A 72,089-nucleotide genomic window follows, 5' to 3' on the forward strand; every position below is an offset into this window, starting at 1 on the left:
ATCTATTTGTGTATACACACAGACGTATACACACACACACATTCTGATCTTCCAACTCTTCTCATCTTCTCCTATGTCAGTAGTTCCTTCAACTTATTAAATATTTATTATGTTTCTTTTACTGGATGTTACTTGTGATTGCCTGGATATTTCCCTCTATGTATCTTCTTCAGAAATATTAATCTTTACATTTATCAAGATCAATAGCCTCAGTGTTTGGGGATTTGAAGTGAATCATGAGTCTATAGCTCACACATAAAGAAAAGACTCACTTTCAAGAAATGGGGAATTTAATTTCATTTGGCTGGGCTTTTGGGTTGGAGGATTGTTGGTAATAGTTTGGAAATTAGTTTTTGCTGATTTCCTGGGGAAAGAATATGTATTCTCTAGGGCTGCGTATCACGGGGAGGAAGTGATGCTTTTTGAAATGAACGCAAGCAGAGCCATTCATCCTGGTCAAATCAGAAGCAATCATGCAGCTTCCAGTATTCAATAAGATTCATCACAACTTTGGTCTAATAGGAGGAGAGTTTATTATTCCTTGAAAGTCCTCAAATATTGCTGGATTTGTTGAGTGTTCCTGAATTTCAAGCTTAGAGGCTGGTTGGCAACATTGTGTCACATAGTGGAGATCAAGCTAACACCCTGGTGAAACCCTGGACTTAGGGAAATCATATCTTCTTGTGATGGAACAGAAGAGCTCTAGACCCAGCTGGCTGGGGTTCAAACCCCAGCTCTACCACTTGGTTGTGTGACTTTGTATGAATAGTTTAGTGTCTCTAATTCTGGGCTGTCTAACAAGGATGACAACAGGACCAATGTCACAGAGATGCTGTGAGGATATTTAATGAGATAATGTATATAAAGGATTTGGAATCGAAGCTGATCTATAGTAAATGCTCAATAAATGCTTTATTATTACCAGTGTTAACTCTTAGTCTGGTAAATACTTGCCTTATTTTCTACAATATTTTCTGGGCCTACTCTGGTACATGGCATTGAGTCAGCACTCAATAAACATTAACTGAGCAAGTAAATAAATGAATTGGTCCGAGGAAGGACCTGAAGGGACTAAAAGCCAAATAACAACTGTAATAGTAAGAAGGATTGAGTACTCTTTGCGAAGCATGGTTAAAGGCATTTCATCACTCACGAACTCATTCATTCCTCAGAATAATCCTGGAAGGAGAGCATGATTATTATTCATTATCCCCATTTTACAAATGAGAAAACTGAGACCGACAGGAGTTAAGCCACTCACCCAAGGCCACCCAGGTAATAAATGCTGGAGCTGTCTTTTGACATCAGGTTTGTCTGATTTCAGGGCTGGACTCCATTTCTGAGGCAATTAACAAGCAATAATTAAGACTCAAGTAAAATCAGGCCACATTTATTTTCAGAGTCTCCTTGTCCTCCCCCCTTTTTGTCATCTTCTTCTTTTTCAGGCAAATTCTAGTGTAGGACGCCCAGTTTTGTATCCTTTCCTTTCCTTGTCACACCTTTGTTTAGCTGCAGAGAAATAACAGTGAAAATATTGGTGACGGTTTTGGAGTGACACCACCTGCTTCCTATATTTGCATAAAAACTAACCGTTTACTTGAGATTATGCCCCAGGCACACATGCAATACACATGCTCAGAGTTACAGATGGAGGGAGGGTGCATGCCTTCTCAGATGGCCTGGATGGGCTAGGGGCTGTCCTGGGTACTTCACCTAATATATATCTTATTTAACGTTGCAACGACAGCAACAACAATAAAAGCTAGTGACAAATAATCATAATATTAATCAGTAGATTCATCGAATACTGTCTGAGCACCTCCTCTGTGCCAGGCACTGTTCATGCTCAGCATAAGTGCAGAGAGCTGACGTGGCTGGGAGAACACCTCCTCCGAAGTTGCCCTTAGCCAATGACTGACTAGTGCAGGGTTATGAAATCCCAGCTCCCTCGCTTTCGGCAGGACAAACTCTGAGATGTAACGTGCCCTCCAGAACTCCCTAAGGGACTAGGCTGAGGCTGCACCTAGCTTGATATTGCACCCTAGTTCGCCTTTTCACTTCCCATTCCCTCGCCAGCTTCTCCTGGGAGCACTTCCTTAACAAGCCACTTGTAAATGAATCTTTGTCTCAGGGTTTGCTTCTGAGGAATTTGACCTTAGACACTCTGTGACCTCCGGCATCATCTCATAGTTAAGTTGATGCTGTCACAAATGACAGAAAATTCTTGAGGCAAGGAAATTCCAAGGGCTAGACTCCCTGCTTGAAGCTGAGGGAGAAGAAAATTCAGGGTGAATCTTGTTAACATCTCAATAGATTCTCCAGTTCGTGGCAAACTTCTGAAGCCAGCCATTTTCCAAGAAAACTGTCAGGGAGAGGCTGCTTATCTTGATCCTGAGTCAGGATGAGGGTGAGACATCCCAGCTTTCCTGGCTTTGCCATGGAGCCAGAAAGTCATCAGAGATGGAGAGGTGGCCTCTCAATGGCAGGGAGAGACAGAGCTGGGGAGCTGCAAGGGCCTCTGGGAACCACACAAGACCCAGATTTTTCCTGCAGTCAGGAACAACCTCTTGGGGCCACAGCCCTTTTAGTGAGGAAGCCAAGTGTTCAGAGGAGGCCTGTTTCCCTCTGGGGAGGAGGAACTTTGGAATGATAATGACGATATTTTTCTGGGCCTGCAATATTTCTTATGCATGTCCCCGTGCTGCCTAAAGGGCTTTTATTCCACCCAAAAATAGCTTTTTACTCTTGAGTTGGTGAAGTAGATCACAGGCAGAAAGAGAGTGGAAAAAACCTGAACCTCACTTCTCAGCGCAGCAACTTTAACTAGAGAAAAGACGCTCTTGGATTTGAAAATGTCACTGATCACTGACTGTCTGAAAGCCATCCCTGCCTTTGGTTCTTTATCTATTTGTTCCAAGGCTTGTCTGTTCCATACGTAGTTGCATTTTCCAGGATTAGTCCCTGCCTGTGGGAGGTAGAATAATGTTCTACCAGAGATGTCCACGTCCTAATCCTTAGAACACAGGCATGTGTTACTCACATGGCAAAAGGGTCTTTGCAGATGTGATTAACTTGAGGATCTTGAGATGGGGAGATTGTCCTGGATTATTTGAGCGGGCCTGATGTAATCACAGGGGTCCTTATAAGGAAAAGAGGGAGGCAAGAAGATCAAAGTCAGAGAACAAACTATGATGACAAAAAAAGAGGTCGGAGTGAGGCCGTTGCTGGGAGGTGGCCATGAGCTAAGGGATGCAGGCAGTCTCTAGAAGCTGGAAAAGGCAAAGGACAGATCCTCTCCAAGAGCCTCTAGGAGGAATGCAGCTCTGCCGACACTTGATTTTAGCCCTGTAAGGCCCATTTTGGGCTTCTGACCTCAAGAATTGTAAGTTATGATAATAAATTTGTGTTGTTTTAAGCCACCGTGATTGTGGCAATTTGTTACAGCAGTGATAGAGAACTAACACAGTGGCCTACTGCTCTTCTCTTTGAGTGTGCTCATCCTCTTAAAGCCTCATCGCTTAAATTTCTTCCTGCACACTCAGGACTCTCTAATCTTCACCTCTAACCCTGACTTCTCTCTTACTAGTGAGGCGTAGTTCCATCTGGGCTCTCCACCTCAGTGTCCCCTAGGCACTGCAAAGGCCACAGGCACTCTTTACTACGTGACTGGTTGGAATTTCTAACAATGTGTGTTGCATGAAATGATTTCAATGGTTTTTGACAGGATTTGGGGGTATTCTTTTGGGGAATGACAACTTATTTGTATTTTAAAATTTCAAGTGAATTGCAAGTTGTGAATGTCATGGAATTTAATGAACAGCGTACAGACTTCCCTGCCAGTTCCATTCTGGTGAACTGGTCTGCTTCCATAGAATAGGCTGCTCCCAATAGAAACCTGAGTATTTTCTTCAGCTCCTTACTTCTGTCTACTCTCCATATTCAGCAGTGTCCAAGAACAAGAAGTTCTAACAACTTTACCTTACACATATCATTGGAATCTTTGCTCTCTTCTCCATCACCTTTGCCCTTCTCAGGTCAGGCCCTGGTGATCACTCACCTGAATTACTGCAGTGCCTTCTGTCTGACCTCTCATTTCCCAGACCTGCTCTCCAGCAAGCCATCTTTCCTTCTGCCTGGGCAATGCAGACCTGACTTTGTTACTCTTTTCCCTAAAACTCAACGAATTCTCCCCATTATCACCCAGACAAGGTTGAAACGCCCTAATAGGCCTTTGATGACCTGACCCTGGTCACTTTTCCCATATAATGTATCTTTTAGCTCGGGAACTAGTTTCCTACTCCACACCCTCACTTCCCACCCTCCTGGGCCCTGTACACTCTTTCCGTTTGTTGTACTTACTTTCCCTGAACAGGACTAGCTTCCTGCCTCCTTGCCTGTGTGTATGATGTTCCTCTGCTTGGTGTACATTTTCTGGCTTTCTTTGCCTACCTACTACTTATCCTTCAAGAAAATTAGTCTGGGTCTTCCAAGAAGCAGATGTCAAGACAAGATTAAACATTCAAGGAGATTTTAGGAGAAATGCCTGTGTGAAAAGAAATTGGAAAGGAGCTGGAAAAGGCTGGGAGAGCTGTCACACTGCAATGCAAGGAGACAGGGAGAGAAGGTTGGGTGGAAGCATCCTGGCTGCTACCCAGTCTAAGGAAGGTTCAGCAAAGTCTTCAGGGAGTCCTTGAGTCAAAGTCACTTCCCAGGAATGGGCCTGCGTAAGTATCCTTGCCATACTCTGTCACAGGAAGGGAGCAGCCTGTGGGGGTGTGGCCTTGGTGTAAATGGCAGGTGGACTTCAGAGCAGCAGCAGAAGCTGGGCCCTCAGGCAGTTACACTCCCATAGTAGGAGGTCTGAAAGGGTCATTCTCATGGCCACAGAAAGGTCAAAGTCGTGTCACCTCCTTAGGACTTGCTCTTTCTCTCCCATTCCATTTCTTTATGTTGCTCTCTTAGTCTTATGTGATTGCCTTTGTTATAGCACTGTTTTTATTGCATTGTAATTGTTGGCTTACTTATTTGTCTTCCATATTAGACAGTAAGATCTTTTAAAACAAGTACTTCATCTTGGTTATCTTGCAATTCCTAGCTTACCTCAGGGTGTGGCACATAGTAGGGGCTTAAGAAAAGCTTTAAGTTCAGAGAGAGGGAGATAGTGTACAGGCGTCATTCCCATTGCACAGGTAAGAAAACTGAGGCTTGACAGGACGTGTGACTAGGCCAGTGTTAGTTTGGGGTACACTGGCGATTTGAACACAAATTGCCTGATACTACCTCAAGCAAAAAACCTAAGGGTGACCTGGAGGCAAGGACTAATGGATAGCTTTTCTTCACCAGATTATTCTGCGCTGAAGTCTAGGAAAATGACTCATGATTTGGAATATTCAATAAGGAAATGCATGATTCAAAAGGAAAAAGACTTGGGGTTTACCTAGATATTCTGGGCTCCTAATGAAGTTTAAAAAACAATGCAAGTCTCTTTCCTTATTTCTTTCTGTGTATCAGAGTCCTGTTCTTTCCTCAAAGTTGTAGCAGATGCTGTCGGTACCTGGCCCACAACTTCTCAGCACTCATCTGAAAGATCTTTACTGAGTGTCTGTAAATCTCTGCCTGAGGGTTTTTTCCTAGCGGTGGGAGCATGCATGGCTCAGAGCAAGCCAACAGCACCATGGAGCTAAGGCTATCAGAAGCAGGTCTCAGTCAGCGCTGGGCCGGGAGCTCCCTCACCACTCATTTGGCATAACTGAGGCACATTTCATACTGTCTCCTGTGGTTTGCCAGCTGCAGTTACCCACAGTGATAGCTGCCTGGTAACCCACCCTCTCTTGGCTGCCTTCCATCCCTTTCTCACTTCCCCACTCCTCTATCCACATTTGTGGGACTCTTCCCAAATAAACTCCTTGCACTCAAATCTTTGTTGCAGGATCTGTTTCTGGGAAACACAAACCAAGACGACACTCCGACTCGAGTCCCACCGTGTTTCACCAACATGTCTCTTTTGTCTAAATTCCCTTTTGAATCTGAAGGGAAGATGTTCTTATTTCCATTTAAACATGAAGAAAATGAAGCTCAGACAAGTTAAGGAACTTCCTCCAGGTCCCCATGCTACTAAGGGCTGCAGCTGGAATTCCAGTGCTGTCTGCTTGACTTCAGACTCCCTGTTCTTAACCACTGGGCTATCATCTGGCCTTTGACACTCTGCAGGCCTGGCTTGAATCATGGTTGTGACTGTTTGCATGTTACTTCAGTTTCCTGGCCTTTAAAATGGAGTTCATATCAACTTCGTAGGGTTTCTTCTAGGCGAATGTCTATAAAGTGTTTAGTATCACACTCGTATGTAGTAGCAAAGCAGTACATAGGCTGTGTTTTTATTGTTGCAAAAGAAACACAATAAATGAAACTTCCCATGAATATTGTAAGCTTCATGGCATTCGGGTCTTTTTGTTTATGTTACCAGAACCTTGCCCAGTGACCCAAATATATTATCCAGAGGTTGGGTGACTGCACGTTACAGATGGATTGCCAGTCATCACCCCGCTTGCAGCTGTATTTAATTTCCAGAAAGAAAAAACTCACCTGTATCACTTGAAAACTTGCTTTTATCTCATCCTTTTTTGCACTTTTTCTGAGCCACTCTCAAGAAGCTGGAAGGCTAACCTTCAGCACAGTGTGCCCAATTTAGAGGGTCTTCCGAAGTGGGATTTTTATATAAACACATCGTTCTGGGAAACCTTGGTGTTGCTCTCAGAGTCCTCCACCAACATCCCTCTTTGCGGTAGCTGGTTTCACTGTCCTAGACAACGGGAATTTGTTATCTTTTGGAGGCAGGAGTCCCTAAATCTAGTTCCTGTATTTGTTGACGTGTTTGTTCATAATATTCCCTACTTCTTCTTTTAATACCTATGGGATCTATAATGATAACCCCTCATTCATCCTGATTTTGGTGATTTGTGTACTCTCTTTTTCTCCTTGATCAGACTAGCTGAGTGTTTATTAATTTTGTTGATATTCCCAAAGAACCAGCTTTTGGCCTTGTTAATTTTCTCCATTGTTGGTCGGTTTTCTTTTCCACTGATTTTTGCTCTCATCTCTATTTCTTTTCTACTTCCTTCCTTTTCCTTACTGAGATTTCTTTGCTCTTTTTCTAGTTTCTTAAGGTGGGAGCTTAGGTCAGTAATTTCATAACATTTCTTCTTTTCTAATATAAGCATTTAAAGAAATAAATTTCTTTATGAGCACTGCATTAGCTGCGTCCAACAGATTTTGATATGTTGTGTTTTCATTTCCATTCAGTTTGAAATATTTTCTAATTTCTCTTGTGATTTCCTCTTTGACTCATGGATTACTTAGGAGTATGTTATTTAATTTCCAAATATTTCTATTGATTTCTAGTTTAATTCTATCGTGCTGAGAGAACATATCTGCATGAATTCAATCATTTTAAATTTATTGACACTTGCTTATGGTCCAGAATATATTCTATCTTGGTAAATGTATTATGTACTCTTGAAAAGAACATGTATTCTGCCATTTTAAGGTGTTGTTCTAGAAATATCAATTAGGCCAAGGTGATTGATAATGTTATGCAGACCATCTATGTCTTTACCAATTTTTTACCTAGTTGATTATCAATGGCTGAGAGAGAGTTGTTAACGTCTCCAACCACGATTGTAGAATTGCTGGTTCTTAGATTTAGTTCTCTCATTCTTTTTTTCATAATAAGCATTTATTTCTCATGTTTCTGCAGGTTGGCTAGGATGGTTTTGCTGATCACAGTTGGACTCGCTTATGTATCTGTGCATTGGTGGGGGTGGGCTGATCTAGACAAGGCTTGGCTTGGCTGGGTGGCTCTGCTCTAAGCTCCAAGTCTGCTGGTCAGCCGGGTAGTTCTTCTCTATGTGTCTCTCGTCGTATTAGACCAGTGGGCCAGCTAGGGCATGCTCCTTTCATGGGTAAGGCAGAGGTATGAAAAAGCAAGCAGAAATCTTGTATGCCTCGTTAAGTTTTGGAGTTGGAGTTGGCACACTGTCTTTCCCACTCTGATGCCATTGGCCAAAGCAAGTCAAATGGCCAAAGTCAAGGTGTGGGAATCATGCTCAGCTCACAAACAGGCCACAGAAAAAGTGTACATGCAGGTGCTCTGTCATTTTTTTCTTTTTGCTTCATTTATTTTGAAACCCTGTTGTTAACATGTTTACGATTGTTATGTCTTCAGAATGAATTGGTCCTTCGATCATTGTGAAGCATACCTCTTTATCTCTGGTAATATTCTTGTCTGGAAGTCTAGTTTATCTGATATTAAGGTGGCTACTCTAGCCTCCTTTTGCTGTTGTTAGCATTTTATATATTTTTCTATTCATTTACTTTGAATCTAAATGTCTTTATATTTAAAGTGCATCCCTTATAGGTAGCATATTAACTTTTTTTAATGGCAGACCATTACCTTTTTTTAAACGTATGCCAAGGGCTCAGCATGGGCTAGTTACAGAATAAGAGCTCAATAAATATGAGCAGTGACATACATTATTAAAATTTCACTGAGCTTTCCTAACTGTACCAGTAGAACAGGGCCAATGACATTTATCCCCTTAGGAGATGCTGGGAGATGTTAATAAGATAAAAGCGTGTGAAGTCCTGACAAGTCCAAAGGGCCTATATAGACTGTTAACATCTCTTTTTATATTTATTTACTCTAGTGTCTTTTTGAAAAAGGATATTTATTTTAAATTTTATAAAATATACATAACATAAAATTTACTATTTTAAGCATTTATAGTTTGATGGCACTAAGTATATTCACATTATTGTGCAACCATCACCGCCATCCATCTCCAGAACCTTTTTCATCTTGAAACAATAATTCCCCACTCTTTCCTCCCCCCAGGCCCTGGTAATCACCATTCTACTTTCTGTCTCTATGAATTGACTATTCTACATACCTCATGTGAGTGGAATCATACAGTATTTGTCCTTTTGTGACTGGCTTATTCCACTTAAGGTTCATCTGTGTTGTAGGATGTGTCAGAATTTCCTTTCTTTTTAAGGTTGAATAATATACCATTGCATGTGTATATCACATTTTGTTTATTCACTCATCTGACTATGACACTTGGGTTGCTTCCACCTTTTGGCTATTGTGTGTAATGCTGCTATGAACGTGAGTGTACGAATATTTGTTCAAGTCCCTGCTTTCAATATTTTGGGTATATACCCAGAAGTATGATTGCCGGAATTGTGATGGCTGGATCATATGCTGATTCTATTTTTAATTTTTTGAGGAACCACAGCACTGTTCCAAAGTGGCTGCACCATTTTCTATTCCCACCAGCAGTGCACAAGAGTTCCAATTTTTTCACATCAACACTTGTTTTCTGGGATTTTTTTTGATAATAGCCATCCCAATGGGTCTGAAGTAGTGTCTCATTGTGGTTTTGATTTGCCTTTCCCTAATGATTAGTGATATTGAGCATTTTTTTCATGTACTTATTGGCCGTTTGTAAATCTTCTTCGGAAAAAAATCTATTCAAGTCCTTTGCCCATTTTTGATTTGGGTTATTTGGTTTTTGGTTGTTGAATTTTAGGAGTTCTCTCCATATTTTGGATATTAATCCTTTGTCAGGTATGTGATTTAAAAATATTTTCTCCTATTCTGGGTATGTTTTTACTGAGTTGATAGTGTCCTTTGATACCCAAAAGCAGACCATTAACATTTAATATACTTATTAATATGATTGGATTTTTGTCTATAATTTCAATTTTAATTTCCAATTTTCCCTTTCTATTTTTCATTCCTGTATTTCTCCTTTCCTGCTTTATTCTGAATTATCTGAATACTTGTTAGAATTCCATTTTAATTAATCTATGAGCTTTTTAGCTGTATCTCTTTGAATTTTTTAAAAACGTGGTTCCTAGGGGTTAAAATACATATTCTTAACTTTTCACAGTTTACTTAGAGTTAATATCACATCACTTCGTGTAAAATGTAGAAATCTTTTAATTATCTGGCTCCATTTACCTTTCTCCCGTTATACTGTCAGCTATAGTGTCACATTTATTACATCTCCACACATTACAAATACCAAGATATTGTTCTTTTCTTTAGTCATCTGTAATTCAAAGAAATTAGGAGAAAAAAATTGCTTTTATATTTACCTGGGCATTTACAGTTTTTGATGTTCTTCCTTCTTTCCGGGAGCTCTGTTTCACACTGATGTTTTTCCTCTTTGGCCCAAAGAACTTCCTTTAGCATTTCTTATAGTGCGAGTCTGTTAGCAGCGAATTTTCTCAGTTAACTTTTTATCTGAAGACATATTTTTTTGCCTTTATTCTGGGAGGACATTTTTGCTGCACACAGAATTCTAGGTTTTTACTCCTTTTTTTCCAGCCCTTTAAAAATGTTCCACTCTTTTCTGGCCTTCATGGTTCCTGGTGAGAAGTCCTTGGTATTTTGCACTTTAGTTCTTCTGTATGTAATGTGTTGTTTTTCTCTGGTATTCAAATAATTTTCCTGTATGTATTGTGTCATTTTTCTCTTACTGCTTCACAATTTTCTCTTTCTATTTTCTTTGTAGCAATTTGACTATAATGTGCCTGGGCATGGTTTTCTTTGTATTTATCCTGTTTGGAGTTTGATGAGATTCTTGACCTTGTAAATTTATGTCATTCACTATTTGCAGGAACATTTTGGTCAATATTCCTTTAAATAATTTTTCTGGCTCATTCCCTCTTCTCTCTCTATCTGGGACTCCCACTACACATGTTAGACCTTCTGATATTGTTCCACAGGCCCCTGAGGCTCTGTTTATTTTTCTCTGTTTTATTCAGGTTGAATAACCTCTCTTGACCTGTCTTCAAGTTCACTGATCCTTTCCTCTGTCATCTCTATGCTAATATTAAGTCCATTCCTGGTGATTGTTTTCCCCCAGATATTGTATATTTTCTTTGTAGAGTTTTCATTTTTTTTTTATTGTTCCTACTTTTCTGCTGACATTTCCTAACTTTCTGGTGCATTTTGAGCATATTTTTCTTCATCTCGTTGACCATAGTTATATAATAGCTACTTTAAAGATCTTGCCTGATAATTCCAACATCTAGGCAATCTCAAAACTAACCTCTGTTGATTATTTTCCTTGAGAATGGGTCACATTATCCTGGCTCATCATATGTTGAGTAATTTTGGATTGTATGCTGGACATTGTGTATATTATATTGTGGGGACTCTGGATTCTGTTATAGTCTTCTGAAGAGGGTTGCTGTTGTTTCAACAAGCAATTAACTTGGTTATACTCAAACTATATATTCTGTCTACCCTGTTGCGGATGGTAGCTCATATCTAACTTCAGTTCTTTTAGGTTTCCATGAAAACTGCTTTGTGTTTATCCCATGATGCATAATTTATTGGTTTATCAGAGACTTGAGTAGAGCTTGCATACAGAATTTGGGGCTCCCCTTCTTTGGATTTCTCCTTACTAAGTTTACTCCCTCATTTTCAAGCAGCTATGGTTGTCCTGAGCTCTGTCCTCTGGTTCTTTAGCCCAAGATGATGAGTTTTCTGTTGGAGTTTTGTCAACCCTAAATCATGCAATGATTGCAGTCTGCCCTTTAATAGGCTAAAGCTCTTACAATGGCGATCTCTCTCTGTAGAATTCTTCCAAGTTTTGACCTACCTCCAAAATCTGCCTATTTTGCTCACTCTCTAGAGCCTTCAGGTAGTTGATTTTTGTATGTTGCCCCAAAGTTCATAGTTGTAATCTGTGGGAGTTCAGTCTGTTATGAGCTTACTCTGCCGTAACAGAAGTGGAATTCCAAGTAATTCTTCATGAGCTCTAATTTCAGAGGTTGCGGATCCAAGCAAGTGGTACGTGATGCTTTGTTCTTCCCCATTTTTGATCATTCCATGGGGATAAGGGGGAAAGAATGTCAAATCAACCCTTTAGGGGGTCAATGGTGAGAAATTGGTAGTGGAAAAAGAGGCAGCTATTTGCCTAAGTAAAATTTGTGGATTATCTATAGATTTCACTTTTTCATATACAGGCTGGCTATCCCTTGCAATTCTAAGAGACATCAGCCACACTGTAGTCTCTGTAGGGCTATGCAGTGGGCAACCTGCTGCCTGTGGGTGGCTGTCTGTGGCAGCCCTGACTGTCTTCTGTTAACCACAAAGTAATCAGAAGCGAGTTGCACTGAACACAGACTGATGAGGTAGACACTTTTTGGGAAGTACACAAAAAGTCTCTGCTGACCTCAAACATCTTCCCGCATCTAGGCTTGTAATTGATATCACACTTCTACCATTAGAACAGAGGTTTTTGATCTGGGGTGTGTGGGCCTCTACAATTATAACAAGACGTTTAGTTTTGTGCTTTTCTTTCTGGGCAGATTGTCCATAATGCTTGTCAGTTCCTCAATGGTCTCTGAGAATGTTCCCCCCACAAACAAATTAGGTGTTTATCATTACCTTTTGTTTGAATTTAAATTCAATCCTGGAAGATACGATTATGCCTTAAAACCTTATCAGCGATGCAATAATGAGACTAAACCAGGTAGTTTTAAAGTGATGTATGAAAAAAAGCTCATCTGTATAACTTTCTCAGTACAAGTCTGCATCCTCATTTCTTTCAGTATCTAAGCCCTGAAAATCTCTAGAAGACATAGTGCAGGAAAATGCTGAGGCAGTAATATCTGAAAGACCTGAGTTCAATTCCAAGTCAGTTACTTACTAGCTGTGTTACTACAGGAAGATTACCTAACCTTTCTGAAACGCATTTTCTTTTTCTTTATTAAAACATGTTTATCCGTTGTTAGAAATAATACTTTGTTGTAGACCATTTAGAAAATCTGAAAGGAATTAGAAAGAAAATAAACAAAAATTCAATGATAGTCCTAAACCATCATGATGGCTATTGTTATCATTCTGTATACTATACTGAGAGACTGGATACACAAACAGACGATGACCAGAACACATATAAAAATAGAACTCTGGCCCACAACTTGCAGCAACTGGTAGAAAAGCCGAACCACAAATTCTGCAGCAATGAGCCTGGAACAGTCAGGACTTCGTCAATAACAGCCGACTTCTCTAAATTTTGGTCCCTGCTTCCAACTTACGATCAACCAGAGAAAGCTAAACATGCCCTCCTTACTGATCACAGGGGATGCGCCACCTTTAGTCAGCCCCAGCTTCCCCAGCACCAGCCTCCCATCAGGGCACACTGGAGCCTTCCCTTTTCCCACCACCAAGCTTTCCACTCCTCCGCCTGCCTTTCCGTCTCTGCCAAATGTAAGTGAAGGCAGCTGAGGCCCTTGCATAGCAAGTTCTGAATCAACAGCTCCTCCCTGTTTTCACTTGGGCGGCCTTTGGTTATTTCCACCATATTATTCTCCATACTTTTGTTTCTACGGATATCTATTCATCGCGTATATTTTATCAGTTGGACGTGCTGTATTAAGTACTTTTGCCTCCTCTTCCCTCTCCCTGAACAATATGCTAAGGCAAATACATCGTGAAATAGCTTTCAAAACTATGCTTTGTAAATGGCTGCATAATAATCCATCTTATGAACATTTCCTCACTTAGTTAACCATTGCTTTCTGTTTGGCCCTTTGGCCTCTCTTTGCTCTTCTGTAAAATTGGCATGCTAATAGCAATCCTATAGGATAGTTGTGAGAATAAAATAAAATCTGTGTAGCTTCTCACAGAATTTCAGACGCATGCTAGATATGCCATAAATGTTCATTTCCCTGTCAGTGAAACAGGATGCGTCATGGGAAGGGCCCGCCCCTCCTCACTCTCCCGCCCCTCTTCCCCAGACTCTGGGTGCCTCTGTAAGCTCCCAGTCTTCCCCACAGGGGTCAAAATAATCCCAGTGCCCAGGGAAGCAGTCTGGAGTCCCAGATCAGGTTTCTTAGCTTCTCCCTAAGCACTACTCTGACAGAGAACTTGGTGATGAGTAAACAAAACGCCAGTAGGGTCTCTTCTCGTTGACATGGCAACCTGGCTACCAGCTGTCAGGCAGTGCTGTCAGGCCATGCACTTCGGGGAATTTACCACCCAAACCGATTAAGAATTCCGGGCGGGGGGAGGGCATGGTGCTGTATAAAAGCACTTGTTCCAGCGGCTACTTCAACCACCCCCTCAGCCGAAGCGAACAAGTCCCTTTTTGAAGCCTGATTTCAGGTACATTCTTTATGATCCTCCTCTACCCGCGGCAGCTGCTTAACCCAGGGCTGCGAATAATATCTGCTCGAAGACCTTTTGTCTTCAAGTTTCTGCCTGGCTGGTTTTCAAAAGCTTTCCCAACCCGTGCTTCAGCCCATCCTTTGCGGGCACATTCTGTAAGTAGAAATACAGGAAGACACAATAGGCAAGAAACAGCCTGTTGTCAAAAACACAAGTGATTGGGAGACAGAAATCACTTCCTCAAGCAGCAAGTTCCCACTCTGGGGTCAGAGGTAAGGAGTTTGGATCCCATTACCCTGAATGCAGGGCACGATGGGCCCTAGGCTGTCTGATGCAATTAGATTCACCCTCTCCTTTATTCTTTCAACTTCAGACAAAGGGTCTGATTCCTTTCCTGAAGGGCCAAACAGTTGTCTCAGGGTGGTTTTGTATGGTTGTGCATGTTGTACACTGCACAAAGCCACCTGACAGAGGGGCCAAATAGGGGCTGAGATCCAGTCTATGCATCACCTACCACTCTGGCATGTGGTCCCAGAGTGGAAAACTTTCTTAATTAAATAAAGGCTCTGAATAGGCTCACAGGGGGTTCAGTGGGGCTGTATTACTTTACCAAACTCTATCATGGAGGAAATTGGGGCCAGGAGCAGGGGTGGTGAGGGAGAAGAGGAGAGATTTTCTGCCTGGACTTCGCATTTCCAAAGGGCCTCAAATTTAGACTTTTCTCATCAAGTCCAATTAAACTTCTAAATATAACACAGAATTGGACCCATAGGACTGAGTAAGTACGATAGCCCACAGTTTTTACAACGTGGTTTGGGGATGTCTCATTTTTTAGTACCACAGTGATGAGGATTTTAGGCTGGTTAATTTTAAAAAACTGCAGATGAGAAGCAGGCTCTGAAGACTGGAATTTGCTTGCCCTTTGAGAGATATTTGCATTTGTGAAGGAAGTGGGGGATGACCTTGTAGGGACCTGAAATTGGCCACCCCAGGATATGTCTCTTTGGCATTGGGACTGTTTGGGGCTGATTTCTTTTGATAACAGGGACAGGGAGGGAGGCTCTGGGGAATGAAACTTGCCCTTGTTGGGACACATTTACATTTGTAAGGTAAATCTCTATCTGTAAAGGTGCCTCCCTTTCTGTACCAGGAAGAAGAGAGATGACCTTGTCCCTAGAAACTCTTAATGGGGAAGGCAGGAATTTAACTTGGTTGCTGTCTGGCAATCTCATGTAGCTGATTTAGGGTGGTGGCTTCTAACCTTTCTAACCTTTACTTAATCCGATTTGATTCTTGTCTAAAAGTCGTGGGATCACCCAATGACCAGACCCCACCTGCACTGATACCATTTTAACTTTTTTCCATGTTCTTTCCTTTGTCTTGTAAAGAGATGACTCACATACCCATGCCTTATAAAATTAGCCCTAACCCTCAACTCGGGGCAGGAGCTGCTGCTCCTCCTGCCCGTGGGCCCTGTCCCCACGCAGCAGCCTGACTGCCCATGGGTCCTGTCCCCATGCTATTCCACACTATTCTCTAAATAAAAGAGCACTACTGCCAGATCTTGAGAGTCCAAGAAATCTTTCTTTTGACTCCTCGGCTCACCGACCCCGCATCAACAGGAGTCTAGATGTGGAAGGTGCTGGGACCACCCAAGAAGCCCTCGCTCTGCTCCAGCCTGGGGGTGGGGAGGGCTGTGTTTAGGTGTTGGCTCCCTCACCTTATATTGGGGGAACTTTTCCCCATTTTACCCCTGCAGCTTTTCCTTGGACCCTTAGAACCAAGACTATTGTTAAAGACAAGACAACAGGCTCCAAATGCATTCACTTATGCTAAGCCCCATGTCACCAAACTGAGACATAACTTAATCACAGTTTTGGCTCTCCCAGAAATGGGCTCTTCTCTCTCTGGGGTAATTTCTCCAGGAATAGTTGTAACCTGGTTATGTTCATGGGATGAAGTGAGTTCAGAGTCTGCCTATACCGCCATCTTGACGACATCTGAGAAATGGACTCTTAAACCAGTCAATAAGGAATCTCTGATCAGCCTGAGTTAGGTCATCTGTCGGATAGACTCCTGCCATCCCTATAAGGAAAGTAACCTTACAATAACCAACCTGCTTTCGTGTCTATAGCTTCCTTATTCCTGCTCCCTTCTGCCTGTAAAACCTCTTGCCTCGTATAGCTCTTCGGAGCTCCTTTCTATCTGCTAGGTTAGATGCTGCCCAATTCATGAATCACTGAATAAAGTCAATGAGATCTTTCAAATTTACTCAGTTGAATTTTGTTTTTTAACGCTCTCTGCTTTACTGTGTGATAAGACAATCTGTTGGGACAAAAATTTGAGCTTTTTCCTCCAAGCATTTTCCCTTGATCCCCTGCCATGGAGCCTTTCTGTATCCCTTACCCATGGGCGGGGGGAAGGAGAGAAGGTGCGGATCCCAAGCCATGAGCAGGAGTTGCGGGCAAAGGCACTTGCTTTCCTGAAGAGCGTGCCAACCTCATAAAGACAAAGACCTTGTCTTATTCACTCTTGAACCTTTCTTGCCCGGCACCTAAGAGGTTGGGTGATCAACTGTCCCAGTTTGCAGGGGATTCTCCCAGTTGCAGTGCTGAAAATCCCACATCCTGGGAAACTCCTCAGATTCAGGCAATCTGGGACCTTGGATACCCTACAAGACTTTGTTAAACAAATGAATGAATGAATAGATGGCTTTTGTTTTCCAAAAGTCTGCACTCACTGAAGAGATTATGCTAAATTTCTTTGATGACAACAAGACACTAGAGCAAGGATTGGCCAACTACTGGCCACATGCCAAATCTGGCCTGCCACCTGCCTTTCTTACAGCTTGAACACTAAGACTGGTGTTTTAAAAATTAAATGAAGAATAAAATTTTGTGGTATGTGATAATTTTATGAAAATGAAATTTTAAGGTCCAAAAGTAAAGTGTCATTGGGACGCAGCCATGCTCATTCATTTATGTGTTGTGTTGTCTATGGCTGCTTTAGCAGCACAAGGACAGAGCTGAGTAGTTATGACAGAGATGGCATGGCCTGCAATGCCTAAAATGTTTACTATCTAGTCCTTTATAGAAAAAGTTTGCAGAGCCCTGGGGTAGAAGGAGCTGCCTGGACTAAAAGAGAGATGAGAGTTGAGGGGGAGAGATGGCGGGACCCTCACATTGCACTGTGGCAGTACCTCTCAGAGTAGCAAGACGCCAAAGCGGGGGCTGGACTGAAGACACCAGGGCTCTCTGCTTGAGCAAGGTTAGTGCACCCAGTAAAGTGAAGAGCTTCTAAGAGTGGGGAGAGACCACTGCCAGCTTAGACGGAGAGGAGGTTGGTGATGACCACTGGGGATGGGAAGTTAGGGGCCCTTTCTTTATCTTCTGGGTACCACAAAAGTCTCCTGGATTTTACACTGACTCCAAGAGGGAGGTGCTCATCGTGACTCAGACGCAGTTTCTACCCAGCCTGGAGGAGGTGAGGCTTGCAAACTGATTTGAGCTGAGTTTAATGAAAATGAAGAAATAGCAGTATCTACACGTTTGAGGGTGGGGGCTGAGACTGATCCCTATGATGCGGGGTTGGTGAGCCGAGGAGTCAAAAGAAAGATTTCTTGGACTCTCAAGATCTGGCAGTAGTGCTGTTTTATTTAGAGAATAGTGTGGAATAGCATGGGGACAGGACCCATGGCAGGCAGAGCTGCTGCTGGCATGGGGAACTGCTGCTGCCGCGGGCATGGGGACAGGACCCATGGGCAGGCAGAGCTGGTGCGTGGGGACAGGACCCACGGGCAGGAGGAGCCACTGCTGCTGCTGCTTCTGCTACTGCTGCAAACATGGGTGGAGAGTAAGGCTAAATTTAAGGTATAGGTATGTGAATCATCTCTTTATAAGACAAAGGAAAGAACATGTAAAAAATTAAAATGGTATCAGTGCAGGTGGGGTCTGGCCATTAGGTGGTCCCATAACTTTTAGATAAGAATCAAATCGGATTAAGTAAAGGCCAGAAGCCACCACCCTAAATCAGTTACATGAGGTTGCCAGACAGTAACCAACTTAAGTTCTTGCCTTCCCCATTAAGAGTTTCCAGGGACAAGATCATCTCCCTTCTTTCACAAATGCGAATGTCTCTCAAAGGGCAAGCAAATTCCAGTCCTCGGAGCCTGCTTCTCATCTGCAGTTTTAAAATTAACCAGCCTAAAATAATCCTCATCAGCTACACATTCTATGAGAGTCTGTCACAGGAGTTGTAGTGTTGGGGTACTGCGGAATCTGCGTACCTGTGTAACCCAAGGAGCGCATCCAAGCCAAGGAGGCTGGGGGGCGAGAAGCAGGAGCCAGGCAAGGGAAGAGCCTTTTCAACGTCCATGGGCTCATCTCCCCTCCACCCACCAGGGACCAGTGCAAACCTGGCACAGAGTTGGTGCTAAATAAATGCTTCAGGAGTGAGCAGGCAAATGTTTTCTTTCTTCCTTGTAAACTTTCAGAACCTGCTCTAATCTGACATGGATCATTTGTAACTTAGTGTAAATGGTAAATTGCTCTCTCTCCTAGATATTTGCAGTTGAGCCTTATCTATCATAGTGGAATAGAAGACTATTCGCTTGTTAAAGAGATTCAAACATGGGCAAATTACTTGGGGGAACAGGCGACCTAGACATTCTTCCAAGGCTCTTGAAATCAAAACCCCAGTAATGATGCTAAAAACTGCTGTGCACCCATTGTCAGCTTCTAAGATAAGCAGTTTACACGAATTGTCTGGAGTCCTCACAGAACTGTGGCAGGGTAGGTATTCCTATGGGACAGATGGCGAAAATGAAGCTCAGAGAAGTCAAGAAACAGACTCAGTCACACAGCTACTGTTTATCTTCCTCAGCCTTCTAAGTTCCCAGTGGGAGGAGGGTGCCTGGCAGGGAATGTCTAACCACCGTTTCCCAGAAGACTAGTCTCCTGGGCTTTCCTTCCACACATTGAGTTTCTGAATATCAGCAGTTCCATGGCTGTGACAGACTCTTGGCTGTAGGAAACATGTTAGGCTTTTCTCCCAATTGTTTTCACAGTTATTTGCAACTAATTTCTTCATCAGTCATCTTAGAAGAAACATAAATCTCTGCTTCATTAGCTCCATCCGAAGCCTGAGGCAGTTTAAGAAGAGAACTGCGTTATTTTGAATAATGAGCTTTCTACCTCAGCATTGCCCCTTGTGTGAGAAATTAGCGGGACTAGAGTCCTGTGGGCTTGTCAGGCCCCCTTATTTGTATATACGAAAATCTGTCTCATGCAGAGTCCAGTTCGGCAATATTCCCAGCAAGGAAATGAGGTGTGAACTGAGGCTTAATTTCCATCCCCCGAACCAGACCTATTACTGAACAGACGTCAAGATCCAATTATAAATTTTAACGCAATATAACATATTCCCAACGCTCGCAACACCTCAGGGACTTAAAGAGATGATTGACCTGGGAGCTCTTTACATTTATTGCTTCTTGTTTTCACAATGCCAAACACTTCCAGTTTCTTATTTAAGCGTTCTATTTTTTCCTGAATCTTTGCTCTACTGCTCCCTGCGGTTATCAGCTTGTGGGAAGACAAGCTTGTTTTCTGTGAGGAAGGGAGAGGGGTTCTTCCAGCGAAGGCGAGTCCCAAAAGGGAGTTTGTAAGGGACCCACTTTTTGGTTTCAGAGTATTTTGGCATCAGTACAAAACTTAAGACTCAAACTTTTCAAAAATTGACCTTTTTTTCTGAGTATAAAAATGAAACCAAACAAACAAAACAAGTAACTGTAGACAATTTGAAAAAATTAAAATCCTGTAATTACATCATCCAGCTATAACAACTGTTAATATATTTGGCATATTTATGTATGCAGTGTTTTTTAAGTGCCAAGCACTACGCTAAGTGTTTTGCATGAATTGACTTATTTAATGCTTTCAGCTACCTCGGGAGATAAGTAATATTATTATCCACATCTTGTAGATGAGAACCTGAGCTCAGAGAGGTTAACGGTTTTCAGGAGGCCGGTCAGAGGGAGTAAGAGGTAGACGTGGAATTTAGACCCACCCAAGCTGTCTGATGCCAGATCTCAGAAGCTTCCACACTGTCCAGGGTCATATTTCTATGTAGCCGTTCAATAGATACCATATGGATGGCTATACATATATCACGTTTAATGTAGTTGCTTACACTGTGTATGTAGTTTAGTGTCCCTCCCTTTTTTCTACTTAACATAGGCCATAAACATTTCCTCTTGTCATGAAATTGTTAAAAAATCAACATCCTTTTAAGTTGTGACCGGCCAATTGGTTACATTTGTAGAAAACAAGCTATTGCTGTCTTGTTTCACATCACGTTCCAAAATAAATTCCAGATGGATTAAAGCCTTTTAAAAGTTCTAAAACATAGATTAAGAAAATGTAAGGGAATCAGGCCCACCAGAGCTTGAATCAGAGTCCAGTCATTTACCAGCTCTGTGACCTGGGCAAGTTACTTCACTTCTCTGAGCCTCTGATTCTTCATCTGCAAAAATGGAAGTGATCAAGTTTCTAAATCAGAGGGCTGGTAAAAGCTTAAATGACCAGTTTAGCACTGTGCCTGGCATATAATAAACTTTCAGTAAATGTTAGATATTGTTATATGTAAGGATAGAAAAAAATTCGTCCAAAATCTCAGGAGATTAGCAGCCCCCACTCCCCATCCCAAAGACTGACCCTCAATAACCCATTCTATCTAAACAGCCAGATCCCCCAGCCTCCACCCCATCTTGATAAGAGAGCTGTATTCTAACTGGGATCTAAGGAGGAATTGCTTTTACTCTTACACGTGGCTCAGAGTGAGTTAAGCCAGCTTCAAATTAAGTTCGGAAATGAGAATGTTGTCTTCCTTCCTCTCAGCTTATTCTTTTCTTTATTATAGAATCACAAATGAGAGGTTGGGAGTATGAGTCTGCATATTTAGAAGAGACACAAATCTTATTTCCATAACAAGCCTCCAATCTCCCAGGAAAAAGCTGGTATAACTGCTAAGAGAAACAGTGAGTGAATTCTAGTCCAGAGGCTCAGGCTAGAGTTAGCCCAAACCACCACCCAGATGAAGTCCGAGGTGTTGGCAGCTCAGTAGGAGATCACCGACACTAACATTTTTAATTTGCTCGACATCCTGGATGGTAAACCTACATATAAACCTAGCTACCCTCTCAGCGTGTTTAGGTCTGGATGATAAAGTTGGGCAGCAGCATTTAATCAGAAAGCGTGCGACAATGTGTGGGAGTTAATGAAGCAGTTGGCATTTCTAAGAAATTCTAGAGTGACTATTCCAGCAAGTGTCCTAGAGTTAAAAATTACCTTTGAGGAAGGCACAGTTTGAACAACAGGCTCTTCATCAATCTGTTGATACCCTAACACAGTATTTGAAGAAGTAGGAAAGTCAGTAAGAGTAGAGTAATGAGAGAATGATCTAGAATTTGTTGAATATTAGTGTGACAAGGTATGTAAAAAACAACCCTCAACAAATCAGGATAGATTTTGTTAAAAGCTCCTTTTATTTGATTGAGAATATATATATTGGGAGAGAAAATATGTGGGGGAATATATACATATATACACACACACACCCATACATCTAACACACTCATACCCATGCATATAAAATATAGAAATATGTAAATAAATATGATATATAAATATATATCCACCGACCCCCATGCTTTAGTTTTTAGTTTTAAGTTGGCATTCTTAGTTAACTATCTGGTCTGGGGAGTTATACTATCTCTTCTGGGGAGTTGTGTGGGTCCTTTAGGAATTTTGTGGTCTTGATTTTCTTGAGCTCAGATTTCTGTGCAATCTTCACACTCTTACTGAGTTTAAAGGTTTTCTTCTTGGGAAAATGCAAGTCCTTTCACTTAGGGATCACCTTTCCCTAAAGAGGTTTGTCCCTTAGTTATTATGTAATTTGCAGGTTTATGAAATGGCATTTGTTGCTTCAAGGGTTACAAACATCAAGTGCAATGGAAGAATATTAGAAAAATAGGTGAGTAAAAAGACAGAAACATTACAAAAATCCCCAAAGTAAATATCTAGTTTGTGCATCTGCAGCAGACTGTGTGAGCTGTGACCCAGCACCCATTTGTCACTTGTACATTAATAGTAGAATTCCCCGATTTTTAATTGTCCTTCATTTAAAATGGTTTCCCGGAATAAAGATTGCATCCTCCTTTTCAATTCACTGTGGCCATATTTTAAGTTCTTCGCGATGGACGCGAAGAAACGTCCTAGGTGTGGCTTCTGGGGTGTGTTCTTCAAGGGAGAGGTGTCTTCTTCCTTCCTGCTGGCTAGAATGAGGATATGATGGTTGGAGCTCAAGTGACCGACTTGGACCATGAGAAGGAAGCATAAAGGGCCGATGACAAATCAACAACACAGAGTCTGGCTCCCTGATGATTGTGGAGCTGTCATGCCAGCCCTGGACTTCTCAACAGTGAGTTTCTTTAGAAAAAAGAGAAATAAACATCCATCTTGTTTAAGCCATCTTTGTTTGGGGTTTTCTCTCTCTTGCAGTTGAACTTATTCCTAACTGATGTGCTCTTCTTCCTGCCCTTCTCTTTTCCATCCTTCGCCTCTGACAGAATTGCTCCAAGTTTTTGGACAAGTTTGCTGTTGTTCAATTTCTGCACTAGTGACATTTTGTTTTGGATAATTCCTTGTTGTGGGGACTGACTGGTCCATTGTAGGATGTTTAGAAACATCCCTGGCTTCTACCCACTAGATGCCAGTAGCTCCTCCTTCCCTGAGTTGTGGTAATCAAAAATGTCTCGACATTGTCAGATGTCCCCTAGTGGGAATGGGATGGGAAATTGCCCCCAACTGAGAACTACTTGATTGGTTTGAGCTGAGAGGGCTGCTCCTTGAACTTAGGAAATCTGGTAAAAGTTGAGTCTCTGGTCCCTTGACCTGTATCTCTGATGAAATTTTGGGAACTCGTAGAGGCATCCAGTGAGGCCAGAGTTACATTAGGTGTCCTAGAGGAGACAGTCTTGCTGTGCAAGGGTTAGATCACTGGGCCTCCATTTCTTCCTTTTCTCATAAAATGATGGGATTTTTTAAATCTGCAAGTTTTTGAATCAATGAATATGACTTTTTTTGACCACAGGAAATTGCAAGAACATTGCTTTGAATAAGTAATGCACAGAAAACACAAGATTAGGCAAAAGGTGTTACTCTTCCCTGATCCAATAAATTTTTAGATGACTTTCCTTCTTTGTCACTAAAACAAGCTCCTTGAAGACAGGACTGTGTCTTATTTATATCTGTGGCACTAGTGGCAGGCATTAGGACATATTCAGTGGATGTTCATGGAATGAATGAATGAATGAATGAATGAAGAGTGAATGTACCAGTGAATGAACTGTCACTTTTCTGACCACATTTTAGATCTCCCGTATGTTTCTCCTAGACTCTTTAAAATGTTTTCAACTTTTTATTTGGAAGCAATTTCAATCTTATAGAAAACTTTTAGGAACAGCACAAAAGAACTCTTATATGACCTATTCCCAGATTTGCCAGTTGTTAACATTTACTGCAATAGCTTTGTTATTTGCTCTATCTATCTAGCTATGATTTTTTCTGAACCATTTGAGAATAAGTTGTATACGCCATGCCCCTTTACCCCTAAATACTTCAGCGTATACTTCCTAAAAAGAATATTCTCTTCCAAAAACCATAGTAAAGTTAAACTTTCAAGAAATTTGACACTGACAGACTTTTATTTAACTCATCATTCATATTCCATTTTTGTCAATTGACCCATTAATGTCTTTTATATTAATTTCCCCCAAAGCAGGATCCAGTCTAGGATCAGGTATTACATTTGGTGATTCTGTCTCTTTTATCTTCTTTAATTTGGAACATTTCTGCAGTCTTTCTTTGCCCTTTATGAGATTGATATTTTTAAAGACTACAGCACACCCCCTTTTAGAATTGGACATTCCTCATTTTGGGTCTGTCTGATGTTTCCTCATGACTGGATTTAGGTGATGCATTCATGGCTGGGATACCATGGAAGTGATATTGTGTCCTCCCGAGCATCGTATCTGGAGGCACATGATTTCTACTGTCCTTCATTGGTGGTACTGATTGTGATCACTAGGTCAAGGTATTGTCTGGTTTCTGCACTGTATACTTACTATTTTCATCTGTTGCAATTTATCAGCAATCTGTGAGGATTTCCCAACTCCAGCACTCCATGATGTTTATCAGTTGGTGCTGGGAATTCTACTGTAAGCAAGAGCTCTCCCTTCTCCTCATTGATTACTTTTTGTAAATTTATTTTCATTATGGACTCGTGCATTCTTATTTTCATTTTTTATAGCTCATTACTAGCCTTATTTTGATGCCTAAATTGTCTTAGATTTGGCCATTGGAGCCCTGTTCAGCTAGCTTCCATGCCATCATGAAATGTCCCCTTTATTTTTTGAGCACTTCCTTCTTTCTGGCACAGGAAGACCACCCAGTTTTATCTTGTACCTTCCCAGACCTCGCCTTGAAATCAGCCGTTTCTCTTAGGAGCCCTGGTTGCTTTTGGTTTCCCCAGACTCTTAATCTCCAAATGCTAATAATCATTTCTTCTGAATGGTGGCCTTTGGGATGATTGTTAATGTACTTTTTGTGCTTTTATGTTTTGCTTGAATTTTTTTATAATGAGCACAAAAATTTGTTTTTTCCCAAAAAAGTCATAGAGATATTTGGAAAAAGCCAATAACCACTACAACTGGATCACTGCCTGTGTGAAATTTCCACATGGAGCCCTTCTGTTTATGCTCCTCCTTCTTGTAGTTCTCCTTCCCTGCTGACTGCACCTTTTAGGACAGAGAGAAATGGCCTTTTTGGCTCACTTCACACCTTTAATCTTGGGAACCACAGACAGGAACTTTGCGGGGAGATTGGGAGTTAACACAGTGCAAACATGAGGTCTAAAAGTTAAATGAAAGGGAGGTTTTTGACCACTCCTCGGAGCTGAAGTGCAAGGTGGAAGGCCTTCTTGGCATAGGCTGCACACAGAGGTGACCTTCCAGCAGGTACAGATGGAAAGGGCAACTTAGCCACTATGGGCCTGGTCACTCTCCCACTGAAGGTCATCAGAGCAGAGCACAAAACCTAATTACAGTCCCTTCTGGTTGAAGTGGTAGAACTTCCAGCACTATGTTGAATATAAGTGGTGAGAGTGAGCATCCTTGCCTTGTTCCTGATCTTAGAGGAAAAGTCTTCAGTTTTTCACCACTGAATATGTCAGCTACGGGTTTTTCACATATGGCCTTTATTATGTTGTGGTAATTTCTCTCTATTCCTAGTTTGTTAAGAGTTTTTATCATGAGAGGGTGTTGAATTTTATCAAATGCCTTTTCTACATCTATTGAGATGATCATGTGATTTTTATCCTTCATTCTATTAACGTAGTGTGTCACATAAACTGATTTTCATGTGTGGAAATATCTTTATGTCCCAGGGATATCTCAGTTGGCCATCGTGTATGATCCTTTTAATGTACTGTTGAATTTGATTTGCTGGTATTTTACTGAAGATTTTCATATCTATATTCATCAGGGATATTGGCCTGTAGTTTTCTTTTCTTGTGGTAGCATTGTCTGGCTTTCATATCAGAGTCATGCTGGCCTCTTAAACTGAGTTTAAAAGTGTTCTGTCTTCTTCAATTTTGTGGAAGAGTTTGGGAAGGATTGACGTTAATTCTTCTTTAAATGTTTGGTAGAATTCACCAGTGAAGCCATCTGGTCCTGGGCTTTTCTTTGTTGGGAGGTTGTCCTGTATTTTTTTTTTTTTTTTTTTTTTGCTAAATCTGGCGACTCAACACCACGGAAGGAAGGAGGATTGGAGGGCTTCCTGGAGAAGGAGGCATCTGTGACAGGATGTAGACATATACATGTGTGTATCTGGAACAACAGGCAGTAGAGTTCTGGGGAACTTGACCTCCCCTCCCCAGGCCTCTGGGAGCTTTTTATTTCTTAGTCACCTGAGAAGATTTAGATAATAATAATCATAGCTATTGCTGCTGTAATATTTACCACGTGCCAGACATCATTAATTTACCACAATCATGTTAATTTTCTCTGTTTTCTCTCAAAAATCTCTCTGAGGCAGTTGTTCCCATTTTACAGATGAGAAAATGAGGCTGAGAGAGTTTACATTATTTACCTGAGGTTGTCCAGCAACCTCAGCAAGCAATTCAAACGCAGGTGGGGTGGCCTCAAAGCCTGTAGGCTTGAATGCTGCTTAGATTTCTTCTGGGCCCCACAGAAGAACTACATATTTTAGGGAATCAACTTGGAAGGTTTGCAGCAATTGGAGGCAGGCTTTTGATCCTCCTTAAACTTTCCAATCTGAACTCCGTGATCCAGCTGCCATCTTATTTCTCAGCCCCCAAGGTACTTCTGAACTGGAGAAGATGCTTCTCTGCCCAGCCTGGCATAAAGCCACGTGGTCCATCAAGGGCCAGGCCTGAAGGCAGGAGAGGGAAATAAGTTTAGCTCTGTTTCCTCAATCCGATGGAGTCCAAGCAAGGCCGAGTCAAGAGTGGAAAGTCAGGATAGGGGGTTTCCTTCAAGGAAGTGAGAAGTAGAAAGAAAGGCTTGGGGGCTGTTCACCTAGTGGACAAGAGCATGGACTGTGGAGCCAGACATCAGTGGATATCTTGTATCTGCCACTTCTAGCTGTGTGACTTTGGACAAGTTACTTGAAACCTCCAAGCCTCTGTTTCCTCATAAGCAACATGGTTTACATAACTATTTTCTCTGGTGGTTCTGATGATCTAATGAGATAATGCTTATAAAGCCATTAAAGGCACAGCACTTCATAAATGGTAGACATCATCATCATCATCATCAATGATGACGATTATTACTATTATTAAGAATCTGAGAATACTGACCTACCTTATCCTGGAATCCTGACTCTTTGTATTGCTTTATTAATTTATTAATTGCTTACAAATTTTTTCCAGGCCTTGGCCAAAGAGGAAAGGGAGAAACTCAGAGTTTAGTGGGGGAGATTGACAGAAAAATCAGACCATACAGAGTGATAGAGGGCACTGGAGGGATGGACTCAGGGGCAGTGAGAGCCTAGAAGAGCAGTACTGCAAATGATGAAAGCTGGCTTTGACTGGCTCAAGCCGACAAAGTGACTTACTGGCTCATGTCATGAGAAGAACAGGGAGAGTCTGGCTTCATGGATTGCTGCCCTCCAACAAGGCTGGAGACAGGTGCTCATACAACATCACCATGAGTCCATCCCTCTACATCTCTCAGTTCTGGCTCCTTCTGAGTTGCTTTCATTCTCAGGTAGCTCCGTCCAGGTTACTTTCCATTGGCTTAAGAACCCTTACTGAAAGACAGTAACGGCAACGTTTCAGCACTAACTCTTTGGCCTCAATTGGAGGCATGCCTATCCCTGAACCAATCACTGTGATTATGGGCTCACCTCAGAGTCGGGGAGCACGGTAAACCAAATTGGTACTGCTGGGCCACCTAGTTCATTTTCCAAAGGGAAACTGAAGTAGGGGGAACGGACACTAGGTAAGCAGAGACAACAGACACATGCTCCTGAAATGGCGGAAAGGAGGCCAGTGAAAGCTTCTAGAATGAGGGAATCCCTGTTTAAAACCACAGAGGCATAAAAATGTGTTTTGTTTGAAGAACAACAAATAGAAAGCAAGAAGGCAGTATGTACCGGAGGAGGTAAAGGCAAGGAGGTGGGAATGGAAAGATGCAGTCATAAGTTCAGAGAATTTCATTTTTCCAAACCCTGTCAATGTTCTCTTCTTTGAGCCTCCCTTGGACCACCTGGGTAAGAGAGTCTACCCCAGTTTTCTCACCTGCAAATTGTAGATAGTATGTCTACTCTAGAAGTGGTACCATAAGCTCACACCATCACTAGGTCTAGGGTGCTGCATCACCCCTTGTTGGTTTCTCTTACCCTGTCCACACTTTTGTAAATAGTCCCTTTGTTAGTGCCTCCTCGGTTAGCCTGTTTAGGTGTGTTGGCTGTATCATATGGCGCCTTGTCTGGTACAATAGCATATACAATTGGAGGCAGTGTGTGAAAGAATTGGTCTCAAAAACCCAGGTGTTTCTCTGGGCAGAGCCCCACCTCATCTTCTCCCAGCATGTAGAAAGGAGTTGGCAAATAACAGTTACATGAATCTTACAGTGTGTTGGCCAAAAGTCAGCAGGAGAAAGAAATGAATTGCTGGCTATTTGTCACCAGCAGGCTATCCAATCAAGCCCCTTCATGATTTGTAACACAAAATAGGCTTCAACAGGAAACATTTATTTTAGTTCATCATTCCTTCCTCCTAATGATGTTTACTCTGCAAACTGCTTCTCATAATTTTCTTTCCTTTTTTTTTCAACTGCATCTTCCTGTCAGTATTCTCTTTTGTGCCAAGAGCATAAACAGCTCAGAGATTCCAACTTCCTCAGAAGAAATGTGACTCTTATTAATTATGCCCTGAAATGGGACTTCTGAAACTCAGCTGTAGAACTAAATAAGAATCTGAGAAATATCACAGGAGGATGAATGAATGATTCCACCCAAATAGATACTAGAAAGTCAAATTCATGCCACCTTTCTAACAGCAACATTCAGAAGCTGCTGGTTCCTTCTCACGTTTTGTGGATTAGCTCTCCCCAAACACACTTCTGATCACATCACACTCTGTTCAGACATACTCTGCCTCAAAGTCTTAACTCCTGAGGTCGCCATTCAAGGATGTTCACATTTTGTCTGTAATCTCCCTTCATGGTTTAATCCTACTGTGCTCCGCACACTCTCTCTGCTCACTATTCTCATGACAGCTTTGAGCCTGGCTTCTGCGCCTTTGGCTGAGCTCTTCCTTTTACCTGTGTTGTCCTCATCCCCTTCATATCTGTGTTAGTCAGGGGCCCAGCACAGTCCAGCTGGTACACTCAAACTAGGTATCTGAGAACTAGCGTTAAAACAGAAACTACTTACAGGGCAGGGTTTAGGGAAAGCAGCATGAGATGGTACAGTACCCATGGCTATCCATTACCACTTCTAGACCTAAAGGGGCAAGAGATGGAGCAGTTACCAGATACAGAAAGAGTAGCTGTGTGGAGAAGGCCATACAGCTCAAGCTCCTTCACCTTCCTATCACCTACAAAGTCATCAGCCTAATCCAACCAGAAGCCAGAGGGCAAGGTTGCCTGTTAATGCAATCCATATAGGTCAGCCTTCCCGGGCACTGAGCCAGGTAGAAAAGAGTACAGTGAAGACCTGGAGGGATAAACAGAGACTAAGCACAATACCTCCCCCTACTTCCACCATTCATCTTGACCTTTTGAAAGAATGTCCATTAATCAAGACCCAACATGAACGCCAACTCATCCAAGATTCCTCCCACTGGTACCACTCACTGCCCTCTAGCTGGAAGCACTTTTCCTCATTGTTGAATGTGCATTACAGTTTCTCAGGATCTCTACCATAGTGCTTCTCATTCTGAACTTTACTCCTCCATTATTTATATGCATGTGTCTTAAGTTGGGTTCCCCAAAAGCAGACCCTGAAATGAGAACTTGTGTCAAGGTGATCTATGAGGAAATATTCTTAGGAAGAACTGGTATGGGGGTGGGAATTAGGAAGGGAAGGGAGCCGCCCAGGGTGTCACTCAACATTGCAGGATAGGTCTGGGATCAGTGCACATCTGGCCTCAGAGTTAACCCCATCAGGGACAAGGAGCAGACTAGTTGGCCTCCCACACAAGTCAGTCACTGGTGAAGGACTTCCAGATCTCTGAGCTCACAGGGAAAGTGGCTCTGACAGACTATAGTCAGACACTAACAAAGGGATGTAGGTGCTGGCTGTTGAATGTGGATGCTCACTGAGATCTGATGTGAACAAAAGTGGTAAGGGAATTTAAAAAGATGGGGTAAAGCACTGATCATTCTTTTATTACACACATCTTTTCTCTCTTCTTGGATCGTAAGCTTCTCTCAGGCGAGGACTGGAGTCCTCTTTGGAACTCCATATATGTCTTTAGAACATCAGTCTCAAGCACTAAGGCTGGCTTTATGGGTGTGTGACCTATGCAATTGCATAGCACTTAGAAGGACCCCATTCTTGGTTCAGTCCTCTACTGTCACCATTTTGAAATTTCTAATAATTGTTTAATAAGGAGTCCTGTGTTTTCATTTTGCCCCACAATTTATGTGGCCAATCCTACCTAACAAAGTGTCTGGCACAAAGTAGGCATTCAATATGCATTTATTGAATAAAGGAATGAATGCCTGGCATTCATTAGGTGGTCAATAAACGCAGGCTAAATGGGCATATCAAGAGGAACTGTTGGCCTCATGTGTTCAAGTACAAAAATAAAAAAGGTGGAGTGGGGTCTTGCCATCTGACCCCCACCCCTGCTTCCCCCAGTCTTCAGAACTTTCTAGCCCCTGATGAGGTGTGGGTAGGACCTGTTTATTTCAAGCTGTTATTTATTTTTCTCTTCCCATGACGTGGGAAATTCTTGGCATCAGGCAGCCTCAGAGCAACACTATTTTTATTTCCCCAGCAGAATAATTAAATTTAGGCTCAGTTGCTTTCCCCAGGGTGGAGAAGAGTGCAGCGAAGATCTAGAGGGATAAACAGAGACTAAGCACACATACCTTCCCCTACTTGCACCATTCATCTCAACCTTTTGAAAGAACATCCATTAATCAAGACCCAACATGAACGCATTTTGCTGCGGGCAAAATGAGATGAAGACACTGCTGCAGAGGGCTAATTGGGATGGGTTCCAGAGAAACTAGGCACATTGATCTGAAACACATTTACCATGGATCCACCTGGGGAGGAGGGAGTAAAGGTTTTGCTAAGATCAGTCAATCAGAACTTTCTGCTGTGTAGGGCACCACAAACATGTCTTCAAATCCTAGAGCTGGATGGAGCTGTAGGAGTGATCTAGACCAGGGGTCAGCAAACTGTAGCTCATAGGCTAAGTCTGGCCCACTGCCTGATTTTGTAAATAAAGTTTTATTGGAACATAGTCTTGGCTATTTATTTGCATATTATCTATGGTTTCTTTCATGATACAACAGCAGAGTTGAGCTGTTGTGACACAGACCATATGGCCTGCAAACCAAAAATATTTATTATCTGGACATTTATAGACAAACTTTGTTGACCACTGACCTGAACAAGGAACCTTCAAAATGTGTTATGCGGACTTTACTAGTCCTTCAGGATGCTCTGTCCCAAAAGGATTCTACGGTCAAATATATTTAACAAATGCCCAAACCTGTCTGCCATCTTGGAGCCTGACAAACCACATTACCCCACTGGGGTAGACCCTGTGCCCATATACCCTGCACACTCTGCTTACTGGGAGCACCTGTGGCTCTTGCCCTAGGTTCTTGCTCTGTTATTTGTTTTCTTCTCCTCCTGACCCAGGGAACACAGGTAGCAGCTTGCAGGGCAAGCTGGAGGCACCTGAGAGCCAATGCCCCTGAAAGCAGATTCTAACCAGTGATGGACGGTAGTAAGGGAGAGAATGCCTCAGCTTCCTCCCCTGTTGCTTGGGACAATTCTGAGGCAAATTCTACACTCTCTCCCAGAGCTCACCAGTGGGACGGAGCCCCCATTGCCCACAGGTCAACCTGCACGTTAGTGTACACTTTATTGATTGTCCTCACTTCTCCGAGTGGAGTTTCTTGAAATCACCTCCCAGACAACTAATTCTATTCTGATTCTTATCTTAGAGTATGCCTCTGGGAGAACCCATACTAAGATACCTACCAATTAAAAGCTCTGAGAAATCCTGTAGTAAATATATATATATCTTCTCAATGTGGCCCTCAAGGCTTTTTATGATCTGGCCTCTATCCAACTTCCCGGCCTAATTTTCTTCAAATCTCGCCCACCTACATCAAACTTTTTTTTCGTTTCTTGAAACTGCCATACTCTTAATGATGTTATTCTCTTCGTTGCCTTGCCAACTCCTACTTATCTTTCAGGCCTTAGATAAAATGTCACATCATCTGGAAAGTCTTCCCCCCCAAAAAAACCCACTCCCAAACCAGGGTTAGGTGTTTCTGCTGGGCGTTTCTGTGCTTGCCCTATCAGGGCACCTACCGAACTGCCTAATTCCTAGTTTGTGTGCACCTTCTCTCCAAACCATGAATCTTAATAAGAATAAGGACCATGTGGGTGTTACTCCCCCGTTGTATGCCAGAACCCAGCAGAAGTGCTTCATAAATATCTGTGGACTGCGTGGCTGGAAGGTTGAATGGTCATGTAGCCTTTGTGGTGGAGTAGAGGTACCTCAAAGGTCCTGGATCAGTTACTAAAGTAAACTTATTCAGGCTCCTTTGACTCCTCTTCTCAACTAGGCCTTTCCTTTGGCTTGCTGAGCCCAGTTTTAGCAGGAATCTTGCTAAGCCAGTTGGTGAGAGCTTCCTACCCTTGATATTAATCGACTTCCTCTTAGTAATTTTTCATCCCTTCCCTCACTCTGCCCGCTGACTCTAAACCCCTACTTGTGCCACTTGTATTTGGAATTGAGTTCAATCTCTCTCCACTATTGTAATAGTCTTGAGCAAAGTCTCTTTGCCTGTTTAACTTGGAGTTGAGCTCCAAGTTATACTGAAATCTCTCTCTTCTACTGCCATAACTTGAATAAAAAGAGACAATGGGAGGGAGAACTGATAGATACCGATTTCCTTTCTCGTTCCCCACCGGTCATCTTCTACATACCCGAGTCCCAGGCACACAGAACTATAATCTCTCCCTGTGTTTACCACACATGTTCCTGCCTTTACATATATGCTGTTCCTCTTCTTGGAAGAAACGGACTATTTCATCTTCTCTGTTTCCTGATCTCCAACGGTAAAGCATCTCCCAAAGGATTCCAAGGAATACTGTCTGGGATTATCACTAGGCAGGTTTCCCAAGGCATCCAGAAGTACTTTTTGAATGCTTAAGATGTGTAAAATACTGTTCTCAGTGCTAGGGAGCGGGGGAGGGGTTTTTTCAGTTTGGATTCCTCCCCAAAGCAGACTCTGAGACAAGGACTTAGTGCAGACAGTTTATAGGAAGGCAATCCTAGCAAGCAAAAGTGAAGAAATCGAGAAAGTGAATTAAGGAAAGGAGAAGAGGCAATAAAGGTATGGTAATGGGTAGATTACCACTGTGGGCAACTGGGGCTCAGTCTCGCTGGGGACCTTCTGAGAAGCCGTGATGGACTTGGCTCATAATCCCAGAGTGGGGAGGCTGGCGGATTTAGCCATTGACTTCCCTTCCGCATGGTTGAGATTTGCCCCTGAGGTTTTAACTCTCCTGCTCACCTGGTTTCCCCTGCTGCTATACAGCAAACCCCAGGGGCTCCAGAGAAGAGAGATATGTGTACCTGAGGGAGGAAGTGTCAGTGCGCTGGAAATAGCCTACTGAGGTTACAGGCGAACTCAGGTGTGCTGAGAAGATATGTGCTGGGCATCAGCATCATCTGCTAGAGGGCGGCATTCAAAATATATGACTTGTATGGCATGAGCACAAACCAATCAGCACAGATGCTGGCTGTCAACATCTGACATTCCAATGAGTGCAAACTACCAGCCCTCCTAAAGATACAGACATGAATAAGAATCTCAGTTTTCAGGCTGAGATTCTCCAGGAACAACTGGTATGATTTCCATGATGACATGCTTTTCCAGAGTTTTTGCATCAGCCCAAATCAGCTCAGAACAGTTGAAATGAAGATTAGAGACAATATCATAATCAGGGTGGTTTTGCCTGTGGCCTCAGGGCACAGACAAAAGCCTCCCATTTCTCTTAGCCCAATCACCTGTTTCTAGCTTAATTTCAAAAGGATTCCAAGAGTCAAGAAACCCCAGTTCACTCCTACATGGTCACCCCAGTGATTAGCAGTCGTTTTCAGTCTTCGCCTCTCCTCGCATCCTGATTTCAGAGAAGGGGTTGGGTGGAGGGAAATTTAGCGTGGGCAGCTCATGAGCTGTGAGCCACGTCACTCTGCAAGTTAATGTCTTTACTATTCCATACAAGCTTTTCAGGGGGAATCAAAACGCTTTCCTTGAAGACCAAAGTGTCAGAGAAACTGCAGATCGTTTAGAAACCTCCTTGTGGTTCTCCTTTTCCCACTTTTAATTTCATTATTGATTTTCATTAAGCCCTTCAGAGGCCCTCAGTGCCTACTGCTTTCTTTCCTTCAAAGAAAGAGAGATTGAGAAAGCAGCCAGTTCCAAGCTTTTACAGGCCATTAGTGATGTGGCAGCCTTACAACCAAATATGCCCTTGTCCTGATCCCAAGGCCTCCAATCTCTCTCCCCAGTGAAAGTCCAAATATTTCCCAGGATTAACTGTCCTGCTGTGGGCTGCAAATTTGCTTGAGGTCAAAGGATAACCTAAAGGTCAAAAAGGATGGGAAACTGGAAAAAGAAGTAAATGAGGCTGGTGAAGTTACTTTGAATATAAAGACAAATCATTGAATTTTGAAATGACTTTATCTTATAAATAAAAATGTGCCTTGAAAAAAATGGCTGGGCTGGCTTAGGTCCAAAAATCACTAAGACATGGAAGGCGCCTGGAGGACTCATAGGGCTCTGCCCCCAGATACTCACAGCTGGCAGGTGGGTCTGGGCTCTGGGCTCCTCTGTCCTGGTGGATTGTCCACTCCATGTGGACTTCATTGGTCCCTAAACAATGGGGATGTTTCACTCTCTGTCTTTGATCTTGGGAATATTCTCTGCCCTGCTTATTTGCTGGTTCTGAGCAAAACTGGAGTGAAAGCAATCTTAAACCGAGTCTAAATCTTCATTCTTACCAATTTGCTTTTTTTTTTTAAAGATTGGCACCTGAGCTAACAACTGTTGCCAATCTTTCTTTCTTTTGTTTTTCTGCTTTATCTCCCCAAACTCCCCCGTACATAGTTGTATATCTTAGTTGTAGGTCCTTCTAGTTGTGGTATGTGGGATGCCGCTTCAACGTGACCTGACGAGCAGTGCCATGTCTGTGCCCAGGATCGGAACCCTGGGCCACTGCAGTGGAGGGTGCAAACTTAACCACTCAGCCACAAGCCCGGCCCCATTCTTGCCAATTTTTAAAACCAGCACAGTCTTTGTAATCGGACCCAGCTCACTCATCTACCATTAGAGCACATCTGTTTTTTCTTTTTCAGCACAACATTGACCTGCATCCAAGCATACATCTTAATGTTCCCCTTTCTACCTCTTCTATTTGAGAAGGATTCATTCATTCATTTACAAGCATCTACCATAATCTGTGTGCTCTTCTAGGTGTTAAGGATGCTATACAAGACTGGCAGGGCTCTTGCTTTTATAGATGTTACTTACAGACCAGTAAATGGCCATGTGAATTGTGTGACTTATGAGGCACTTTCCCAAAATAAATATAAAGTATAGCTAACCTGAAAAGCACTGAGAAATCATCAGCTCTTCTTTCTTCTTCTCTCTCTCTTTTTTTCTCTAGGACATCTGCTTCCTGATGTTTAGCCATCTGTGTATTGGGCTTACGCCACAGACAGCGAAGGTCAAAAGGTAACAAAGAAGAGTAGAAAAGAAAGGTTTTTAAGTGATTAAAGTTTGTCCATATACTCACTGGCACCCCGTTATAATTTTCTTTTTAAAAAATCTTGGTTTGCACAAAAGAATATCAGAACAGAAAGGGATGTGGGGGAGCATCTGGTCACAGGGCCTGTATTACCAGGTCGGCAAGAATCTGAGACCAGAGGGGAGGGGAGCAGGGGCAGAGCTGGGAGTAAAACTCCTGGTTCTGACCTCCACATCAGCATTTCTGCCACTCCACCCAGCACAGGCCAGGCGAGAAGACACCTCCCCTCCCAGGGGCTCCACTACCCTTCCTTCCTCTCTTCCCTGGCCTCCTTCCTGCCATTTGCACTTTCTTCAAGGAAAAACCATCGTCTACAGGCCACACAAATTTAAACATACATTGCCTTCCCCCAAAGGAAGGATTCCCTGGAAAATTAAACCTAAATGACTTAGCGAGGCAAGGAAGAACATGTTATATTGTTACTGTTTTGTCGCTTAACTCTGCTTGATTCCCTTTGGGTTCTGGGCGTGTGAGTCACTGCTGCCGCTCCTTGTTTCTCTTTGTCCTCTTCCTCTTCCTCTTCCTCTTCTTCCTTCTGGAGAAGAATTTGTCACAATCAGATATTACCCTTAAATGATGGAGAAGCTCTCCTTTGGTAGTTTTACGTCCTCTCACGTCATCATAGAAAGGAGCCAGACTGTGGCATGGAACAGGCATGGGGTGGAATCTTGGGTTTCATGTGCTACTTATTGCTGTGTGACCCTGAGTAAGTCACTTGAGCTTTCTAAATCTCATTCTCTTCTGTGAAATAGAGATAATAATACCAATCTCTTAAAGTTGTTTAAGGAGTTAAAGCCCGTATGTCCATACTTGAGTGTAGTAGATGCTCTATCAGGGGCAGCTATTAATGAAAATAATGATGATAACAATTTGTCTAGAATTAGACAAATTTGAATGGATATGAGACATGCATATAGGCCCACTTTGTATTCCTGAAGTACTTATATGCTTCTTCAGGTCTCACAGCCACCTCTGTAAGGAAAAAGGCCTCATTCTAATCCAAATTTACATTTGAAAAAACACAAGCCTCACTCAGAAAAGGTGGAGGACTTTTCCGGAGCCACACAACTGGTGGTGGCTGAGCTTGGACCAGAGTCCAGGTCCTCTGTTTGTCTGGTCCTCTTCTCTGGGTGATAGATTTCTCTAAGGGCATAGACCTCCCAACTACACAATCTGAACACTCACACAACGTGGGAGAAATCAAGGCCACAAATAGCCTCTAGTTAGTTATAGCTGATGTTTTCTCACCTAAGTAGTATGAAAAAACTTGTGTTCGCTGTTCTTAGATTTGGAATTGTGGATAAAGTCTTGAAAACTTGTATCAGGAATGCATGGTATTCCTCAAGTGCACTGGAGTGGACAACATGCTGAGACCCTGCTTTATGCTGTGCCACCTCCAGAATTTGATTATTTTGAAATTGTAGCCCCCAAAGGATTAGAGAGAAATCTGAGTCCATGTGTCCTAGATTGACATTACAGGAAAGGAGCCTGGCACAATAAATCTTTCAGGCCTGAATTCCTCTGGTCGCTGTCTCCCCTGGTCCACGGGCTGGGCCAAGCTTTGCTAGATTCAGGGGACTGGTGTCCCCAGGAGCACTCGTTAGCTCTACCAATGCCAAAAGCGAGCTGATGAGCAGGACTCCTGTTGGTTTTCTTCCAGCCCTTTCTCTCTTTCTTACAAAGAAGTATTTAAAGCACAGTTCCTGATTTCATACTTGGACCCATTTTTAGATGCTAAAATAAAGAAAATTAGGGGTTCTAGGACTGGGTATGTTTCTGTCATGCTCACTAAATTGCAAGGGTGTTCACAGCTTTTGCATAGGAATATCTTAACTATATTTAATCACAGGAAAACTTCCCAGGGAGGCTCAGGTTAGCTCCTTTTATACAGTGACAACACAAGGAAGGTTTCACTTAGAATAACAAATAAGATTATCCCATCAAGATACTTTTTCTGAGCCCATACCAAGAAGCAAATAACATTGCCCTTCTCATCCACGATATGGAATTTTTTATTATAGATTCTTATAATTTCCTCTGTCTATAACTTCCTCAGCTCCTCCTTTCTTACTTTTTGGACCTGTCTGTGTACTTGGCCAAGAGTCAGTTCCTAGAGTCCTTGCTGAGTGGGCACGTGGCTGGCCTCTTTGACCACAGACAACTGCATGAGGAGTTGTCCCTACCTGAACTCAGCCAATCAGGTTCTCTCTCCCGGGGATTGGAATTGGGCTTCTGAGATGCCATTGAGTGTCTGCTGAGCATTTAAGGAAAGAGGTGAAGCCAGCAACAGGGACAGTGTGTTTGCTCTTGGGCCAAGAAGCAGACAGAACTGCTCAGGAGACAGAGATAAAAAGAGAGATAGAAACAGAAATGAGAGACAGAAAGAGAGGGTGGAATAACAACCACATTTAGACAGAAGCAGAGACAAGAAACAAATTCATTTAAGAGAGATTAAGTGTAAAGCCTTGGTTTTGTTTTCTATTACTGTTTCTGGTATTGGGTGAACACTAATTGTGTTCTCTGCCATTTCACTTCGTTATATGCCCCTGTACCTTGTTGATAAATACAACCCTTCCCTTTTTCCTTTGTGTGTGTATGTTTGTGTGTATGTTTGTATGTGTGTGTGTGTGATTTGAGTGGGTTTTGTTTCTTGCAACCAACGGATCCCAAGACAGATTTGCATCCATAATCTCACCTATGATGACCAGCAACATTTTCAAGATGGCATCTTTGTTTTAAGAGAAGAGCTCAGGGTCCCTGGACTAGAACCAAGAAATGAGAGAGGCTTCTGTGATCTAGTGTCTTAGCATAATGCTCATTGACTTATCTGTCACTGATGTTTCATGAGCTTTTGCTCTGTTTCCATTCTTTGCATCAGGCTAAAATAGATTCTATAATTGATATCCTCCTCAGAGGAGTGTGACTTTCCATCTGGGGTAGATTTTCAAAAATTCTTACTGGAAGCCCAGAGGATTGGAAGGGCTCCAAGATTCCTCATCACACCATTGGCCAGGGTCTCTTTTTTCCTTCTCCGAAAGGTGTGAATTTGACCTTTTTGTTGGTCACCAAGGTTGCCATATTTAGCTACTTGCAACTTACATACAAAGGGCCTTGAGGGAGAACAGCCCACAGAGTTCTATTTGAGGAATGCCAAATGGTTCTCCAGGATCCAGCTGGTACCACTCTCTCTTGCATGGTGCCTGAAATGTGCACAGTTATTTTTGTTGAATTATAATATTATTGCTCATGATGAAATCTAATATTAAAACAAAATTAACAATGCCCACAGAGAGGGCAGAGAACTCTCAAACCTGCCAGTGTTATGACTGCGGGAAAATCAAAACCTCTGTGCTTCAGTTTCCTCATCTGCAAGATGATAACACTCATACCTACCTCACAGGGTTGTTATGGGGGTTAAATGAGTTAATATTGTAAAACCCCTAAAACGTTGCCTGACACATAGTCTGAGTCCCATTGAATGTATGGAGTTCCTGTTGATATGGTGATAGAGGGTAAAGTCTGGGGCTTTCCTCTACATGGTATGTAAACTCTTGGATTTAGAATGTCTGAGGTTTGGAAAGTGGGGAGGACCAAGGAGTCAGGTCTTGGTGGATTTAGAATTTTTCAAGATGACATAACACTTCACCAGACCAAGGGTGGAGGTCTTCCTCTTGAAGGGGTTTTCTTAACATATGTGTGTGAGACTTAAGTGTTGGGCTGGGGAGAAAAGGAGAGATGTAATTTAAACTCAGGAATACAGGTGTGGTCATAGTGGGTGTTAGTCCTTGGGACGTGCTCACTTGTAGAGCATAACATCAAGGAGTTGTTAGTTAAACCATAGTCAGAGATTACAAGGATATTGGGGTTTTTTGGCTTTGTCATGTTTATTTCGATATAATTTACATACAATAAAATTCACCCTTTTCAGTGTGTAGTTCTAGGAGTTTGACAGATGTGTTCAGTCAGGTAACCACTACCACAATCAAGACAGAGAGCGTTTCTATCCCCTTGGAAAGTTCCCTGGTGACCATCTGTGGACAGCTCCACTTCCCACCCACAGCCCTGGCAACCACTCATCTGGTTTTTCTTCCCCTGTAGTTTTGCCTTTCGCAGAATGTCAGTAAAGCATCTCTGACCTTTGAGCCCAGGTTAGGTGATAAGAGCTCTTTCAGCATCCTGCAGGCCTTACCACAATTATCATTATACTGCATATGAATTGATTAATAAATTGTTAAATGTCCGTCTCTTCTGCTGGCCTTCTGCAGGCATGTCACAGGGCAGAGACTGTCCTGCTGGTTCATTGCTGTATCCTCAGCAGCACCATCAAGTAGATGCTCAACAAATATTGTTTAATGAACGAATGAATCAATGAGTGACTCAATGATGATAGGGAAAGTACTCTAAGTCATTGTTGATTCAGAAAAGCAATCTGATATTCAGCGGTACCAAATCTATCATATTGTAATGCACCCAGAGACCGTATTATTCAAACATTCCTGAAGAGTATGCACAGAGTTTGGGAGTTATAGTGGATCTGAATATTAGCAATCAGAACCATTCCAGGCAATTCCAGATGCACAATCAGTATGTTCAATTAATTAAAAATAAAATGGAAAAATCTTTAATCGTTTAACACTTTTTGCTGCTATTTTGTCTAATGACGTATTTAAAGCTGTTTATTTCGTAGTCTTTACACTCCATATATTTTGTAGCAAATCTGACATTACAGTGATGCTCAAGAGCAAGATCATGAAATCCTCAAAATCAAGCTTATTTTCTGTATGCTCATCAAGTTCAGAAAGGAGGTCTTTGTATTTTTGCTTGGTTTCTTGTCCCTGTAAGAATAAAGAAGAGCAAGAAAAAACTGTGGCACCTTGGTTTTACAGGTAATAGGCAATAACAAACATGTTGTTAACAATAACAAGTCAAGTTGCTACCAGTGCTTCTAGCAATGGGTTATCTCATTGAACCCCACAGTGACCTTATTGAATTCATAGCCTTGGCTACCTCATTCCAGAGCCTACACTCTTAGCTAGTAGGCTCTCCCACCTCTCTACAAACACAGATATTATTATGTTTTCAGATTTTCAAAACATAATCTCTTTCTTATGGAAGATATCCAGTATGTCTCCCATGGAGCAATAAGATTATCCAGAAATATGGAATAAAATATGCTAAAAGAAAATACATGCTTTGGAAGATTGTTCAGCATTTAGCTTGATCAAAAATTAAAACCAAGTTCATAGTCCTCATAAACAGATTGAAGGAAAACATACGAATAGGACGTAAATGGAGAGGCTTTTCAGTTTCCAACCACAGCTTGTGAAATATCTTCCCAAGTGGTGTTAAAAACATTAGGTCATTTGATTCCCTGTTATACTGAACTGTGTTTACGTGTAATTCAACCTCAAGTGCTCATCAATATGCTGGCTGCAAAAACCTATCCTTGCAATGACTAAGGCACTTTAGGAATGATGATACATTCCTTGTACAGGCTTAGACCATTCTTGTTTCTTGAGGCTGGTTCTCCTCAAGAGGTCACTAACTTTGAGAGTGAAAGTGTTTTCCCTCACCTCCCTCCAAGAGAGCTGAATGCTGTGTTAAAAGGGTCGGATTCCAAGACAGAGATAGAAGCACTTTCCTAGTGGAATAGCACACTGCTCAAAGGGTGGGGTTGGCTGTAGGTCTTTCTTCTCCCCTTTTTTCTGCATATTGTAAGAACACAGAGCTGACCGAGGTCTAGTCCTCTTGGGGCCTCACCAGTCATCTTGCTTTTGTATCTTCTCAGCATTGCCTTTGGGTGCTCAGTTTTATTATATCTGACTGGTTATAGAGTGTTGAGATCCCCAAAATGATGTTTAGGCTTATGAGAAAGGATATGTTCCCCTCAGAACCCAGGCCTTAGACAAAAGGTCTAGCTCAGTTTACTGGAGAACTCCATCTGGGGATTTAGGAGAAAGCCCAGTTAGTAATGAAGGGTTGCTGTCTTTTGCCATTGACTCATGTGCCGGTACCTGCCTTACAGAATCTCATGGAGCGGGACGGTTGCTCCAAGGCAGCATCCTGACATTATTCTACATGTTTGCTCAGTTAAGCTATGACCATTGATTCCGAGAATGCCTGGGGACGAGCTGTCTCCTCAAGCTCTCTGAAAAACAGCTTCTGCATTAGGTGCCTCTCATCTGGAGCAGAGGGCAGGATTGCACTGAGGTTGGTGTCTCTCCTGCTAGTCATCCAGAAATGGGTTGCTTTCCTCAGATTTAGCCTACACTGAGGGACACGAGGCTGATGGTGTCTTACCTAATGGTTTTGGTTTTATTTTTTTCCTCTGGTGTTCTCAGAGGGATGATGAATTATGTGAAGATGATCCGTCCACTAGTCTTCATTTTCATACTTGTTAAAAGCTTGCTGAGGATTTGCCAGGTCACCAGGGAAGGGGTCCTTTTTCTCCCTTTGATGTCATTTCTTTTGGCCTCTGATTCAGGCAAATGTTACAGGATTTAGTCACCTACCCTTTCTTTAGAGACTCCCCAGAACTTTTTATCTCTTATCAAATTCTGGCTGAGAAAAATAGCTGTTCTTAAAAAATATTTAGCTCAAAAATAATACATGTTTAGGGGGCTGGCCCCATGGCCAAGTGGTTAAGTTTGTGTGCTCTGCTTTGGTGCCCTGGGGTTTGCTGGTTTGGATCCTGGACACAGACGTGGCACCGCTCATCAAGCCATGCTGAGGCAGCGTCCCACAAAGAAGAACTAGAAGGACCTAACTAAGATGTGCAACTATGTACTGGGGCTTTGGGAAGAGAAAAAAAGGAGAAAGATTGGCAACAGATGTTAGCTCAGGGCTTCTCTCCCTCACCTCCCCCCTCCAAAAGTATATATAAAAAAATGCATGTTTAATAGTGAATATTTAGAAAAAATATTTTTCATAAGGAGAATGTAAAAATAACTCTTTACTCCATTACCCAAAGATAGCTAACTATTATTAACTTTTCTCTCTAGACATTTTTCTGTGTATCACCCCGCAGTCTCTCTCTTCCTGTCTCTCTCTCACACACACTCTTTTATTTAAACTTTACTGAACAATAATTGATAAATATAACTGTATATATTTAAAGTGCACAATGTGATGGTTTGATACACCTATACATGTGGAATGATTACCAAGATCAAGATAATCAACACATTCATCGCCTCACATAGTTAACTTGTGTGTGTGTGATGAGAATGCTTAAGATCTACTCTCAGCGACTTTCAAGTATACGATACTGTGTAATTAACTGTAGTCACCGTGCTGTACATTAGACCCTTAGAACTTCTTCTTATAATTGAAAATTTTTATCCTTTGACTTACATCCCACACTTCCCCCTTCCCTCAGCCCCTGGCAACCACCACTCTATATCCTCTGTTTCTATGACATTGGCTTTTTAAAAAATCACTTTTTTATGGAATCTGAAAGAACAAAACACAAAACAAACAAATTGATTTCACACACTCTTTTGAAATAATCATAGATTCACAGGAAGTTGTCCTTCTGTCCCAGATTCCCCCAGTGGAGGACACTTTATATAACTGTAGTATGCTAAAACCATATATATTTATATTTTAATGAAATTATAATACCTATCTTTTTAATATCTCAGGACACTCATAGGACCTTAGAGACTGCTTCAAGGTTTCTCTTGCTCTACCTACCAAGAAATACTGGTGGCTTAGGCTCTGCCTTTGCCTTCTTTTCTTCCTACTCGTTTTCTCTAGGCCCCAGTATTTCTCAAAGTAGGAACACATACTGCTGACAGAATGTAATGCAGGTTTAGGTGATGCAGAATAGGTATTAAATAAGAATTAGTAGTTCTCTATTAATTTCTTTTTTACTAATTTTCACTTTTACCCACTGAATTTACATTTAGAATAGTGACGAAGTGTGCTTATAAAATAAATTTATTTAAATAAAGAGTTAACTTAAAGAAAAAACTTCTAAGTAAATTCTAATGCAGGTGATAGGCAGATAGGGGAGATATATTGAAGATGGTATTCAGATGACTGAAGTTTGAGAAATATGCCTCTAGGTGATTTAGGTCGCTCCCTTCAAGTCAGTGACCATTTGTATATTGCTGATTCTCACTTTTATATTTTGAGCACAGGTCTCTATTCTACCTCCCAAATCATATATCCTGCTGCTGTCTGAGTTTCCCCACTTGAATGTTTCATGGATATCTTACGATTCACATATCCTAATACAACTCATCACCTCTCCCCACCCCATCCCACCTCCAATCTGCTAAATCTCCGGCCTTTTTTTTCTCTAGGAATGGGGTTACCACTCATTTCTTCCCACAGTCAGAAACTGGGGTATCATTTGTTCCTCCTGTCCTTCAACCTTCACAGCCAATCAGTTGTCAGATCCTGTTCATTCCACCTTCCAAATGTCTCTCATATTTACCACTCTAGTCCAAACCACCATTGTCTTGTGTTTGGATTACTTCCCCACAGTCATTCTCTTCTTCTTTATCTCACCCCCATTCCCACTCCAGTCTGATCTGCAGCTGGTGTAACTTCTTAGTCCTGGACACAGAGACCATTCCTCCTGCCCTCAGGCTATGCCTCTAAGATTTGGCTTCTCTCCACCTCCCCAGCCTCATCTCCCACCACTTCTTACTTCCTTCTCCAGTCTCATCAACTACTCACTGGCCCTCCCAGGTCTTTGACATGCTTTGTAGTCATTGCATATGCTGTTCTTGCTGCAAGGAATGCTATAATTCTCACCTCGCTTGTCTTGCTAGCTCTTACTCATTCTTCAGATCTCAGCTATACCTTAATTTTCGAGGAGCCCTTCTTTGATCACAACCCCAAGATGGTCCCTCGGGTTTACTCTTTTGCTACATGTTCTACTCTTTCAAGGTCCTTTGAATATTTCTAATTACTTTTTTAGCACATCTCTACTCTGCTTGTTCATTGCATTAACCCCAGTGCTCAGCTCACTCCTTGGTATATGGTAGGTGCTCAGTAAGCATTTGTTGAATGAAACATTGTGATGGGTCATTGAACTGGAGTTGTTGGTTCTTTAGCTCAGCCATTATGGCATGACTCCTGTTTCTTCATGCCTGTTAATTCTCTTACCTCTGTGAAGTTCCTAAATTGGGTTTGCAGCAGATTTTTGGCAGTAGGTTTTCCAAGTTTACCATCAGGATCAGAAGAGTTTCTGAAAATCAGAGCTGCAGTGGCGATGGCTTTTTCCAGGTCTGAGCCCTTCCCCAGAGCTGTGAGAGAAGAAATGCACAACAACGTAGCGTACATTAGAAATAATCTTTCCCTAGATTATGGGGCTATATCTTCAAGGGAGCTATGGGGAATAGGGTGGAAAGTGCATATCAGTGTGGCCCTGTCTTTGGGCTCTTTGGCCCCTATCTTGGAGTGGGAAGTGGGGGTGTCTGATCCTGAATCTTTAAACAGTGGAGGACAAAAGTTCCTTCAGGAGCAATTAGGATTAGTAGAATTAGGATTAGATTTACCACCTGCTTGCCATGTGACCTTGGGAAAACACCTCACCTCTCTAAGTGTTGGTTTCCTGATCTGTAATTTCATTCAGTTATTCAACAAATATAAATAGAGCACCTACCATGTGTTAGGCTTGGTCCCTGGCACTCAGGACACCTCACTGAATAAGAGAGAGTCCTGTTCTTCTGGAGTTTCTATTCTATGTTAGGCAGAGCATCACCTCATGCCAGTGTGATAAAGGAGAATGACGTCTAAGACAGGCTCTTTGATATCCTCACAGATAAGGCATCTTTTTGCCCCATGGCCTCAAACACAGTGATTTCCCAGCTGGTTTTCCTAGTTTAAACTCTATGAAAAGGTGGTGCTAACTCACTCCTTTCCAGAGGGTAGCACCCAGTGGACACAGAATGGCACAGGTACAGTGAAGACAAGTCTTATGCTCTTTGTTCCTTAGGCTCCGGTCCATCCCCTATGATCGAATTGCTCACACTTTACAGTCCCTGCATGTCTAACCAGCTTTCTCCCCATCTGGGCTGCAAACTCCGTGAGGCCAGGGATCACATCTGCCTTTTTTATCACTATATTCCCAGTGATGGGCACAGATGTCCACTACATACTAGGTGACAGTAAATGCTGCTGAATGAGTGAATAAGAAGAAAAGAAAATCCCAAATCCCAAAGCTTTCAGCCCAGATAATGTGCAACGATCATGAGGATCAGTCAGAACAATGTGACTTTTATGTTCCCGGTACTCTCCTAAGGGGCCCAGGACACAGAGGTGACAGAAGGTGTGGCCTTTGCCCTCATTTATCCTACAGTCTAGTGGAGTTATAAATAATAATCAAGAGGATATGTGTGTATAGATATATATTCGTTTTATACATATTTCATGATTATTTATTTCTCCATATATACGTACGAAACGCATTCAGTTGTATGTCACTTAACGGGGACGTGGTCTGAGAAATGTATCGTTAGGCAATTTTGTGGTTGTGTGAACATCATCCAGTGCACTTACACAAACCTAGATGGTATAGCCTACTACAACCGAGGCCAAATGGTACTCGTCTTATGGGACCACTCTTGTATATGAGGTCCATTGTTGACTGAAATGTTATGCAGAGCATGACTATTTTTTAACTTGTGATGTATGAGGCAAGCTGCAGAGACAGAAAAAAATAGAAAACTATAGAGTGAGTCTGGGAGGAAAACTACTTAGCTAGGTGGGCTTGGAGGTTCCCGTGAGTAGATTAATATTTAAGCTAAGGCCCATAGCATGAGAAGGAGGCTGCCGTGTAAACGAGAAGGGGATCAGGCTGCGATTAGTGTTGTGCTCAGTCTTCCAAGCTCAGGGAGCAGTATATGAGGGCTCAGATCTGGAGTCCGGCATGTTAGAGGAGCAGAAAGGAAACAATTGTGGCTGGAGTCTAGAAGCTGGAAGGGTGTTTGATTAAGAAAGGTAGGCAGGGCTAGACTACACAAGGCTCGTAGGTCACGGAAAGGAATCAAGATTTTCTTTAAGGTGGAGAGAGAAGGCATTCACTTTTTTTCAAAAGACTTTGAGCCTTGAGAGTTCCATATCTATTTGAGATACAAACCCTTTGTAGGACATGTGATTTGCCAATATTTTCTCTCAGAATGTAAATTGTCTTTTTATCCTGTCAATGGGGTCTTTTGTGGAGGAAAAGTTTTGAAGTTTTATAAAGTCCAATTCACCAATTTTTCCTCTTATGAAAGATTTGTCCTATGTAAAATGGAAAGTTTTTATAATTTTATCTTCTACATTTAAATCCACGATCCACTTTGAGTTAATTTTTGTGTAAGATGTGAGACTTCAGTTGAAGTTTATCATTTTTAACCTGGGGATGACCAATTGCTCTAGCATCAATTGTTGAAAACACAATTTTTCCTTCACTGAATTACTTTTTTTTTAAATTTTTTTTTTTCCTTTTTCTCCCAAAGCCCTCCAATACATAGTTCTGTATTTTTAGTTGTGGGTCCTTCTAGTTGTGGCATGTGGCTTGATGAGCAGTGCCATGTCTGCGCCCAGGATTCGAACTGGCAAAACCCTGGGCCACCCTAGATTATGGGGCTATATATAGGCAGAGCACGCATACTTAACCACTCAGCCGCGGGGCCGGTCCCTGAATTACTTTTGCATCTTTGTCAAAAATCAGTTGGGCGTATTTGTGAGGGTCAATTTCCAGGCCTCTATTCTGTCCCATTCGTCTGTGTGTCTTTCCCTCTGTGAACACTGCATGGGTGTGATTCCTTTAGGCTTACCATTGGGGAGAGTGATTCCTCCCACTTTCTTCTTTTTCAAAATTATTTTGGCTGTTCTAGGGCCTTTCCCTTTCCATATAAAGTTTAGAATAAGCTTGTCGGCTTTCAAAAACCTTGAATTGTGATAGGAATTGCATTAAGCCTAGAGAGAAATTTGGGGAGAACTGATATCTTTACTATATTCACTCTTCCAATCCGTGAACACAGTGTTTCTCCATCGTTATACCATTTTATAGATGAACGAAGGATATAATCTTGCCGAGCACACACTACTAGGAAGTGGCAGAGCTTAAATTTGAATCTGTATTGGAAACATAAGCCTCGTGAAGACAGGGATTTTTTGTCTGTCTTGGAATCTTCGGCACTTAGCATGGTGCCTTGCACATAGTAGGTGCGTCACAAATATTTGTTGAATGAATGTCTGCAAAACCGGTGTCCTCAACGTCTTAGTCCTTGATTTCTAACCTGATTTCTGATCCTCAGTCTCACCTGGCTTATGGCTTGTGCCTTACGTTTCCTAATCCTGTCTGCTTGTCCACTGGCTGCCCCTCTGTCTAGCCTAGAGCTCCAGCCTTGGAGAATTGGATTCTGTTTTTAGCTCTTGCCCTCCCCTGTATCTCTAGTCACCTCTGCCATATCCAGGAAACCCATATTCAGAATTGGGATTCTCCTCAGTTACCCAACATTTCCCTGCTCATCAAAATACAAGGAGATGCGCATATTTCTTTTAGCTGGTGGTCTGTCTTTCCGGGGTATGTGTGTTTGAAGTGGAGGGGTACTGCTTCTCTTTTAAATGGTGGTAATGTTGAATTTAAGTGGCTGAAGAATAAACTCTGTTTCTAAATAGTCCTGTCTTTAAGAAGCAAATTGCTTAGAGGAAATACCTTAATTCCTTAAGAGGTAAATATTCCCTCTGTAATTTTGACCAGTTGACTTATTAATTAATAACCAAGAGTAATTAGGGAGGGTTTTAGTATGAGCTGTTCTACTGCTCTGAGACTTTTCGTGGGGAATAGTATCCTCTTGCTCTCCTGGCTGTGCCCTTCTGGCAAGAGGAAGGGGTGGATTTCCAAGGTGTGAGTGAGCTTGCAAATAATGACAGACACCTTCCTTGTTCACTGTGTGCCAGGTGCCTTTCAAATATAATCTTATTTAATGCTTAGTAAAATCTACACAGACAGGTACTATTTGTGTCTCAATTTTACATATTGGAAATTGACACAATGAGAGATTAAGAATTTTAAATTCACGCTGCTCAGAAGTGGCAGAAGAAAGATCTGAAAGTCTGTCTGACTTCAAAACCTATAGAAAGACCTGCCGCATTGAACTATCTCCCACGGAGGCTGTGGAACCCAGACATTTCCCAACCCTCCGATGAAGTTCAGGTCTGCCTGCCCTCTAGACGGGGACTCCATCTGGACTAGCCAACTTCTCTTCCTTCTCCTCCATTCTTTTAAACACAGCATACATTTTTTTTTTCCTGACTATAAAATAGGATATGCTTATGGTAAAAACAGAACTAGAAAATATTAAAAATAAAAGTTAACAAGGAGCTCCGGTTATCCTACCAACACTAACGATCCTTTGTGAGGCATTTCGGTTTCCTGTTTTTATGGTTGGGTTCTTCCATTAATAAACCCAGCATGTGGCCTCCTAATTCCTGCCCTGTCTGCCTCACGGAGTTGTGAGCAAATCTGTGAAAGCGTATTGTAAAGGGCTAAGTGCTATTAAAAATGCAAAGGATTGATGTTTTTCTTTCAGTGTCTTTTATCGGCTCTCCTGCCTCTGGAGTAGGGGTGTTGGAGAGGGTGTTAAACCAGGCACTTCATGTTGACCTCTCTTGCTATTTCCTACCTTACTTTTTACACTTTAATAATACTAAACTGTGGTTTGTTCCTCACATATTCTATTCTCCTAACACGTATTTATTGGCAAGTATTTATTGGACAATAAATAAGGACAGGACCATACCCTGTCCTACTTCGGGGGGTAGAGCAGTGAGCACTATGAAGAGAACAATCCTTGATTTCCCGGAGCTTGCGATTGGGGGGACAATAGTAATGAACAATTAGGGAGCTCATAATCTGTATGCCAGCCACTCCTCCAGGGGATGCACATGATTCAACTCATTTAATTCTTATATCAGCCCTCTTAGCTGGGTCCTGGTATCACCCCCACTTTAGAGGTGAGGAAACTGAGGCACAGAAAGGTCAAGTAGCTTGCTCAAGCTCACACAGTCAGTCTGATCCCTCACCCTGAAGCACTGCCTCTAGATGTTGTTTTTCAGGCAGTGTTTTGCAGGACTCTCTCCCAAATCCACAGGTGGAGCTACACATGCCTCCTTTGTGCCTTACTGCTTCCCTCAACGTAAACTTATCATAACCCTCCCACCGAAGTACTCTGTTTGTCTAAATTACCTCCTAGATTAGTGCAGTCCAAAAGAAATGTAATAATAAATGTAGCCATAATTATAACTTAAAACTTTTTAGTAGTCACATTAAAAACATAGAAAGAAACAGATAAAATTATTTTTAATAACATATTTTATTTAACCCAATATATCAAAAATATTATCATTTCAACATGTGATCAATATAAACAAATTGTTGAGATATATAAGTGGCTCTTAAATCTGCCATGTATTTTACACTTACAGCACATTTCAACTTAAACTGGTCACACTTCAAGTATTCAATGTCTACACATGGCTGGTAGCTACCGTTGGACAGTGCGATTCTAGACTGTCGGTTCCCTGAGGGCAGTTACTGCATCTTATCCATCTTTGCATTGATTCCCAGGCCCTGGCGTGTTGTAGGCCTTAGTATATGTGTGTTGAACTGGGCTGACTTGAACTTCAGAGCAATTCTTTGCCTGTTTCTCCTCACCTGCCCTGGAACATGGAAGACTAAACATTAAGCATTGATCTAGTGAGTTCCTCACACTTCAGTGTGATAGAAACACAGCTCTCAGTATAGCAAGGTGTCAGAATCATCTCCTTTTAGAATTTTTGCTAATATTAGTTATTTTTGCAGATGGAGACCTATGGGAGAGAAGTGGTTTGTCCAAGTTCACACGAGTAGTATGCAGCAGAACTAAACGCTAGGTCTCTGTTCTTTTCTCGCTAGATCAATAGTTTCCCCAATACACTAGTACTTCTCAAACTTTTCCACTATAAAACTACTTAGGATGCTAGAGGCAAATATGTACTCATCCCTCATTTCTTCCCCTCAGGAGATCAAGGGTATAAGGCCAATTAGCCAGGAGAGAAAATATATGTTCATCTTGACTTCTGTTCCATGATCTACCCGTGTCTGATTTCAGTGAATAACATTTAAAATTACTATACCATTGAATAAAACAGATTCTGGGAAGATAAGCTATGTTTATCCTATGTTTACTTAAGGACTGGGAATAAATGTGGCCTAATGGCCCAATGTAAGAAGTCTGGTGCTAAGAATGGTTTGTATTTGTGTGTGTGTGTGTGTGTGTGTGTGTGTGTGTGTGTGTGTGTGTGTGTGTTGGGGGGTGAGGGTTATAGAGAGAGTTACAATTCTTCTCAACTTCCCAGGGGAAGTTGTATTAGAAATGTCATGGATATTTATCATGTCATGGACATGATGCTGTCATGGACAATTGTCAAAAGTACTTGAAATTGGGGCTGGCCCCGTGGCCGAGTGGTTAAGTTCGTGCGCTCCGCTTCAGTGGCCCAGTGTTTCGTTGGTTCCGATCCTGGGCGTGGACATGGCACTGCTCATCAAACCACGCTGAGGCAGTGTCCCACATGCCACAACTAGAAGGACTCACAACTAAAATATACAACTATGTACTGGGGGACTTTGGGGAGAAAAAGGAAAAAAAAATAAGATCTTTAAAAAAAAAAAAGTGCCTGAAATTGTGTAAATTGTAAAAACAGAAATCATGGGTCTTTTGTGTTGTGATAGTGTAAAAATAATATTTTCATCAAGATGAAGATTTATTTAAATAAAAATATAAAGAGTCTCCTTTGGAGACATTGGCCAGCCGTCTGGGAGGAACAACAATATAGTTCGCATAGTCATGTCCAGCTGTGCTCGTTGCTCTGTAAACATTTTAAGCCACACAGTTTGGAATAAGATAATGACTTAAGTATATGAGTGTCTTTTTTTCTTATACTATTTTTTCCATGGCAAAATTGTTAGCTCCAAAGCTATTTTACCTATAAAATTGAATTCTGAGGGAAAGATGCACATTTTGGGAGTTGGCCACACTGTGGTTTTACTCAATCAACACAGGCAGTTGGGGGCTGATTACATCCTGAGTTCCACCGAGCCGTCATGAGTCAGATACTGACGGTCTTGCTCTGGACACACTGAGGATGCCGCCCGTGGAGAAGCAACTGAGCACGGTGGGAAGAACACTGAATTAGGAGTCAGGGGATTCATGCTCTCATCTTCGCGCAGCCTTTAATGGGCTGTCTAAGTTTGGGGGAGCTAACTCCGATCACAGGACCTTAGTTCCCAAATCTTTAAAAAGAACACCATGAATGTTTGATGATGTATCCACAAGTTCCCTTACATCTCTGGCACTCTCTGATGTCGTGTTATTTTTAACTCGTGGCGTGCTGTCATGGTAGAGGAGAAACACACACATCTCATTCATCCATGCCTTACCTTTTATTGAAGCCAGTTGTTTGGATATTGAAATGCTGCCAACAAAATGAAAGAAACATAATGATTCTGGGAGTTTGGGTGTTGATATCAGCATCTAAAGTAGAGCAATACAATGATTTAAAGATTAACTTATTTTCAGTAAACATTCACTTAGCATTCTGGTGGAGGAGCAATCTGTCTTTCAAAAGCCTTTCTCCCCTGGCCACATAGTAAGCTAATGCTTGACCTTGGCTGGCCAGCTAGCCCACCTGTTTTAGTCTTTCTTGCACTTATGTGGCCATGTGACTAAATTCCCTCCAATGGAGAAGGCGTAGAGGATGGATTGCCTTCCATGTAAGCTCTTCTGTGCTCTTTCCCATTTCCAGCCGACTAGCATAGAAATTATTAGGGATGCTTTTGAAGCCACATGTTGAAGCCACAAGCCACACCAGCCTGCGTCCCTACATGGCTGCATGAAGTAAAACTGCCACAGACTTGGAATCTCCACTCTGAACTATCACATGAAAAGTAAAAAATAACTTCTTGTCCTGCAAAACTCTGAGGATTTGAAGTTTCTTTGTTCCGGCAGCTTAGCCTACCTGAGAATCTGGGTACTGTGCTGGGGGGTGGGGATGCATCAGTGAATGATAGAGACATGTTCCTGCACTCTTGGGGCTTAGAGTCTAGTGCAAAAGACAGATTTTAAACAAGTAATTCAATAAAGAGTAATGGCAGAGCACATGCGGAGGGCAGGGAAGGACAAACCAGTCTGCAGGTCAGGGTAATGGCATTTTAGCTGAGCCTAATGAATTAGTAGGTAAGGAATGAGGAAGAGTGTTCCAAGCAGAGGGAAGAGGGTGTGCTGAGGGCCAGAAGTGGGAGAAAGCATGGTATGATGAAAGAACCAAAGGGGGTACTTGTGGCTGGACCTGGAGAAGGAAGGAGATAGTGGTGGAACGTGAGGCTGCAATCAAGGGTAGGGGCCAGAGCATGTTGGGCCTTATGAAGGACTCAGGTTGTTCTCCTAAGAGCAATGGGAAGGGAAGGAATGACGTGATCAAAATTGCATTTGGGGAAGTTATTTCACCTGATATTTCAAAAGGAGATCAGAAAGGGGCCAGATGGGAGGCAGGAAGATGAATCTTGCTCCCTTACAAACAGCAAACCAGAGTTTGCTTAATATTTCAACCCCTAATGGCTGGAGTGGTTTTTAAGAAAGCCAATAAGAACGATAGACCTTGGTTGTATCTTTGACAACGCCTTAAAGGAAACTTTTGGATTCAAGATCTGGTTCTGGCACTAACTAATCAAGAGATCATCACCTTTGGGGACCTCATTTTTCTAATGTGTAAAATTAGGAAGCTGGATTCCATGATATCTTGGAGCTTTTATGGTCTTCTTGGTGAGCTATTCTTGATTTTATAAAAACTTTGCACCATTATTATCTCCTTCATAAAGTAAAGGATGTGCCATCTTTTTACTTTGCATAACATGCACTTGCAACGTGGCCTGTGTTATTTTCTATTGCCATGATTTCCTTCTCTAGCCTGTGAGGCCCCTGAGAGCAAGAGCTATATAGTTTTACCTCCATATCTTCCACCCCCAGTCTAGCAGAGTACACAGCACTTGTTAAATGTTCAAGAAAGATTTTTGAACTAAAGTATGTCCCCTAAATGAAATTACACAAGAAACAATAGTGTTCATTTATTACCCATAATTTTACACATTTGAATGATATGAAACAACTTCCCTCTGTCATGGATAATTTGAAAGAATATGTTATACAGTTAAAATCATTACCAATTTTGATTTACAAATGTTTTTCAAGAGACAAAGATATTTGTGTTAATTGTATCATCTTTTCAGTTTGCAATCAAAGCTGCAAATTTTTTCTCTTTGTTTTTCCAACTCAATTTATAGCTGGATTGGGGTGTGTAACAGGCACCAAACTTGCAGTATCTTGGCTATCATTTTGTTGACATGAATTCTTTGGAAATACACCCGCGAGCTTAAGTGAAACTCAATAAAGGAGAGCCAAGTGCCACTGACCTTTTGGGCATTTTCCTAGATGTTAAAGTAGATGTTGGGGCTGCAGAAGGATTGGGTTCCCCTTCCAAGTGGAGTGCTTGGTCCTGGGTGCTGTGCATACAGCCACACATACTCTGGTCTCCTGTTGTATGTTGGCCCTTTCTAAGCAACAATCACTTGCCAACTGTTACTATTGTCATTCACTCCATGACAACTGTACAACAGCACTGTCAGAAGAGCTTTTCCCTAGTGTTATTGTATGTAGACATTAAACCATTCATGCATTCAACAAATATTTGAGTGCCTCCTGTGGGTCAGGCACTTTGCAAGATGGTGGGTACACAACAGTGAGCAAAATCAAACATGGACCCTGATATCAGAGAGCTTAATGGGGAAGATTGATATAAATCAAGTAATCACACAAAAAATTGCACCTGTGAACAATACCATGCAAGGGGATGCCATGAGATTGGCATCAGTCAAGGAGGTCTGGGAGGCATCCCGGGGAAGTGATGTTTGATGATGAGTAGGAGTTAAGTAAGTGAAAAGGAAAGACATCCACATTGTAGGCAGAAAGGATAGCCAGTGCTAAGCCCAGTGGCAGGAAGGAGTGTGGTCATCAGGAAGGACTGAAAGAAGTCCAGTGTGGTGGGACCAGAGAGGCCAAGGGAGAGTGAGGCTCCATTGAGGATGAAGAGGAGGCATGGTGGGTAGACCATCAGAAACTTGCCACAGTAGGGGATTCTCATTCTATGTCGAAAGAATAGGAAACCACTTGTGAGTTTTAAGCAAAGAGGTTAATAAGCTGGATTTACATTTTGGAAAAATCACTCTGGCTTCAGTGTGGATAATGGTTTAGAGAAAAGGGCAGAGTAAATTCAGGAAGACCAGTGGGGAGGCTGTTTCACTTGTGTTAGTTAAGAGCTCTTTCTGTAAAACCCAGGGGATGTGTCAACTCAGTCAAATGAGTCTGATTCGGGGAAGACAGGACCAACGATTACTTAGATCACTGGTGAGTTGATGGGGGAGAGGAGATAGGTCTCAAGAGAAGCTAAGAATAGTCACTGTTCGGGCTTCAAATTGGCTCCAGGGACACTGCAATCTTGTTACTGCATCATTGGTCATTGTTCCACCATATGGCCATATCACTCTCTCATTGCTTGCTTCTCTTTGTGAGTTTTCTTTTCTCTCCTCCCTCTATCTCCTGACTAATTTCCTTAGCATTTTTCATTTAAATTTGGGAGAGAGAGTTTGATTGGCCTCGCTAATTACTGTTGTCCATATTGGTCAGAGTTTAAATGCCAACCTAGCCCATAGATTGTCATTTAGCCCACCCCATAGATTGTGAGTTAGCCTATACAATTATCTCCCTTAGATCAGGTGATGACCCTGTGCCAACCTCACTGCTTGAGTTAAAACCTAGAGCTAGTCTTCTCAGCAGAGGGTTCTGGGCAGGTTTCCCAGAATCCAGATTTGTAACAAACACTCCAGATGGTCCTGACGTGGACGGCATTGGAGAACTGTTGGTAGTGGTTGAAAAGAGGCTCTGGAGTAGAAAGATCTGAGTTTGAATTCTGACTCTGCCATTTACTAGTTGTGTTACCTGGGATAAGATCTTTAAAACTGCTATGTCCACTTTCTCATCTGTAAAATAATGCTTTCCTCATGGAATTATTGTGAATACTAGATGAGTTAATGTTGGTGAAGCACTCAGCACAGTGTCTGAAACATGAGGAGTAATCAATATATCAGAGTCATGGAGAAGATGATGTTAGAGATGACTGTGTCATCAGGGTCCTGGCAGGACCCAGAATCTAACTCAGATGGCACCGGAGACATCTATGAAAGGATTACTCAGTGGGCAGGGTTAGGAAAGTAAACATGGATGTTGAGACATCCAGAGACTAGCAACAGTGTGAGACTTACCACCTTTAGGCGTGAAGGGGCAAGGAGAGGAAATCGCATTATGGAGCCCAGTGAGAGCTGGATTCTTGCAGCAGGGACCACTTGACAGTGCTGTGGTGGAAGGGAGGCAGCCATGGCTAGAAATCAGGCAAAGCAGGGAGGGAGTGGAGAAGAAACACCCCATGCTCTGACCTCCAGCCTGTGTAGCAAGGGAGCCGGGGAAGTGGAGTCTGTAGGAATCAGCCTCCTAGGGCATAGAGAAGGGCAGAGAATGGAATAGGAAAGAGGGTGAACAAATGGGCAAGAAAGAGTATGATGATGCGATGATGATGATAATGATAATGATGATGTCTATGACGATGATGATGGTGATGAAGATGGAAGCAAAATACTAGGAATCAGGTTTATCGCTAACCTTCTTGTGAAAAAACCATTAAAAAAATTCCTCGGTTAACCTGGCCCTTTGGCAAAATGAGGGGGGCACTTGAGTGTACTGAGCTAGGTATCAGTTTGGGGAAAGGAAAGTTGTGGATGGCAAGCAGGGGTTTGACGAATGATTCCATGTGGACTGATAGACAAGCACACGAGACCACCTTTATCACATGATGTTGCCTCTTAGTGCACTATTTGGTCATTGAAATGAGAACTGCAGTTCTTGTTCCTCAGGTGACAGCCAGCTCTCTTAAATCCTATGAGACATCTTACCGGAATATTCTAACCCAAATTAACCTCTTCTTCCTCTCCCTATCCCCGAAGCACATTTTACCTCTATTTTAATACCTCTGATTGTCTGCTTCATATCTGTAATTAGTTAAGATTTGTCTTTTCTTCTCACTAGGTTATGAGTATTATAATAATAAGGATAATAATAATAAATAGCATTGATTTAAACCTCCTAAGTGCCCGACATTGTGCTCTGCACTTTGCATGCCCCTTCGCCTTCAGTTCTTAGAACGCTCTTTTGGTGGCACTGTGGTTATTGTCTGCATTGTGCAGATGCCTTACATGGATGAGGAGATCAGGGCTTGCTCAAGAGCATCCAGCTAATAGGACTTGGGATTCAAGCACAGGTCTTTCTGCCTGCAAGAATCAAGCTCTCAACCACTATCTCCTCAGCAAGGACTATGCCTTAATTATCTTCACATCTTCCTCTCAGGATCTAGCACCATGCTCAGGAAGTGTTTATGAAAGTGGATGTTTGTTGACTACTGTGTGGCCCAGGATCTGGAGTGTGACATCCACTGGGGAAAGTTGGGCATATATCTCCTGCTGGGAGATCCATAGTGTTCAATCTTCCCTCCCTGCTTTCAGAGGAACCTGAGAAGGAAATGGAATCCCCAAGAAGAAGGTGTCATGCCCACCAAAGGAAGAGAAGCCAAGGAGGAAGAGTGTGTTTTGCACGTAGCAGAGCCTCAAAAACTATCCATTTGAATATACTGCAGTTCATGTATGCATTGTCCTGTTGATGGATATTTGAATTGTTTCTAGTTTTGGACTATTACAAATAAAGCTGCTATGAACATTTTTCTACAAGTACTTTTGAGTACTTACGCACTCATTTCTCTTGGATATATAACTAGGAGCGGAACTAATGGGTCCTAGGGTAGATAATGTTTAGTTTTCTTGGAAACTGCCAAATACTTTTCCAAAGGGATTGTTCCGTTTTATACTTCCACCAATAATATGTGAGAGTATGGAATATAATCGACATCCTCAACAAAACTTGGCATTGCCAGTCTTTTTTAAGCTTTATTTATTCTGGTATCACAGTGTCATTTTAATTTGCATTTCCTTGATGACTAATGATAATGATAGTGAGTAGCTTTTCATATGCTTAGGCCATTTGGTTATCTTCTATGGAATACTACTTATCAATAAAAAAGGAGAAACTACAAACACACCCCAAAACGTGAATAAATTGGAAACCCAACATGTTGAATAAAGAAGCCAGACATGTAAAGAATATATATGCCATATGATTCTATTTATATGAAGTTCAAGAATAAGAAAAACTACTCTATGGGGAGAGAAGGTAAAATAGTGGTTACCTTTGGAAACAGCATGAGGGGACTTTTGGGGACTAATGACAATGGTTTATATCTCGATGTGGGAGGTGGTCAAATGGGTCTATACAGATCTTCCTCAACTTATGATGGTGTTACGTCCTGAGAAACCCACCGTAAGTTGAAAATATCGTAAGTCAAAAATGTATTTAATGCACCTAGCCCAGCCAACATCACAGCTTAGCCTAGCCTACCTTAAACATGCTCAGAACACTTACATTAGCCTACAGGGGGGGAAGCTCATCTAACACAAAGCCTATTTTATAATAAAGTATTGACTATCTCATGTAATTTATTGAACACTGTACTGAAAGTGAAATACAGAATGGTTGGATGGGGACAGAATGGCTGTCAACGTATCGGTTGTTCACCCTCCTGATCATGTGGCTCACTGCGAGCTGCAGCTCGCTGCCCACTGCCCAGCATCATGAGAGAGCATCGTACCACATATCGCTAGCCTGGGAAAAATGTCAAAATTCAAAATTTAAAGTACGGTTTCTACAGAATGCATATTGCTTGTGCATCATCATAAAGTCAAAAAATTGTAAGTTGAACCATCGTAAGTTGGGGACTGTCTATCCATACATACAAAAATTTTACTTCAATAAAACTTACTAAGATTTTGCCAAATGAATTCATTTGAAGAATGAAGTTAAGGAAGCTTGGGTCTCCTCATTTTGAGGATGCTCTCAAGGAAGGCATTGATCATACTCTTCCACAAAACACCACTGTGGTCCCCGGGCTAAGGGAAAAATACCGCTCCACTCCTTGGCCCACTAATGCTCTGATCTTGTCTTTGAGTACCGCCCTTTCTTCCACCAGGCAAGATACCCCTTAGTCTCAGAAACATACTTCTCCAACTAAGTATGTCTTCAATTCTATTAATGAAGAAGCTCCTTTGCTTTCCAATGGGAACTTAATAGAAATAATTTAGTTTCCTGAGTTCTTCTTCAATTTTGTTGCCACAAACTCTGTAGAATAAACTGCAAAGTTGGCCTCCAGGAACTGGGATGACTTGTATTAATGTTTTTTTCAAGACCTAATCTAATTCTGTTATTCTATAGCCAGCTCTGTTCCTTTTCTGCAGTAAAAGGAGACCAGAAACTTACTCTCTTTGTTGCTGAGACAGTATCTTATACTGTAGCCAGGCAATGGCACTCTTAGTTTTAGATGGCAGTGTCATTGCAGCCCCTGGCACTGGCCCCTCCCTGCCACTTTGCTTTTCCTTGATTGATCTTGCCAAGATAGGAAGCAAGTGCAAAAGGACAGTGAAACAAACTTATATAGCTAGATTTTGTTTTCTTAGCCATAATTATAGGCAAGAACACAAGGTTGTTCTAACATAATTTTTATACTCCATCTTTGTAATCTACGGTTTAATGAGCTTCTATTATGTTTTTGATATGGTGCAAGCTTTTTTTTTAACTTTGAAAAATTATGGTAAAACATACATAATGTGAAATTTACCATCTTAACCATTTTTAAGTGTCTAGTTTAGTGGCATTAAGTAAGTTCACATTGTTATGCAACCGTCACCACCATCCATTTCCAGAACTATTTTCATCTTGCAAATTGAAACTCCGTACCCATTAAAACAATACTTTCTCATTTCCACTTCTCCCCATTGTATGTATATGCCATACTTCATTTATCCATTTATCCATGGATGGACACTTGGGTTGCTTCCACCTTTTGGCTATTATGAATAATGTTGCTATGAACATGGGTGTACAAATATCTGTTCAAGTCTTTGCTTTCAACTTTTGGGGGTATATACCCAGAAGCTGAATTTCTGGAGCATATGGTAACTCTATTTTAATTTTTTCAAGAACTCTCATACTGTTTTCCATAGCAGCTGTACCATTTTACATTCCTGCCAACAGTACGCAAGGGTTTCTATTTCTCTACCTCCTTGCTGACACTTATTTTCTGTTTTTTCTTTTTTTGATAGTAGCAATTCTAGTGAGGTGGTGTCTCATTGCAGTGTTGATTTGCATTTCCTTAATGATTAGTGATGTTGAAGATCTTTTCGTGTGCCTATTGGTCATTTGTATATCTTCTTTGGAGAAATGTCTATTGTAGTCTTTTGCTCATTTTTTAATCAAGTTGTTTTGTTGTTGTTGTTGAATTGTAAGAGTTCTTTATATATTGTGGGAAAGTTGTGTTTTTGAACATCATCTCATTTAATTCTTCTAATAATATGGAATAGAGGTATCATTAACTCAGCTTTACAGGTGGGGACCCCTGCAATACACATAGAGAAATGAACTTGAAATTTATTCCATAAACAAATATTTATTGAGCACTCATTATGAGTCTGATGCTAGTAAAAGTAATGAGGACACAACAGTGAGACAAAATGGACAAAGAGCCTTATCTTCTTGCAGCATACATTCTAGTAGGGAGACACACAATAAACAAGATAAATACACAAAATATAGCATACCGTGTGTTTAGAGAACTTCTTTTAACCATTTTTTTAGAGTAGATCTGCTGCAACAAATTCTCTTAGCAGGGAGTGGGGTACCTCATTACTACCAGGTGGGGGTAGAAGTCTAGGCTCCCCACATGGTCTCAGCTGGCACCATGGCAGGTACGACTCGTTACCAACCTTGGAGGATGAAAGTCCCGGCCTCTTGCTGAGCCTTCTCTGACACCATCCTGATGTGATGGTTGGGGCCCTCATTACAGCCTAGAGAGGGTGGAAGTCTACGCTCATCACTTTATCTTTGCTGGTGAGAGTGGGGTGGAGGTGGGGCACAGTTGTCTGTAATGGTGTTTGGCTGCAGGAGAGCAGGTATTTTCTAGAAGTTTTCAGTCTTGCTAGGCTGCCGCTTTCCTGTTCCTTTGGCTAGAGAGAGCAGGCTTTTGTTGGGGCTTTTTTTTGTCTGTGCCCTTTGCTGTTTCAGGTGGGTGGCTTCCCCAGCACCCAGTCTGAGGGAGAGAAGGCAGAAAGAAACCGCAGGGAACTCACTGCTATGTTCTCCCTGTCCCGAGGTTCCTCAGGGTCTGTCTTCTTTGCTCCATCTTTTAGACTTATCTTTGTTATATATACAATGTCCAGGGTTTTCAGTTGTACTTAGCAGGAAGATTAAGGGAAAATATGTCTACTCCATCTTCCTAAAAATGGAAGTCCCTGTGTAATTTTAGAAAGTTAGCTATTTAAATACTGGCTATATACTCACGAACAGGCTCAGAGAGCCTATATTCTGATCTGATACCATACAGTTTATATGACCTCACTTTGTTTCTTTGACAATAACAGTGCCCACATTTGTGGAACTCCACTGCATTCCTGTCACTATCCCAGTTCTCTTCACATACTGTGTGGTCAGGTCCTTATTTATTTATTTATTCTCCTTCTCTCTAATAAGTTTGTTTTTTTTTTTGCTGAGGAAGAGTCACCTGAGCTAATGTCTGTTGCCAATCTTCCTCTTTTTGTATGTGAGCTGCTGCCACAGCATGGCCACTGACAGAGGAGTGGTGTAGGTCCACGCCTGTGAACTGAGCCTGGGCCGCTGGAGCAGAGCGTGTGGAACTTAACTGCTGGGCCACTGGGGCCGGCCCTCTAATAAGTTCTCCATCTACATTTTGTGGGCCCCCTTCCGTATGCCCGTGCTGGCGTGATCTCATAACCATCTGCACTGGGATGCTCTTGTCTTTACAATGGGACCTTGCTGTTAAACCCCTCTGCTGACAGCTAGCACACTCCCACAGACGGGTAGAGGTTCAGGCTTCATGGAAATACAGTTAGTACATAGAAGATTTTGACCCTTTCATGTTACATGTTTTGTGCAACATCTTTCCTTGGTTGTCTGCTCTTAATGAAGTAGTGCTTTTGGATTTGTATCCCAGAAGCCCGCAGGCACTAGGGCCCAAACCTGTCGACAATGCAGAGGGTCCCCTTGTCGGTCCTTTTCCTCTTTGGATGGGCATTGGCCAAACCACTTGGAAAGACTTTGTCTTTGTCATGAGCCCACCCACTGAAGTTGCCAGAAGATGGCCTAACGCTTTTAGCTGCCTCTCTGATGTAGCAGAAATAAAAATTTCTGAATAAGAATGCTCAACGTTTTATTGGTCTGGGCTTTAATTATCTTACAATGTAATGGGAGAAAAAGTGAGAAGCTTTAATTTTCCATTGGTGACTGTCATTATGCAGACCCTTCTGAAGCTCATTTGAGAGGGAGAAATCGGTTCCGAGACGATCACTGGAGCAGTCTGGGGCCTCTCTCGTGAATAACACATGCCATGTAATTGCAATCAGACAGCCAACGCATATATGTAGAGTCGATGCTTATTATCCTGTCAATTAACACAGAAAATTAAGCAAGATTTTAGGCTTTGTAACTGTTAGTAATCCACTACTCACTAAGAGGGTCTGAAATCTCTTTGGTTAATCCATCGGTTCTTAATTCAGGATTTTAATGCCCACAGGGTGAAGAAATCAGGCGAGAATGCTCAGCTCCACAAAATATGCTGAAAGAGGTTTGACTGAAAGACTGAAGAATTGTTCCGCCTGACAAGGAAATGCTCGCTTGCATTTTCCCGAAATGGTAGCTTATGTGGGGGAAAAGCTTGCTTTCAAAGTCATCTGAAAATGTTTAACTAGCTACATGCAAACTTTCAATTTATTTTTGAATAAATAACACATTTTCATGCTTTAAAACCAAACTTATAAAAGGCATATAGTGAAAAATTTCTTTCCTATTCCTGTGCCCCATCTGCCCAGCTCCTTTCTTCTTGTAGTTAAAACCACCGTGGTCTGAATTCCTTATAAAATCTGAATTTTTTTTCTCAAGAAAATCCCAGGCATGGTGTTCATATAGAATCAAGATGGCCTAAGTCCTTTAGGGGACGAGGCACAGAATAAATGAAGACATAAATCCCTAGCTGTAAAACCAGGTATCCGGCAGAGACATGGTGGAGGGATGGTTTCCCTCCCTCCCTCTCTACTGTGGATCCTTCCGAGACTGTGTGCCTGCTGCCTGATTTCTAATGAGCCATCTCCGTGTTTCTGAGGGTGGGAGAAGTCCTAGCACTGTTTAGCTCCCTAATTGGGAGCGTTCGGAGCCTCCACTACCGTGCTGGTGGAGCTCTTGGCTGCTCCCCCAGCCCCGACCCTATGATTAGTCCTTTATGATTGCTCTGTTTCTCCACTCTTAGCTACCCCTGCCTTCCCCTGGGGAACTGGAGCGCTCAGCCTTCACTCAGACCCTTATTGCTCTCAGTTTATGTCTCCAGCACAAGACTTTTCAAACCCAGTGGAAGCTTTTTCTATGCCAGTGTCAGAGTTTGAGATCAATCTGCACCAAAGAAGAAGAATAGAATCTGATATAAATCTTCACTGGTGCTTCTGTGTTAAAGGGAATATGATTTAACCTGGAAAGACTTGGATTCCCAGGAGACTAGCAAGATCTATTTTTTTTAGCACGTTTATTTTACTCTATTTTAGATCACATCCTCACCATAGTGTGCATACGGGGTTTAAAAAATATTGTGTTGATAAAATTGTCCTTTTAAAACTTAAAACAGCTGGCAATATGTCTTGCTAGTGGCATGTTTAAAATTGGACAGATACAAATAAAGATAACCAAGCTGTAAACAGACATATCCAATCTTGAGCCCCCAGAGATATTAACACACTGAAGAATCTATTTGGAGGATTCTAATTTCCCTAACAAAATAGATTTCCTCCTGAGCTCTGATTCAGGGAAGCAGGCATCAGCAAGTTGCCTCGAACTCTCAGCACCCGGCATGATGATAAATTGTTACATGGCAGTCTGCTTGAGCAAATCCCACTACCAATGTTAAGTTGCTAAGCCCTTTGTAAGTTTCAGGGAACACAAAGTGCCTAAAAATAACACCTGAATAAAAATTAGCTGATACTTTAGTTACCTCCACCTGACTATCATTGACACCATTGATCAGCAAGAATTCCTCTCTTCAAATATCTAATTTAGGACAAGCGTTACTTTTGGAAAGAACACACTGGAACACATTTTGAAATAATTTCTTCATAGTTACATGAGTTAGAATAGATTCTTGCTTTTTATATATGTCCATCCATCCATCCGTCTGTCCATCCATCCAACCATCCATTCACAGAGTCATTTCTCACTTGACATTCGATACCCAACACAGGTTGGGTGCCAACTGTATACTAGGCACTGTGCCAACAGCTTGAGGCTACAGATAAGGTTCTCACTTTCAGGATGCTTACATTTTAGCAGAGAAGACAGACAATAAACAAATGTAGAGATTATTGATTTTGATAAGGGAATCTGATATATCGTTATGGAATAACGTGGAGACAAGTTTATGTGGGGACAACATTACTTTTCGGATCAGGGATGGCTTCTCTGACATTTGAGCTGGGTCATAAATAATCAAAGGTTCAGTCACGTGAAGTGCTGGGGGAAGAGCCTTTCAGGAGGAGGAAATAGCAAGAGCAGTTTTGAGGTGCGGAAAGGAGGCCATCGGGACTGGAGCACAGTGACTGAGGAACTGAAGGGTGGCCTTCTCTGCTGTGCTTGGTGGACTGGGTTTATTCTGAGGGTAATGGGGCGTTGTGGAAATGTTTCAGATGTGTTAGAAAGTGGGGAATGGATTACAGTGAGGAACGGATCAGGGTGGGGTGAGAAGAGATGGAGAGTTAGGTTGGAGACTGTTGAAATAGTTGACCTGTGCTGAAGATCAGAAATAAGGCATTTGTACCAGGGATGATGGAAGAGTGGAGGATAAGAGGGGGACAAATTTCATACCTTCCAGAGAGACTCCACAGGATGTGGGGATGTCCCTCCCAAAGAAGGGACTAAAATGACATGGCTTGGGTAACTAACCGTGGAATTGTTAGAGATTCTCTGCCATTTCTAGAGGCAGAGAAAACAGGGGTATAACAGGCTTGGTGAGAGATGGGGAGCTGAAGGGCAGGAGGAGGGCAGGCAAGTGGAGACTGGGAGGCCTCAGGCACTTTCGTGGAGGCACCAGGGGGCGGTGGACTAAAAGCCTCTTAGCAGTTTCTCCAGATCCACGTAGGACTGAGCTGGAGACTGAGATTGCAGAATTCATTCACCAGACCCGTGCTGCCATTCAGGGATACTAAGGGGAATAAGAAGGTGGTCTTTCCTTTCAGGAAGTCCTTGTCTGGAGCAGAGGATTGAGGGGAATAAATGACGACAGCAGTGTGTGGAATGTGCAAAGTTCATTCAAAAGGACAAGCAGCTCACTCTGCCTGGGGAGGTCCAGGTGGCTTTGTGGAAGAGGTACTCTTTTGTTTGGATCTCAAAAGAGGAGTCAGGGTTAACCAGACAGAGAAAGGCATTCCAAATAAGAGGAACAGTATTTGCAAAGGTATAGAGGTACGGAAGTGGAGGGTATGATTGGCACAAGGCACCTAGATAAACTGTAGGTGAGTGTGTGTGTGTGTGTGTGCGCGCGCGCACACATCTGAGAAAGTCCCAGGGAAATGGCTGGAGATGAACCAAAGCCCCAGAGTAGTTAGTACAAGCTCACATGGTTGCTGTGGCCAGGCAGGTGTTGGGTGAATGAGTGAAGGGAGCTGGAGGGAAGACGATAGGGAATGGTGGGGAGTTTGTCAACCAAGAGCATGCAACTTGGAGCTCCTCTAAAGGGAGCAGAAGCTTCCAAGCTCCAGCCAACCACCACCAGGGGGAAATTCAGGAATTCTGACTTTTCTAAAGGCTGAAATGTAAAATCTCTTGAATTTTAAGTGTTGACCATTAATTCAAAGTAATTGTAAAATATGGTGTGGGCCAAATGAAACACTTCTGTGAGCTGGGTGAGACCACGGGCTGATGATTGCAACCTATGTACTATTGATAAAGGGGCTGCTTTGATTCTGTTCTGTTTCCTCTGCTGGGCGTTGTAGAACTAGTTACAGCCCAGCTGAACTCATGAACTAAGCTACTGGATTACCAGGTAACACTTTCAGGGGCATCAGAGTCCAGCAGTTTATTTCCCCAGGTGTTAAGTGAATACCTACTGTGTACTCAGTGGTGCTCTTTCTCAACTCTTAAAAATGTGCACAAAATCTAGGGTGATCCATTGGAGCTCCACTGCCCAACATGGTGGCCACTAGCCACATGTGGCTATTTATATTTCAATTTAAATGAACTAAAATTAACTAAAAGTAAAAAATTCAGTTTCTTAGTCATACTGGTCACATTTCTAGCGCTTAATAGTCACAGGTGGCTAGTGGCTACCAATTTGGACATTATAGATACTGAATGTCTTTATCATTATAGAAATTTCTATTGGACAGTGCTGCACTAGATTTTAGGTGATTATTTAACTGGCTGAGATGCTGTTCTGTGAGGAGAGCCAGCTTTTTTCAAAAAATGAACTGAGGCAGTATTTTTATGTGTAGATACAAAACATTGAAAAAATCTATTTTATGTGTCTTTCCAAAGCTAATTCTGTACTGTCTGTGTTATTTCAGATGGAAATGATCTGAAACACTTGAAGGATTAAATAGTTTTCATCTTTCTTTGGCAGTCTTTACCCTGAATGGTTGCATGTTCTGGAATTTCCAACCAATTGTGACTAAGCAAGTTGAGACATGCTCAAGGTTGGGGGCCGTGGCTCTGTACTCGGATGTTTGTAGCAATGGATAGAGTTGGTAGCCTTCTGAAAAGCCTCCAAGAATAAGGAAAGGCATAACGATTCATCTAGCACAAATATATATGCTTAGAAATCAAACATTGTCACTGGAGGAAACAGCTATTTGAGTTTCTACTTCTAACTATTTGAGTTTCTATTCCAGATCAGAAAAATCTGGATTCACACTGTGGCTTCGCCACTTAAAACCAATAGCATCAGAGTCCTCATTTATTTCCTATTATCATACTGTGAGATGAGTTCTATTGTTGTTCTCACTAAAAAACAAACAAAAAAAGGAAACAGAGGGCAGGGAGGAGTTAAATTACTTTCCCAAGGTCAGACAGCTAATAACTGTAGTGGAGTTGTGGTTCAAACCCCGACAGTCCGACTCTGAGGTCAGGTTTCTTAACCACAGTACTCCTATGCCTTTGATCTTTCCTAAGTTTACTTAACTTCTCTGTGCCTCGGTTTCCTCATCTGTAAAATAGGGATAATGCTACCCAGCTCACATGAGTTGTTACAAAGATAAAGCTCACATTATCTGCCAGCTATTGTTGGATTTGTTTAGTTTTAGAAAGGCATTCATTAAGAAAATTTAAAAAATCTCAATCTTAGCATAAAATAAATATGCTTAAACCACAAGGCTACAATTTTTTTCTTTTACCTATCAGATTGGCAAAAACTAAAAATTAGATAATATCCTAATTCGGTGGGCAGGGGAGGGGAAGAGATACTCCTGTACACTGTTGGTGAGAGTATAATTGATATAGTCTCTAAGGAAGGAATTGGCAATATCTATGAAAATTAAGACTACACATATCTTGTGACCACTCCCAGGAATTTATCTTTTAGATAAATTTGCTAATGTGCTCAAAGATGAGTGTTAAGGAATATTCATTGCTGTGATGTTTGTTGTAGAAGAAGGTTGATCTGACAGTCTGTGTGTCCTTCAGTAGTGGATGGACTAAATCAGGGGTCGTTAAAATTTTTCTATGAAATTTTCTATACAAAGGGTCAGAGAGCAAATATTTTAGGCTTTTTGGGCCACATCGTCTCCGTTGTTGTAGTGTGAAAGCAGCCATAGATGACATGCAAATGAAGGGCCATGGCTGTGTTTCAAAAAAACTTGATTTACAAAAATAGGTGTCTGACTGTTTTTGGCTTGTGGGCTGTCCTTTGCTCACTCCTGGTCTAAATAAATTATGGTACAGTCATACAAGGGAATACTATGCAGCCATTAAAAGGAATATAGAGCAATCTCTAAGATATACAATTAAGTGGAAAAATCATGATGTCGTAAGCACCTATAGAGTGTCTCCCACACTCCAGGCACTATTCTAAGTGTGCTACATGCATTAATGCATTACTATTCACAGTCACCCTATGAGGTAGCTATTAGTATTACCACCATTTTATAGATGAGAAAACAAAAGCAGTGGCATATTAAGAAACCTGGTTGACTTCCCACAACTAGCAAGTGGTAGAGCCAGGATTCAAACCATGATTTGAAACCCAAGACCAAGCTCTCAGCCTATCACATGCTGCCTCCTAGAAAAGGATGTACCAGGACAGTGTGCTACCTTTTATGTACATAAAAAAAGTGGGATTATACCAGCATTTCTCAACCTTATTTTTCATTAACATCATCTCTAAGGAAACTTTTTAGACACTTGTCTCCTAATGGCCCCTCAATAAAATATTAATAGCACAGATATACAGCATATCTGTTATGTACTGTATTATCTGTGCTTTATACACTGAGTAGGACTTTTCTGCCCTCCTTCTGCCCCGAACCAATTTTCACCCCTTTGGGGGCAATACTTGCCCCGCTTAGAATGAATGAATTGTATGTGCACTTACATCTTCAGGGATCATCTCTGGAAGGATCTATATGAACTTGAGAACAATGGTTGCTTCTAAGCGTACAGTCCAGGAGGGTCAGAAGTAGGAGACCTCTGATTATAAGACTTTCTACAAAAAATGAGGAGAAAGTAAAGAAAGGGCCCCGAGTTGCCAAAACAAATAACCATGTTGCAGAGGAGCGAGAGGCCCCACAAGGGAGTGCCTGCTGAGCCCCTCTCGTTTATCCCAGGCTGGCTGTGGTTCAGGAGCACTAATGAGGCCTCCGAGTCCCCGGGAAGTCCCTGACTGGAAGAGGGTGGCCGTTTCTTACCTCTGGGGGGCAATCTGCTGTCTGGCTTCAGTGGCTCAGTAGACAGCCTCTCCTTCCCTTTTCCACCCAAGAGGATTTCGGGGTTCTTTCTTTCCCACAAACAACTCCAAATAGGAAGAGAGAAATAGATTTTTAGATAGTTCTTTAACCCCCTTGTTAGAAGGCAGCTAGCCCTGCCTTCATCTCTCCTGGAAACTAGAAATCCCCTCTGGGGTCATTACAACGAAACACATTTCCCATTTATTCTCTGTTTCCCAGCAATGAAGACTCTGCTGGACCCAGCAGTACATTTTTTTGGGAAAAAAGGAGTGACGGCAGAGAGAACTGGTAAGAATATTCTTTAAGATTCTAAACTTTGCTCTTATTTGCTAAACCACACCTCTGATCTGGTGTCAAAACACTGTGTGCGTCATGGAGAACTGGGCCCCATAATGATCTGGATCCAACCATGAGTGACCCCTTAGTGCACGTGAGTCAATGGAGAGAGTGGAGAGCAGCATTAAAAAACAAATGAAATATAATGGAATGAAACAGAATTGAATCTAGTAGAAAACAGAGTGTGTCCCATGTGGTAAAGGTAAGGCTTGCATGTGAAATTTTGAATTTAGTGCTCTGTGTGTCCTGGGGCATGCTCAAAATGTATCCGTTGTTAAGAATGTCTGTGCTATGAAGAGATGACCCTAGCGATTTGGCTGGGCCTTGCGTGATCATCTGTTGCTTCTGTATAATGCTCACCTCTCCAGCCATCCTCTATTCTGTCACTCTTTTTTACATCCTTCATGGTGTATCAAATATACAAAGTTAGCTTGTTTATTACTTATTAGGGGGGCTAGGGGTACAGAGGGGGAGGGTGGATACAACGGATGCACCTTAACGTGATGCACAGGGATGGGCTTCAGGTGATACCTGTATTATGACCTGTGAATGGTGCAGTTTGCAAACAGGGTAACGAGAAAGAGTCCACTGGAGATGAGTCAATGAGGGCCAAGATGTGCAGGCCCCACAATGCCCACCTGCAGCATGTGGGCACACTGTGAGCTATTTGTAAAGATGTTGGAAACTTTCCAAAGGAGAGTTATGATGCTCTTTCCTCCTCTACCTAGTCAATATGTTACATCACCTATATTATGACAATTTGCATCTTTTATTAACAACCTCTAATATAATAACTTGTATAATGCATCACACTGTTTATTGAGTATCTAGTATATTCTAGTATATTCCAGACACTGAGGATGCAGGAGTGCACAGTCTAGTAAAGTCCCAGCCCTTCATGGAATTTATATTTGAGTGGGAGATATATAAAGGATGAGTAAACAAATGAACACATAATGTAATTTCAGGTCTATACGTAATCTCTTCCATTGGACTGTAAGAACATTGAGGCAAGAATTGTGTTGACCCTGCTGTTTGTCCAGCCTTATGCTGGACTGAATGAATGTTTGGTACCTCAAGGATCCCATCTGTAAACAGTGCATCTTAATTTACTAGAGCACTTGAGCAGAGAATGTGGTAAACATTGGCTACCTGACGGGAAGCATTGTCAAAGTTGGTATCTCAATATACGATCATTGAAAAGCCATCAGTTGCCACACATTAGTGCTATAGGCTGGGTCATTTGCTAATAGCTGTCAGTTTTAATCATTTCCAGCTACTCAGCACTCTGACTAGGGAAATCTGCTAAGAAATTTAGTTATATCATTTTATCCTTTTCTGATAGGATAGTATGGTAGGCAGAATAATGCACCCCCTCCCCCCTAATGCCAGCATCCTAATCCCCATAACCAAGGATATGTTACATTACATGGCAAAAGGGAACTAAGAATGCTGAGGGAAGTAAGATTGCTAATCACTTAACCCGAACGTCAGAAGATGACCCTGGATTATCCAGGTTGGCCCAATGTGCTCACAAAGGTCTTTAAAAGTGGAAGAGAGAGGCAGAAGAGGAGGTCAGGGAGATGCGCTGTGAGAAGAACTTGACTTGCTGTTGCTGGCTTTGAAGACGGAGAAGGAAGGCCATGAGCCAAGGAATACAGTGGGCTTCTAAAAGCTCGGAATGACAAGCAAACGGATTCTCCCCTAGAGCCTCTGGAAGGGCACACAGCCCTGCCAACTCCTTGGTTTAACCCAGTGACACCTGTGGTGGTCTTCTCTCTTACGATAATACACATAAGATGATACATTTCTGTTGCTTAAGACACTGTTTGTGGTAATTTTTTTCAGCAGTCAGAGAAAACTAGTGGATGTAGATATCATTATCTCCCATTACATGGATGAGGAGTTGAGGCTCAGAAATGTTGAGGCACTTTCTCAGGATCACACAGCCTGGTTCCAAAGATGGAGTCAAGATTTGAATCCAAGTCTGTCTGACTACAAGCCGATGCTTACTCTCTCCTACTAGGAATTTACGTGATCAATTTATGTTGATAAAGCTAATGACAACATCTACCAATGCCTAACGACGCAGCCTAGCGCTCAGCTCCCAAGTCGTAGATCTGGACCTCAGGTCTCATTTAACGAATTGTTTGTGTTGAAAAATGAGTTCCTCATGAGTGCGCGTGGCGCTACGCTGCTAAGTTCTGTGGAAACATATATCGTTACTAAAAGTGAAATTTTAAAAGAAGGTCTGGGAGCTTCAAGAGAGCAAGATTAATAAAGGATTTGTAAAAAGGGCAGCAAGGCTGAGGGCAATGTGTAAGCTACAGAATGTATCAAATTCTGGAATCAATATGACAGTGGAGATCAGTCAGAATAGACTCGACTGTCTGAGGAGATCAGAGGAGAAAACATCCAGGAGAAATGTCAGTTCACAGGAAAGGAGGGGAAAATATTTGAAGTAAGAAAAACTATTTGAGTTTGTATTTTGTTTTTCTTGTGTTCACCGAAGTGGCATGAAAGCAAGTAACATGTCACGCGAGACTGCTTCTAGGCTTCTAGTAAGTAGGAAGATGACTTGAAGTTCCTATGAGCCAGTGAGTCTCGTTCACAGCACAAGCCAGTCAGACTCTCTTAAGCTACTAGAGGTCAGGCAATCAAAATATGAATA

The 72,089-nt window shown here is 42.0% G+C and overlaps 1 protein-coding gene across 3 annotated transcripts; it reads right to left on the reverse strand.

The window, feature by feature from the left end:
- Positions 1 to 1,439: 1,439 nt before the first annotated feature.
- Positions 1,440 to 54,414, reverse strand: SNTN (sentan, cilia apical structure protein). 3 transcript variants are annotated; one of them, XR_006885327.1, is made up of 5 exons: positions 54,305 to 54,414; positions 52,277 to 52,311; positions 44,968 to 45,107; positions 35,645 to 36,382; positions 1,440 to 1,509 (listed from the first exon to the last, which is right to left on the reverse strand). XR_006885327.1 is itself a non-coding variant. In XM_046639934.1 (4 exons), the coding sequence occupies exons 1-4, from the start codon at positions 54,412 to 54,414 to the stop codon at positions 40,524 to 40,526; spliced, it is 444 nt and encodes a 147-aa protein (XP_046495890.1). In that variant the 3' UTR covers positions 39,736 to 40,523. The 3 variants fall into 3 exon arrangements, 2 of the variants coding, with proteins under 2 accessions (XP_046495890.1, XP_046495903.1); XM_046639934.1 differs by lacking the exons at positions 1,440 to 1,509; positions 35,645 to 36,382 and adding an exon at positions 39,736 to 40,682; XM_046639947.1 differs by lacking the exons at positions 1,440 to 1,509; positions 35,645 to 36,382 and adding an exon at positions 39,736 to 40,682 and having other exon boundaries at positions 52,277 to 52,370; positions 54,305 to 54,383.
- Positions 54,415 to 72,089: the final 17,675 nt, after the last annotated feature.

This window comes from Equus quagga, chromosome 1 (assembly GCF_021613505.1).
Source record: "Equus quagga isolate Etosha38 chromosome 1, UCLA_HA_Equagga_1.0, whole genome shotgun sequence".
NCBI classification, from domain to species: Eukaryota; Metazoa; Chordata; class Mammalia; order Perissodactyla; family Equidae; genus Equus; species Equus quagga.

Bases quoted from the DNA above. Each gene is read 5' to 3' on its own strand.
- SNTN (XM_046639934.1), bottom strand. From the start codon at position 54,414: ATGTGTGGCTGTATGCACAGCACCCAGGACCAAGCACTCCACTTGGAA. The intron at 52,312-54,304 runs GTCAGTGGCACT...TTTTGTTGGCAG, and splicing joins TCTAGGAAAATGCCCAAAAG to CATTTCAATATCCAAACAAC. The intron at 45,108-52,276 runs GTAAGGCATGGA...CTTCTCTCACAG, and splicing joins ACAACTGGCTTCAATAAAAG to CTCTGGGGAAGGGCTCAGAC.